The 72,089-nt window shown below is 29.6% G+C and overlaps 7 protein-coding genes across 7 annotated transcripts; 2 read left to right on the top strand and 5 right to left on the bottom strand.

The window, feature by feature from the left end:
• Positions 1–26,214: 26,214 nt before the first annotated feature.
• Positions 26,215–27,630, bottom strand: LOC113550122 (tetra-peptide repeat homeobox protein 1-like). The gene has a single exon (XM_026951782.1). It carries the CDS (start codon positions 27,504–27,506, stop codon positions 26,664–26,666), a length of 843 nt encoding a protein of 280 aa, XP_026807583.1. The 5' UTR covers positions 27,507–27,630; the 3' UTR covers positions 26,215–26,663.
• Positions 27,631–35,170: 7,540 nt separating this feature from the next.
• Positions 35,171–36,323, bottom strand: LOC113550120 (repetitive proline-rich cell wall protein 2-like). Its single transcript, XM_026951779.1, has one exon. The coding sequence runs from the start codon at positions 36,297–36,299 to the stop codon at positions 35,340–35,342; it is 960 nt and encodes a 319-aa protein (XP_026807580.1). The 5' UTR covers positions 36,300–36,323; the 3' UTR covers positions 35,171–35,339.
• A 1,898-nt stretch (positions 36,324–38,221) lies between these two features.
• LOC113550121 (zinc finger protein 512B-like) lies at positions 38,222–39,317 on the top strand. The gene has a single exon (XM_026951781.1). The coding sequence runs from the start codon at positions 38,267–38,269 to the stop codon at positions 39,137–39,139; it is 873 nt and encodes a 290-aa protein (XP_026807582.1). The 5' UTR covers positions 38,222–38,266; the 3' UTR covers positions 39,140–39,317.
• Positions 39,318–41,805: 2,488 nt separating this feature from the next.
• LOC113555133 (repetitive proline-rich cell wall protein 2-like) lies at positions 41,806–46,852 on the top strand. The gene is made up of 2 exons (XM_026959510.2): positions 41,806–42,710; positions 45,767–46,852. Exons 1-2 carry the CDS (start codon positions 41,852–41,854, stop codon positions 46,714–46,716), a joined length of 1,809 nt encoding a protein of 602 aa, XP_026815311.1. The 5' UTR covers positions 41,806–41,851; the 3' UTR covers positions 46,717–46,852.
• Positions 46,853–49,696: 2,844 nt separating this feature from the next.
• LOC113555053 (titin-like) lies at positions 49,697–56,450 on the bottom strand. Its single transcript, XM_026959394.1, is given in 3 exon segments — positions 49,697–50,967; positions 50,969–51,202; positions 55,431–56,450. Coding segments are annotated over 3 exon segments (2,268 nt in total). The 5' UTR covers positions 56,381–56,450; the 3' UTR covers positions 49,697–49,883.
• Positions 56,451–64,239: 7,789 nt separating this feature from the next.
• LOC113550119 (tetra-peptide repeat homeobox protein 1-like) lies at positions 64,240–65,589 on the bottom strand. The gene has a single exon (XM_026951778.1). It carries the CDS (start codon positions 65,529–65,531, stop codon positions 64,551–64,553), a length of 981 nt encoding a protein of 326 aa, XP_026807579.1. The 5' UTR covers positions 65,532–65,589; the 3' UTR covers positions 64,240–64,550.
• Positions 65,590–68,334: 2,745 nt separating this feature from the next.
• On the bottom strand, positions 68,335–69,800 carry LOC113550118 (tetra-peptide repeat homeobox protein 1-like). The gene has a single exon (XM_026951777.1). It carries the CDS (start codon positions 69,752–69,754, stop codon positions 68,762–68,764), a length of 993 nt encoding a protein of 330 aa, XP_026807578.1. The 5' UTR covers positions 69,755–69,800; the 3' UTR covers positions 68,335–68,761.
• Positions 69,801–72,089: the final 2,289 nt, after the last annotated feature.

Raw genomic sequence — 72,089 nt, 5'->3', positions numbered from 1 at the left:
TGTGTTGTACACTAAAAAAAAATACTAATGTATCTTTATAACGTTATTGTTTACATTTTAACACGTTAAAAAAAAATCACATTGTCATTAAAAACCGATTTTCAATGCTTTCAAAAAAGAAATTGCTAAGCATACAGGTTTTTATCTGATTAAAAAAAAAATATTTTCTTTTTATATTCCCCCTAATCATTGTATGTTATCCTCTTCAAATTATACCATCAAAATCGTGTATGTATTGATTCTTCAGTGTAAATATTTTAAATAAATTAATATAACTGTATATAAAATTGTAATATGCAAACGCAGTATAAATGATTTCAGAAATATTCAAATTATTTAACTGCATACAAATATAAGCAGTAAAATATGTTAATAATTTTCAATAGTTATAAAAAAACATTGAAATAAAATAAACTTTTTATTTAGTTTTAGTTTTAATTTAGGTTAAATCAATAAATTTAACAAATTATGACGACATTTTTTTATTCAAAATGTATTACATTACATTTTTACGCAATCTTTAAACTGTTAATATTTTGTAATCATTAAAACGGATTAATTTAATTTATGTTTAAAAAAAACCCAAACCGAAATTTTTAAATTATTTTGTATTTATATTACTTATTTATGTACTATATGATTAGATAGTTATCAACGAACGCTCCCCGGGTTAGGAATATTTATCCTGTGCGAATGGAGCAGGTGTCTTCGTGTCGGCAGCACTCCCTAACAATGTTTTCTGCAGTTCTGTTCTTCTGGATAGACGACAAAATCTTAAAGTCTAACTCCTGAGATACTGTTGTGGCTATTTCGACGGACCAATTTCACTTCTCCCGTTGAATATCAAACTCCTTCGCCTATACCGCTGCAACTACAAATTTGTTAATACGGTATTCTAATTACAATTATACTTGTAATTATTAAATGATTTTTCGTTTATCTTCTTTATATTTTACCTTTTATTCGTCCTGTAGGATACGAGTATTATCAATATTGCTCCGTTAAAATTAAACATACTATTTTCTATTAAAACCTTCTTTAATTGTATTTCAATTGAAAATGACAGTTAAAAAATTTTCCACATGATAAATTTCCCAATAAATCTCCGAGATATTAATTTAGTACAACATAGAAAATACTATTAACAGCTAATAGGTACCTATAATAATTCATCGACCATAATATGGTTCTTTTTTATTACCTTTAATAATATTATAAAATACAAATAATATAATTATGATATGGAGTCTAGTATAACATTTTATATTATTTTAATATGTTTATTTAAATTACTTTTTATTTTAGTTTATTAAAGGTCTTATGTAGTATTTAAAAAAAAAAATTCTTCACTTGATCTTATATTAATATTGTTTAGGTAATACTTTAATAGTATATTAATATATTAATGTATTCAAATGTATTAACCAAATATCAATGTAATTATTACGTTTAACATATTTATACATAATTATAGGAGTAGGGATGTCATCAGGACTCCCATATATCATATATCTTTACAATAATAACCAATGGAAACTTTTTAAAATATGAACTATAAATGTCTATAATAACTGTAGAACTCATTCTGTTTATTATAAACCTATCATAGACGCTGTTACTCTGTATATATATATATATCATCTGAATTGGAAAATCATGAATTCAATTTCGTTTAGTTCGCACCGGAATAGGATTACAACGAGTATTACGGTCGATTGGTCGATAGATGGTGGGAAAAACCTATGAAAGGAAGAACGAATTGAAAGAGGGAATGAGAGCTTTCAATTTTTCGGGGATTTCTTCGCCCTCTATTATTATTTTTATTATTATTATTATTATTATACTCCACTCGTATAAAATGGATACATAGTATTATTATATATATGTACTTCTCGACGGGAGACTCATAAGGAGCTTATAAGGCTACTAGTCTGGTCCGGATAAGTATATCGATAGCGCACTAACCAGATAGTAGTGCGAAAAGATATTATACTTTCCGGTTCAATTGTTTTATCCAATTGTTTTACGGATGGCTCAACAAGTGGGCAAGATAGGTTTTAAAAATGTCCTAGTGATATTTAAATTTAAAACTGACTTAAATCATATACACACATTCTCAAGCATTATTTTGTTATATTTCTATATTCAATTACCATTCGTTTAATTAATTTAATTAATTAACTAAAAAAAATATAGGTATACAGATAATTATATATACTTTTCTATGTAATGATTTAGTAAGTAAATGGGATTAGGACAAATCACTCATTAATGAATGGCTTTATGTTTGAAACCAATAATAAATTATCCAGTTTGAAAAACGTTTAAAAACTGAGGTCTTTTTATAAAAAAAATGTTTAAAGATATGTTTTAATATTAAATTTTGTGTATAACTTATATTTCTTTAAACATTTTAAGTTTTTTTTACATTTGTACAAAAATATTGGTAAATCCTGGAACTGATTTTTTTCTTTTAAACGAATCATTTATGCTCTCATTCTAAACTGAATAATATTTGTACGTGCATTTATCATTAATATGCATTATTATGGACATAATTAAACAACGAGTGTCTAATTTTATAGTATAAAATATGTTAAAAATCAACTCTGATCTAAAGCCTAAAATACATCAATCATAACTGTGTACTTCTAATATCATAATAATTTCAAACCTTTTCTATTTAATTATTAAAGCTTAATAAATGTACATAATATATTATTTAGTTTAAATTAAATTAATTAAAATACTAAGGTTAAAACAAATAAAATAATAATCGTAATATACAGCAATAAAAAAAATAATTTAGGGGTATCATCCATTTAATAAAACTTAATTCTTAAATAATGGGGAAAATTAATGTAGGAAAATTATCATAATAATTATTTATTTATAGCAATCTGAAAATAATTGTATAACATTCATTGCATTTCAGTATAATTTTATTGAAATATTTGCTTCAAAATTGTATTATAAATGCTTTGTAATTTATAGTTTATATATTATTATTATACACGTAAATTAATTAAAGAATATTATATTTGAGTTGTATACTAATAAAGTAATAAACTTTAATAATAAGTAAACATATATATTAAGTTAAAAATATATAAATTCTTTAACAATTCTATAATATAATTAGTCATATTCCTTATAATAATTTAAAAATATGTGTTATGCAGGTACCTAATAATATTATTAATAACAATAATTATTTCAGTTATAGATATTTTTTTTTATCCACGAGAACAATTATTATAAATTTATATATTTCAAAATCAATCTATATGAACGTAACTTTCCATGATTTTCTAATAAATTAGAATAGACATTGGATGAATGAATATATTTTTATAGAACAACCTACATTTACGTTTACTACTATGAAAATTACACGTTTTAAAATGTTTCTAAAAACTTGATCTATTGTCTTATTAAGAAACGTTTTACTATAGATTCTTAAAAATCTTTTCTTTCAGTAAAGTTTTTCAATGGTCGGATACGATATATTTATGTATGACCCTAATATTAAAAACAATATTGCTTTTTTAAAATTCAATATTTATATTAATATTTTAAATATAATATGTGATTCAATCAATAATTTTGTGATTTGGTAATAACTAATATGTTATTATTTTTTAAACTAAACTTACAAAAAGGAAATTAAAGTTTACATTTATAAAAGTCTAGATGTTAAAAACCATTTTCCGGCATAATAATATATAAAAAAAAATAATTTTTATGCTTATACTTTTTAACATTGGGGTACAGGTTTTTTCCTATTGATTCTAAGTTGAAACTAATAGAAAAACTTTTGAAAATAGTTAAACTTATTCCATTCGATTAAACTTTGGTAACGTTTCGCACTATTCGAACACCTATGTACGTGACAAGTCGGTATGGAAAAATAAAAGAATGAAAACATTGCTATTGAAACGTCTGAATCCAAATAAGAACCCTTCAAAATATTGTAACAAATGCAATAATAGCAAAACACTTTATTGAATATTTTAGTTGTTGCTTTTAAACTTAATGTTATTAATGCTCACCCTGGGTCAATACTAAGTTTGTATGACAATTGTATTAAGTAAACATTAAATAATATAACGTTTAGTGATAACTAATAAATACATTATTAATCTAGATTTAAACACTTTGTATTCATATAGTTTGTTTTTTAATTTATGTACTTTGAACTACTATTATAATATTAATAAGTGATGAATAAATCATACTAATGAGACATTGAAATGAAAACATTTTATTTAAAAAAAATTGTTGGCAATAGGTATGTGATTCTAAATAAACATTGATATTACATATCTCAGGTTTACCACTAAATACATTTATAATTATTTTTAAAATACCTCAAATCTTATATGAATTATTCTAATCTATTTTTTTTTTAATGATTCTATACTTAAATAATTGTAATTAATTTAAATATTTATTATTTTATTATAAATTATTGTTTAATCATGTTAGGTGAGATAAATAATAATTTACATAATATAGTATCTGTTAACTTTATTTAATACTCAGCAAAATAATACAATAGAATAGTATATGTAATAAATACCGATAATTAACTAATAATTAATAAGTAATAACTAATAACTAATAAATTAATAATTTAATAAAAAAGTATATTATTTAAAACTAGAACCAGATAAAATAAAAATGTATATTATTAAATTGAAAATTAAAGTACGTACTATTTAGTTCTTTTATCAATATTTACTTAATATTAATTGTTTGATTTGTCAGTTGTTTTAATAATAATACGATTCTTATAATGTGTAACAGAATAGTTTATATTATTTTCTTTTGAATAGATTTTTTCAATATTTTATAATTGTGTATAGGAACATTCAAAATAAAGCACGTTATTCAAATATTTTATAGTTTTATACGTTAGATTATATCACAGATCATAATTTAGAGTTTTTTTTTTTAATAGAGGTTAGACAACTAAATACTAAATATCCATTAGATATTAATATGTAATAAAAATGAATATATGTCTCTTCTAGTGCGCGTTAATCCAAATTTAGTAAGTACGAAATATTTAAATAATAAAGGTATAATGTAGTATGTATGGTTTATGTTTGATTTAAAAAATATGGTAATTTAGTTTGAAAGGGCTATTTGAAACCTTTGCATTGTTAATATAATAATAATCGTTGTTGGTAGGTACAGTGTAAAATATAGGTATATTATATTCAATAGAATAAGGTGAGATATGACAATGAACAGTGTGTGGTGCGTTTACATTCCTTGTAAATGTTATATAAGTACGTTTTCGTATAAATAAATACAAAATATAGTTTGGATGGTATCCAGCGCATTGTAATTATATTGGTTCTTAATAATATGACATATTAATATAATACTTACTTTTTTTGTAATCGTCATTCGTTATATACTGTCATATTGATAAAAAATAAGAATAAAGAAAATATTAAGTATTAACATTAATAAGATAATTAAAAAAAAAACAACTATTAAATAATAAATATTATAAAATATATAGGTATATAGATGAAGAAAGGCTTGCTTCAAAATAAAGCATAAATTGATTGACTTCTATTTAAAATACGTTTAAAAAAACACATTCATTTAAATGTAAACAATCATTTTTTCAAAAAATGTTGAAGTTTTTGGACATTTTTTTACAATTATTATTTTTATTATTATTTTAAGATTCAATTTTTTAATAACAAGATACTGTTTAATCTTTAAATCTTTGAGCAAAATTATTTTTGAGTAAAAAATAGTTCATTAAATAATTTACAAATAAAATAAACAAACTTCAATAATTTTAAGGATAAAAATAATAAAAATTATAATTTATTTTCTAAAATATTGTTTTGTAATATCTTCGAAATAAAAAAATATTTTGAAAAATATAATACTTTTCAAGAAGGTGAGTGATAATTTTTTAAATAATTTCCTTGTTCTTATATTTGTATTTTAATATAATAATTAACTGTCACCATCTTTATTTAATGTATACGTTGAACAAGCGATAAGATAAATAAAACAAAAGCTAGAAGAACAAATTATAAGAGTAGTAATAGGTGATGGTATATTAATATCAATGATACGCTTTGCAGACGATATAGTTTTGCTCACCACATCTAAAAACGATCAACAAACAGCACTTATTGAAATAGATAACATATTTCTAAAATTAAAATTAAATATAAATACGGAAAGAACAAAAGTAATGGTATCTAGTAAACAAAATGAGCCAAATATCCCTAAAAGAAACAGAATAGAACAAAAAAATCAATTTAAATACTTGGGAAGCATAATAGATAATGAGGGAAGGTCAAAAAAGGAAATAAAAAGTAGAATAGGGCAAGCAAAAAAGGCATTTCTACTTAAGATGGTTCTAGCTGGTTAAAAAATATCGCTTTTAGACCGTTGGTTATGACAAAACAGTGAGATTTTGGTTGGTCCGATTTTTATTCAGTAAAAATCTCAAAATTTCCCGACATCTTTTCTAGATCTTGATCGAGGCGTTTTTCGAAATATAAATTTTTACCTTAGATCTAAGAACGAGAAAACGTTTAATCAAAACATACGTATGGAGTACAGCATTATATGGTTGTGAAACATGGACGTTGAACAAAAAAATAGTCGATTCGTACAAACAACTCAAAGACAAAGCACAAGACAGAGAATCATGGAAAGAACATTTATTGTAGACCAATCTACGGATTGAATACTAAAAAAAACAATAATAATAATTACTAATAAATATACAATTATCCATATACTATATTGCATTTAGAAAAATAACATCTGTATTTGAATCGTTTATTATTCAGAAACACAACTGATAGTCATTTGAAATTAATTTTCTAAAAAAATACTTTTGCTGTAAAAATATACTAAAAAATGTAAACCGTTTACTATTGATTATTTTAAAGTAAATTGTAATTAAATTTCTCAAGTTATTCAAACGATTAGACGTTTGTACAAATGTAAGTGTAATAAATTTTGATTTATTATTATCAAGACAATACTTTTAATATGGTACTAAGTATTAAATATAGAATAATTGAATTATAAGATCATATTATTTAGATCAATTTTTAAACTATAGGTACAATAATACATATACCTATAGTACGTAAATAATATAATAACGCTCTATTTTCATACACAGAAACTATATGATACTTTACAATGAAAAAAAAAATGCATTTGTCACTTTTTATTTACATTGTATTTCTACGTTTCACGGCACATTAAAATACATCCGGAAATGAATAACATAGTATGTGTATATGCCAAAAGTACATAAATAGTGAATACACCCGAAATGTTCTGAGACATTATGCCGTTTATAACACATAAAAGTTTCAAGTTCATTGCATCAAATAGTACCAAAATCGTAGTGAGCTGAAAATTACGCATAATCAAACACTTCCTGACTTCAATTGTTTGTAACCGTACTGCTAAGGCGTTACCACCCAACGTTGTTTTCGTCGTACAAATATTTAGATTTAAAGTATAGAAAAGTATTACAGATAAACGTTTCTACTTATTTATTTTATAATATTAACTAGGTTTGTTTAATTACATATGAAATAATCTACAATAAATATTAATGTTCTCAGCTATATCACTACGTTTTGTTATCGCGTCAATGAAAAATGTTGTTTTACTTTAAAATATGTATAATTTTTGGAACAAATTGATTTAATACTAAAAGTAAGTTTTTATTTGTTGCATTACAGTTAATTTAAATTTATATTTACTCTTGTGTGGATATTTCCATATTATTTCGGATAATTTAAATCTAAATCGTTAAATTTAATTATTATTATTTTTTATTTTTTTAAAAAATATAAAATTATTTATTAGATATGCATTTTTACTATTTATATTATTCACAATTCCAATAGATTTTTAATGGGAGTAATCATAAACTACACCGTGACATTGAATATTAAATTCTTCAATTATGTTTAATTAAATTAGAACAAGTCCGTTGAGTAAGTTAAAACGGTTGAACGGTTCATAATCGAAATGCTTGAAATGTTATTTAAACTATTTAGTATTTACAAGCAATTATATAGTTCTAATAAAATAAATATTTTTTATTATACACTATCATGCTTGAAGAAGATTCAGGATTAACTATATTTGACTAAGACACGTTTACATACAGAATTACATTTTTTTACTTTAAATTTTTATTTTTCGTGGTTCGCGGAATCTTCAAAATAAAGCTTCGCCTAGGTTATCTGATTCAGATGCGTGGTGGGAAAATCTTACAAAATAAAATGTGTTTCGCTAATCTGTAGGATTTTCTATTGTCCCCAATGAAATACTCAACCCCGAGTTATACCCAACCCTCAACGTCACAAGGAGATTTTTGGTCGGTCTTCACTTCTTATCTTTCGGTCAACTGAACACCAGAATGGCATATTGAAGGGGTGCCGAATAAAGTTTGACATCCGTTTGAAAGTACTTATAGGGTGGAGTAAAATGTTTTCAAAAAATATCCAAAATGTAATGTTAGGATTCAGATCACTGTCTTAGATAACTGTAGTATAAGTACTACGTATACTTTTAGAATTATAGAGCAATATTCATAGATGTTTTTATGATAATATTATTAAAGACTATTTTTATTCTTTAATATTTATAAATATCTTTAATTTCTGTGAATTAATATACAAATGTTTAATTTAATAGTACGGTATGAATAAGTTATTAAAATTTAGTCATAATAAGTTTATTTATTTATTTGACATGTGTATTAATTAATGAATAAAATGCAATTTAATAGATTTCGCATAGGTACCTGTGTAAACAATAGATATAAAGATTTATTTTTGATAATTAATTATTGAACTCATTACTATTAAGTACTATTAAGTATAATTTAAAATGAAATCGTTTATTTTTAAATACAAGACAAATAGTAAACTTAATTAACAATTTTTTTAATTCTTTATAGGTTATAAGACGAACTAAAATAGGATTTATAACCAGCAAGACTTTCAAAGCTTAACCATTGATTGTAAAATTTTAAATTAGAAATTGTTCACAAGCACCTTTCATTATTTACACAGCAAATGAAATACTCGATCACAAAATATACCCATTGATTACAATTTGACTTCAGTGGGGCTATCGTAGCGCCGGGTTATCGTTAATAGTAATTACCGTGGACACGTCTGTAAGTAGAAATGCCTAGCTTCCAAGGCACTGAACATCTGTTTTGTTTTCTCATACGTGCATTGTTGTCAACCATTGAACTATAAAAATCGTATTGTGTATACGCATATTATACACTTGTGCTGTACCTATCATCGTTTCAGTTTAATATGTTTTGGTGGATGGGGGCGTGGGGCGCGGTGGATCAAACATTTGACGAACCTTGAAACCACTTATTTGAATGCATAAAAAAAGGGTTGATACGGCGGGGAACGGGTAATATTTTAATTGAAACTAACCGTTAACATGCATTTACGAAAAAGGGTCCTAAACATGAATAATTAGAGACGACAGTTATTTTTTTTTTACAAGCTTATTTTTTATGCGGTCTATGATGTCGGTATTAAACGCAGTAATGTTACATTTCATTATATGTTTTTTACTTAACCATAGTAAATTTATTTTTTTTTATATTTTTATTTGTGTTAACATTTTATAATATAACGGTTGTAATAATATTATTTTTCAATACTAAATACATATTTTATAAACAATGCTATTATATATATTTATTCAAAACGTGGTTAGATTTTATTAATGTTAAAATTAATTTTCATCGAAATAAATAGGATTTTAAATTTAATGTAGATAGATGGATTATTACTAATTAACACTATTATATATTGGGTAAGATTTATGTATTTTTAATGTTTAAACTCGAGTATCGTAAAACCAAATGCCAATTGAGTAACGAATAAATGGACAACAGTAAATAAAATATATTATGCGTTTCACACGATTTATAAACATTCTAACGATACTATAATATAATAAAAACTTAAGTAGGTAGAAATAAGAAAAATATGTTTATGTCTTTCCATAACTAGCTTATGATCAACATATTTTTTAAATTTTGTTTATTTAATTTTCGAATTTCACAGTGCAATATAACTCGATTAGTGATGATGTACAAAACTTTTTATTCGACGATGATCTAAAAGACTTACAATTATCTATGTATTTTATGTTTTCATAAAATTAAAAAGATTTATTTCATTTTCTTGAATAATATTTCAAAAATAATTTATTAAAATAATTTTCGGAGTTAGACAATTGAGTTCCTTAAGTATAGTTTAATATTGTAGTCAATATAAATATATTTATATTTATTCAGTATATCTGATGAAATTGTATCGCCATTATTTTTAAACTAGGAATGTATGTTTGAATAAATGAGTTTAATTTCTCTTAAACATTTTTAAGTAATATATATCTGTTAAAATTGGTTTTTATGTGTATATACAGTTAAATTATTACTTTCAGTAGTCAGTACTCAGTACGCATTGCGATGAGTCAAAAGAACACGTGGACAAATCACAAATATTATGAAAGACACGCGGACAAATGCTACTAACACAGACGCTGGCCCTTCAGTTTACTAATGTAATGCTGTTGGTCCAAAGTTTAAATAATATTCTGAGGGAATATTTAATACAATAAACAATTCTTAATTCAATAATAATACAATTTGTCCTTGCACTAGTCATTTGCCAAAAATTAAGAATTTAATTATTAACACTATTATTTCGCATTCAATGACATCTTATCGAAGTATTTCAGAATTAAAATAATTGAAATAACAATAGACATTTTAGATTACATTATTTCTCAATAACAATAATATTAGAGAGAACGCAACTAAATTATCTAAATAATATAATTTATATTTAAATAGATATAAATATATTTATATTTTATGGCCTCGATTGGTTGCATAAGTCTCAGATGGTATTTCTTAAGGCTATTGAATTGTTTAAAGACAATATTATTATTATCATTACTATCTCAACTCCGGGCGATCATCGCCGCGATACACGGCGAAGTGTCGTGACGATAATCGATAAAACGTATTTCCACACTCATTGTTTGTAAAAACCAAAATTACGAGAATTTGAAAACGCGAATGCGCCTAAGTCTCGTATAACCATTCGCGTTCAAATGTGTACACAAACAATGGACCGTTTCTACTCGATGAGACCGTAAAATGCACTATAATTATCTTTATGGAAGGTATGATATACTATATATACACACTTTGCAGAGTCCTCGGAATGAGCGCAAGGACGCATACCATCATAAACACACGAATATCTGTGTGTTTACTTCGTGTCACGTCTTTACAAACACGGACTATTTGAACTGAGAGACCCACGGCTCTTGTGGGTATTATTTTATATACCCAGCACCTAGATACGTATAATAGTGTTTGATGTTTAAACGATCGAATTAAACTAAAAATCATTTATACGTCGCGCCGTTGCTAAAAACGACCGCTAAGCTGAAATGATCAAGTCCGGAACTCGTTATTGATTAGATGTGGTGGTATGGGTAGGGTAAAGAGTGGGAGAGGAAATGGATCGACTTAGATCCGTAAGTGTTATTCGGATCGCATTGTTAAAATGAAACTCGTATAATATACTTATTATTTTGTTTATTACTATTATTAATAGAGTTATGGATTTCAGAACTCCCTACCGTCCTGTCACAGATAGACTTCCGGCTTTTGACGCCACTGTTTACCTAAATACTATACGCTTGCATAATATGACGTTATTTCGTATATTATAATATAATATATATATATATATTGATGGTTAAAGGGCCAAACATAATATGTCCATTTTTTAAAAAATTGGTTTTATATGTCCGATCAAGAAAACTAGATGCTCTCTATAATTCTGATAAATATCAAGTATCCAAAATTATTAAAAGTGCATTATTTTTACATAATAATATTTGACATTTTAGGAGCTGATCATATTTTCAATGTACAAAAATTATAAGTCCAAAAAAAATGTGACATACAATTATTTTAAATAGATAGTTGGTGCTTATTTTAACCGGACATACACTATTTGGCAAAACTGATAAATTCAATTTTAGACTGTAGAAAAATACAATTACAATTGCCATTTGTAATAAGTCCATTTTAATTCTATTAAAAATAACTTAAAAAAAAAAGTTTTAGTCGAATTAAGCTAGAAAATTAATATTATACAGTTAATTAAACACATAATTATCAAGTTAACACATAAGTTAAAACTTACATTTGAAAAACTATAAGTATTTGAAAAATAGTAAAACTTTAAATGGCTCTCCTGAACATTTTGATATTTGTGACATATCATACTTGGCCTTTTAAGTTTTAGCCATCGATATACACATTATACGGCTCGTTTTATTATATTAAGTCTAAATATGCATGTTATACCACGTCATCGCCATGTTTATGTAATGATCGCGAATCTTAAAGTTAAATATCGTTATCATTAACAGCTATACATGTGCTTATAAGGTGCTTGAAATATGTTTAATTAAATGATTATTTAAAGTTTAGCAAATAAAACACCCGAATGAAAAACTAAAATTCGCAATTATTATTAATCAGATGATAGATAATAAACAAAAAACAGCAGGTCTTTTCAAATTTTGAACAGAAACTATAGGTCACTGCCTAAATTTGTTTTTACACTCTGGAAATAACAAAGTATTAGAATTTAAAAGAAACAGAGTCAAGGATCGGCCTCTACTTCACACAGTTATTTAGGCGCAAATCATTTATGTCTACCTAATACCTACACTACAGTGTATCTATTTGACTTTCGCCTTACGTTCGGATAATTAAACAATATATTAATAAATGTGTAGGTACTTATATATCTAACGTATGATATAACATTATTGAGAAAAAAATATAAAGCTATATTGTGTAATACATATAATAAGTGTACTATTCTATGTACCTTTGTTTATTTTATATTTGATTATATAATGTTGAGTTAATTTCCTGTTAAAATTTTAAATACTTAGTGTATTATTATCATATGCCATATTATATTCACGTACAATTAAATAATAACGTTTATTCTATTTTATAGTATGAAATATGTATAATTTTATAATTTAAAATAAAGTGTGAATTATCATATTTTTTAAAACAACTTTTTATAAATTATTTTTCAGCTATTGCCCACTCTAACGCGCTATTGGAAACATTTAAAAATTAGGAATTAGAATAAGTAACTATTGTTTTATTTATTTTTTATTTATTAGTGGAAGACTAGAAATGAACAAATAAACAATATATATGTTCTATTTTTGCCATGGTATTTAATTATTATGTCAACAAACAGCACGATATTAAAAAAGTGCCAAGTAAAAATAAATCACGACTTTTCAGGTAACATAAAAAAAACATTATGTCATGTTGCTCAAAACTGTAAAACAAAGTGTTGTTTTTACTTCATAATATTAAATGTACCCACAAGATTTAATGAAATTGAAAAATAATTTTATACTTTATATGTTTTGAAAATCAATTAGTAAAACTATTTATTAATTATTATTTTTTTTATAATGATATTTTAATTATAGGTATATACCAAAATTACATTTTATGTAATATTAAGAGCTACATATGTACGAAATTCTATTAGTTTTTAATGTTCTTATCTAGTTATACAAATATTGTAATGTATAAAAATATTAATTTTACTAGTTAGTATTTTAAACTTCGGTATTAATAAAAATTATAAATTAAAAAATGTAATTTATAGGTACAACTTTAAAATATTATACTGTTATTTGAAATGTTTAAATATACATTTCTCTATAGATAAAACAATAAAAAAAAATATTTTGGTTCGTCTTTAGCTATTATAGTTTACTTTTGCCTTGTGGTAAACCTTTCTATTTTCTATTAAAATTAAAATAAATATGTGGAGGGGATTGGGAAATTAATAATTTAACACAAATCGTATACATATTATGCACCCTTGCAACTATTTTACAAAATAAGCGATTCAACACTGTTGAACTGAAAAATATATAAAAAAAAAAATGTGTTATTATTTTTCTTCGTGTAAAAATCATCATTTTCAGTATCCATATTAAAATAATTTTATTTCTTAAGATTCATTATTTATTAAATTCCTGTGCAATTGCAAGGCTCTCTATAATTATTTTATGGAGAGTAATTACCTTTATTGCTCTCAAGGTAACACTCCAGTCCCAAACATATAATATATAATATGTATTATGTATAATGTATATATAATAATACATAAAAATATTTTTTAAATTAAATTAAAAATTTTAATAGGTATAAGTATATTTCTATTTTGTTTAAATCATGATTTTATTATAAATAAAAAATGTAATGGTAAGATGTTTTTATAATTTGTTTGAATTCAAGTATTATTGAATTACAAAACTACATAATTATTTAGGTTGTATTTAATTTAAACTTGTTCATTTATATATTTTGCTATACAGAATACAGATGGTTGTCTCCCGTCAAAATGATATCCGTCATTCCGCTCAAAGAATTGTTTTATAAATCCACCCTTTTTTGTTTCTACTGTATTTCTAGAATTTCATATTTTGTAAAAAGCTTGTCAAATGTCAGTTTTTGGCATTAAAACTTTTTTGCAAAATGACATCCACAGAGCAATATTGTTTTGGCTGGACATTGAAATAAGTTACTCACTTTCAAGTTAAGGGTAGGTATTCTTTACAGGCGTCCATTTATCACAATGTTGAGTTTTCTTCGAAGTATATTTTTATTTGTTTAACTCTAAGTTTATGTTTAAATGTTTGATAAGTACTTAATGATTAATGATCTTGATGAGTATTAATATTTAATTTATAATCTTATCTCGAGTAAAACTTTTATTACTTGATTAAAATAATATACCTAAAATGACGTGATACATATAAAATATATATTATATAATTATTATACGATATCGATGTCATTAAAATAATAACTTCATATTTATAATTAATATTATAACTGAGGTATTTTGAGTTCATAGTTCAAATGACTTTTTTTTGTAATTCTTTCAGTATTTGATTAAAAAACACATTATGTTTTGTATAAAAATAAAAAAATAATGTCTGCAGTACAACGGTCAAGTGTATACTATTTAGTGATGAATTAATATCGTTAATAGTATACTCGTAAGTCATTAGTCATTGTATCGCTGTATTGATTATTACTCGTTTTATTACTCGTATTACATTTTTCCAGCGCATAGGAAAAAATCAAGAAAAATTTCCATAACCACATAATATTTTAACATTATCAGAATCGTTGTATCTTATATGTAGGTACATAATATAGATTTAGCGGGAATTAAGCATTAGGTGAGACTTCATAGCAGAGCTTATCAATAATAATTAATCTATTATGCTCTGCCGAAATTGAAATTGAAATTAATGCAAAACCGTCTTGGCACTTTCTGCCGATTGGCGGCGAATGTTCACAGTACACACATTACACACGCACGAATATATTATATAATTATTATTATTATAATAAGTATTTTAACGGAGCGAGAAAGCGTAGAAACCATGAACAGGGATGTGGTAGTTCTTGGCAAACAATAAAGAAACTATTCCGCCAACCCCGCAGACCAACTATACTATATATATATTATATTTACGTTATAATATATGTGTAATATATTAATATGTACGTACGCTTAACGGGGTAATGCGATAAGAACCCGAAATCTTGGAAATTTCCGGTTCCGCAAACAAAACTGTACGAAGAAGATGACGATAGAGAACACTTTACCCAATATTTGTCTGCTCCTCTGCTCGTTGTACCTGGTGTTGGCCCTTCGATAAATATGGATTTATGTTCATAATATTTACTTCCTAAGTATTGTATATTGTAAATAAACAATTATTTTTCTATACGTTGTATATATTGTTTTTCTTATTTAATTATGTAACATGTAATGTATACAATATATATTGCATAGTTATAATTAATTTCAATTCTCAAGAATTAAAAATTATATGAAGGGGTGAGTTAAAATAATCAGCAACTAAATGTAACATATTCTATATGCGTCTGAGGTAGTTATCACTTGGCCAGTTATTATAGACGCAGGGCATAGCCGCTAGGTCAGCGAATCTTATAGCATTTTCGTTTGTTGTAGTAGTATTTACTGTTTTTTCTTGTAATATAATATTGTAATAATTCATGAAATTAAATTATATTTATACCATAGGATTATAAACAAATATTTTCAACTGCAGGTGTGAAAGATCAATAACAATTAACAATAATGCTAGATTAGGATCTAGAATTTTTACAGCAGGGGTGGGGGGCACAAATTACGAGATATTTGAGTAGTATCTACTGTTTAGTATAATTATTAAATTATATAGAAGGTGAACCAATAGAATATTCATATTCTATAGGTTATGTTACTTATAAAAACTAGAAAGTAGATACGTGTGATATGTAGGTATTATACAATACTAATTTAAATTTTAAATTATTTTTTCTTAAATTCACTTTAACACTGACATTAAACATTAACATTTTAATAAACAGAGTAAAATAAAATAAAATATGACGTATTGATGTATAAACCAAAAATAAATAGTTAACCTTCTAAAATGTTAAAATATATTGGTACACTCTTTGAAAATAAAAATAGATAATGTATAATATAATATATTTATTATTTTTTTTATGAGTTTTTACACTTGCACATTATAATTTAACGATTATAAATATACAATAATATAAATAACATATATATATATATCATATTATAAAATAAAGCTAGTTCTTAGTATTCTTTCCCTATTCTAGTTTTTAATTTATAGAATATATAATTTACTTTTTTTTATGATTGGGAAATGCATTAATAATAATATAATATAATAATCATAAATAGGTTTATTAATATTTAATAATATTATACAACCTACTTTCTATATAATACGGTCATATTATTATAATATTATTAATTCGAAGTAATAATAAAATAATCCTTATTATATAATAAATTAATAACAATTAAAGGAATAATAATAATAATAAATTTAAAACATAAAAACTACCGTAAAAAATGTATCTAGTTACACCACTATGGTGAATTATTAAATACTTACCAAGTGCAGGGACCGTAATTTGAAAACATATCTGAATAATGCACTAATTTTTAATTTTTCGCTGATAAAATGATTAATGCCTAACTACAAGCTAAGTTCTATATTATAGCTACTACCATTGATCATAAATAGTATTTATAATCAATGTTAGTACTTACACTACTCATAGTATATTGGACTGATAGAAATTGTAGTTTTTTTTTTTACAACAAATAATATAATACTGCTGATATAACTATTTTTAAACATATACTTCATCAAGGTTGGAATAATAATACTTTTTTATGCATTACAAGGTGAGTAAGGTAACCACAAAGAACTGAAAGGACTTTTGAATAACGTAGGTGATAATATGATATTTTATCGTTTTACTTTGAAGCGTAGCCCTTGGCTAGATCTTTGGGAAACGTACATCGCTATTTTTCGGTCCAGAAATGATGAGGTTTGCAAAAATATAAGTAGGTACAAGACTTGTTTAGATGAAATTTTATTGCAATGCACATCACTATTAATCGGTGGCCAGTATATTTTCTTAAAACTGATTGACCGACAAATGAAAATTTAATGTATGTACATAATATGTGGACCACGGTCGTTGTATTTATACTACAGTCGCAGTGCAGACTTAATACTATTGTTTAGGTGAATCCATTAATAATACGTCTTACTTTAAGCAGCAGATTGTAGAATTCACAACAGTTTCGTCGTCTGTAGTGCGTGTTCAAAAGTTGAATCTGCCCAACTAAGGATATTTCCCGATAATTGATGGTCTAATTATACTTTAATGATTAAAAACTCGCAAATAAGTAATCACGATATTTTCGTTGATCACAAAACGGTTGCTGTCGATCGTTTCTTCTTCGTATGTTCTTGATAAAATCGTTTTTATTGGTACGAATGAATTAAGTGTTGAATAGTGTGAAAAAATTGTAAAAAATAATTGTTGAATACATTTTTTGTGACCCTTGTCAATTTTAGTTCATATTGCCTTAAATCACGAGAATATGCCTATAGGGTGGCGTATCAATAATAATAAGAATAAATAAATGAGATGTACATACAATTTGTATATTATTCTGCAAGTTCCTTGTACTAGGTTAAGCCACACGTCTGTTCTCTATTACCATACTTTAGAATTTATTTTAATTGGATATAATATTATAATGTATCAAGTTTGTGTTTAATACGATTAAAATAAAACTATGATAAAATAGTCACTTGATAGCTAAGTCCTTAAATGTGACGAATAAAATATTTGAACAAATTGGGCCTATTCTTTAATTACCTACATTTAAAAATTACAAAAATCATCCCCTTGTATATACGCATTACTATTATACATGGGAATATAGGATCCAGACACATATTTATATGGAATGAAATTATATAATTAACATAATAATTAATAAATATTAAAAATTATGTAACGTAATTAAAAAAATATTTTTCTTTTTATTAATATCGTTATTATACACCAACATCAATCACGTGTCAACGAACCTAAAATAGATTGTACTTACAATAGCCGAAAATAAAATGCGTTTATTATCGTCTGTTGAATATGTTTTTCTTATATTTCTGTTTGGCATTAATTCATTTTTGCTGTGCATTTCAAAATTCTAAAAATTAGATTTTGTATAATATTGCATTATTGCAGAAAACAGGGGTGTCTATGATTGGTGAATCACGCTGTATAACACATAATAGAATATGTGGTCATAATAATATGTATTATGCAGTATAATATATACGTATTATACACTCGTCATATTATATTTACGAAATATGTTCATATCGTATTCCGTTGCACTTGTACATCGAGTAGCCGTCGGCGAACGAGACTGTGTGGCGGCAGTGTATGAAGGGACGTGCGTATAACGTACGAACTACGAGCGGCGAGAGAAGATGAATGCGTAACGGGAAAAAAAGACCAGCCGGATTATAATAATATATATGGGTGTTTGCCGACGACGACGTTAATCCGTCAGGCAAACACTACACTTGGGCTAAATTAGACGCGATTCATTGTTAATGGGGCTTGGATTTTAACGTTTGAACCTTCATCGTGTTTCGTTAAATTAATCGGAATACGACATATGTATATAACATTTTGTAGAATTGTAATAAACGTACACATATTATAGAAAATATAACTGCACCTGTATAGTAATATGTGTCTGACGTATATTCATTTATAAAGTTATGTACTCGTACATGCAGCTGCAACTATGAGATTAAAATTTTCATAGACATTTGTACCAAATATAATAATTTTAGTCACCTCTGGATGATGTTCGAGGAATTTTTTTCGGTTATACTATGCATGTGGAAAAAGGTACGGACTATAATATTATATGTTAAAAAAAAAAAGATAATATTACATATAGAAACGACCAAGTCGAATCACGAGGTTATTCAACTTTCGGTGTACGCATATATACGCCTTTTGCGAGTTTTATCATCATTGATTTATAGTCGTGTTTATATTGTCGTTTTATTGCGTTCGTTTGCACGAAATTAACTTCATGAAAAATTTAAATTATATTCAATCTTAATATCTCAACGCGTATACCTTTTGTATTGTTGCAGACGGTCAGAAATGGCAAACCATCAATAAGCGTTCGATTTAATTTCGATCAACGATGTTGACAAACTCCATAAAAGTATATAAAACAGGTATATAATAATTAGTATACAATCACGATAATTCCAATGATAAAATTCATTAACTTCTATCATCAGATACTCTTAAATTTTCTTATACACACTAATGGAATTTATATAGTTTAAATTAAAAATGTCTTATAATATTAGGTGTATTGTATTATTTTTTTTCTTTTGCACGATGTTAGTCTGGACCAATGGTATACTATGAAAACAATTCGGCCGGGGAAAACAATTTGAACGTTTCTCAAGTTTGTTTCGTCCAGGATATTTGATGACAATTTTAGGGTATAAAATAAATGTTTATTTCAGAGTTGTACTAAAATTAGTAATTACAATACAGATGAGTGTCTCATATTTGTTTTATAAGAACAGAATATTATGATATTACAAATTTCACTTTTATTTTTAACCATATTAACAGTATATTATATTCTACATTCAGATCTAAATCAATATTATTCAATATATTTTACTCTTTGGCCATAAGCAGTAATAATTATAATTAATATTTGTATGTAACAGTTTGATGCCTACCTACAACCAGTTGTAGTCCAACGGGAAAAGTTCCAATGATGTTTCGCCGGTATAGTACACCACTAGTCTGAACACACTCGCATGCTTCCCTTATGTAGCCAAACGACAATTAAGGCTTTACCGGGGAAAACCTAGGATTCATGTTGCGAAAATGTTAAGACTTCTTGTAAATTCCCAGCGATGAGATTTCCCGTAAATTCTTTTTCGAAAACCGACGGAGTTGCAGAGTTAAACTACAGATCATTATTATATAAATATTATCATTGACAATATGCCTACACATTATACATAGATATAAAGCGCCGAATATCTACATAGACATTTATTCATGTGGTGCGCGTCCAGAAAAATCACGAACAGCATTCCATCGCTTGAGTCGTATATCACGCGTTCGTCGCGTCACACCGCCGCGCCGCCCATGACGATCCCTCGGGAACTGATAGTGAGCTTCGGCTCGCTCCTCCCTGGCCTTTGCGCCCAGTACGTGTTACCACACGACTTTTGACATATCCAAGTACATATTATATACATATAGGTGACGTCACTCGATGAGCAGATCGGATTACACCACCCTTCCGACCCTCCCCCGGGAACGCGCACCTCGTCCTTCTGTACGGTTTTCGGGTCGAATGCGTGTATATATATATATATATGGCTGTTAATGTGAATTTTCCGGCTGGCAATGGTCGTCGACACTCGGTTCAGTGGGTTTTCCAAATGGATATCATCGTGCGTATGGGGAAATAGCGTTGGTATAAACTGCGGTGTACGTGTGCGAGTGCGTATTTATATCATTGTATATTAATTTATTACATAACACTGTACGAAATAATACATACACGCGAACGCGAGGACATTTTGCCTGCAGAGTCGTATAATACGATATCGTTTGCAAAAAAGTCATATTCATATTATACACACATAAATATTAATTCATATGCAATAAGACTGAGTCGTACGACCACCCCCGCGTGACGTCGTCACAAGTCATCGACACAAACAACGAAATTGTATTGTATTAAGCTTTTTTTTATTGTTATTATTGCACTTACCTAAACTGGCGCCATATTACCATAACGATTTTTGGAGGATATTGAGCTTCTACACAATTGTAATAATTTTTCATTACAAAATCGAAGTTGAATCGGTTTATTGCAGTCTATCATTGTTATTTCGTATTTAGCAAAGGGATAACGTAATTCTCAAAAAATATATTCACAAATGATTTTAAAGAAATATCACCTCGAGTAATTATTCGTTTTACATATATTTCCATTTGTATATACTATATATTTATATAAACGATTTTGTTTTTTGTAATTATAGTTCATATTTTTGTTAATTAATTTTTTAACCTTTTGAATCGTTTATATATTGTTATATTACTTATATTATTATTATATATACTTTATACTTATCCTTGTTAAATCATTATTTTATTGTAACAATATGGTTTTTGTTTCACAGATACTACTTTATAATAATATTGTTGATATTATAATAAAAACAATATTTTTGACAGAAAAGTTGGTTATTTATTTAGAACTACCATTAGTAATATATTATTTTATTTTATATCATTTAACTAACGACGAAGATTAAAATACTTACGTTCTCGCTGGAAATTCAATTTATAATGTACCTATGTTTAATAATTGCTAAATATTTGATTTTTATGTAATTCTCGTGTACATAAAATAATGTTATTAATATTAACTTATGTGGTTTGTAATTCGTATATTTTATGAGTCATATAATTACATATTCAGTGCATAATTTTATTTAGTGTTCAAGTATTTAATGTCTTTGTTTATACATTTATTATGTTATACCTTAAACAACTTGTACAGTAAAAAATTGAGTGCCTATAAAAATTAAATTACACAATCATTATAATTTTAAATGAAAAAATAACACATTAAAAGTTATTTATATGGTGAAATTATTGTCGAAAAATAAATAATCAGATTTCGAAGTGGTTTGAAATAACTGTAAACACTAATGAATAATACCCTCATATATTCTAGTAACTTGAATGACAAAATGTAATCTACATTTTGAAAATGTTTTAAATGTTTCAATAATTTTTAATACCTGTTGGAAAATATATTTAAATCTTATTCAGTTGACCGTTTCATAATAATATTATGGTGAATGGTAAATGATTAAATTTGTTGTGTATACAAATCATCTGAAGTATAAAATACATTTAAAAATAAATATGCATTGTATTTTTATTACATAACAATTGTTATTTGAAATTATTCATTATCATAAAAGTGTAATACAGTACAGTAATAATAAACCAATTTAAAACATTGTAAACATTGTTTTTAGACGACGGTATTATTATAATTATTATAATATGATTTTTATATCCAAAAATATGTAAGACTTTGTTTCTATGTAATATAATTTCGTTATTTTTATTGAGTTTCTAAACTATTTAAATCTTTATTTCAAGTTTTTATTTGATTTTTTTCAAGAATAATTTATTTTGATAAATTTGAACAAAAAAATAAAGTGTATAATTTAATTTTAAGCTCTAATATTCGTTAGCATATTTTAATGAGAGTAAATTTTTGGTTGAATATAAATAGTGGTAATTTATTACATTTCGTAAAAAAAACCCAACAACAACAATGAAATACCGTATATTATTTCGGTACTTTATGTAAGTATCAAGCGAGGCTTATAATAATATTATAGAGCGTTTTATTATAGAATATTTCCCGTAAATATAATTATTGTAAATCATAAAATAAAAACTTTTCATTGTGTAAATATTTTAATTTCGGGACGCGAGATATTAAAATCTATTATACGATTATATAACAATTAATAATAATATTTTAAATTTATAACATTAATACTTGGAAATTCCAACGCAACAACATAACATTGTAATTATTATGATAAATTCGGGTGGTATGCGAGATAGGTTGTTTAGTCGGAACACACACTATACTATGAGGCCCGCACCTGTAGAACGGATAGTGGTTAGCAAAAAGTGGAATCCGACGACGTGTTAATTATGAGGAATAACAAAATAAATAAAGTAAGAGGAATTCGCATTTCGAGAATGTATTGGTTATTATTTCCTACTAGTTTTATTTTTATTGGAATTATGGAATTCGCGCACGAGTACTCGTTCTTGCGTATAGACGAAATAAACAGAAATCGTCGTATTGGTTCGATGTCAGTGTAGTTTCCTGTAGTTGAATATTAATACTTTTTCGTCCAAGTCTTCCGTCATTATACATATATCATGCTCCGCACATATAGTATGTTAATTGTTTTGGATGAGTTGCGTAAGTATAACCTAATTATTAGAAAAACATGAATAAATATTTTTCGTTTCCATCATCTGTCAGAGCAAATCACGTGCTATCTTTATTATATTGTGGTGGCATAATAATTATTGTCGGTACGTCTTCGGTGACCGGTTTAAAAAAAAAAATCCGGATGGACCATTGCGCAATTTCGTGTGCGTTGCACGCAAAAACTGACGTCTTGACCCTAATAAGTAATAAGTTATAATATTAATAATAATAATTATTATTATTATTATCGAGCCGTTTCGATTGCTCGCGGATATTATATTAATATATTATTATGTATACGTTTGCACACAACCACACGATCCGTTCACGCCACACGAACGGTCATTACGATGTTTTGGGCGTATTTTAACGTACACGAATTACTTTGAAATTGTGGCCCGATTATATTTATATAAATATTAACAGTATTCTAAGTCTTGGGAGGCCAGGGTATAACTACATACTAATATTTCAGGCCCCTTATAAAAACACAAATTGCTATTTATAAGTATTTTACGTACGATGCATTATATATATATATATTCTTTAGTGTTTGTTATTGTCAAAATTGAAGATGATTTAAAAAAAGAAAATATTTCATTTGTGTTTCATTTTCCATTAAATCGAGTTGGGGTAAGACTAAGTCCATACCAATTAAATTATAGACTAGAATAAACGGTTGAGATTTGCGGATAATATCTTATTTTATCTATATATTATATTTTCTTAATCATTATTAAATAATATTATTTATTTATTTTTTTATATAGTTAAAAAATCTGAGTTAAAATTTATCAACCTGAGGTTTTTAAATCCGATATTTTATTTTAAATTACTTATTTACACTACATTATTACATTACAAATTTCCGGAAAGAAGACTTTTGAAAGAAAAAAAGTGTCTAAATCAACATCATCGTTATGCGGTCTCGGACACCCGCACCGGCACAGTCGTTGTACATTGTAGTACGCATTACGCACACACGAAATACCGTAAAAACACGACGCGACCTGGTCCCGGTCCGGTGTGCGATATAATACCAGCTATAACATAATAATATTATTATAATATAGCCGACTGTGTTATGTAAATGACGTTAGCACGCGTGTGCGCGCTACGCAATCTCTTCGGCGAGAATAAAATAAAACCCGAACCCGCCCGAGGCCGCGGTCGCCGACACCGCATAACCGTACGCGTCGCGATGCTGTCCAATAAAAAAAATATTGTCTTCCTGTATCGATCGTTGCGGCGCCAATGATATAATAATATATAAAAAATTATAAATATTACCTACTTATCGCCCACGACCGATCATAATATTTACAGTGTTTTATTTAAGATTTTTGGTTACACGTTTACTCTGTAGAGCGGACGAGCGAAAAGCCCGCCACACGCGAAACTATTTATTTGCTTATACGATTATTTGTATGCACATACAAGTCTTGACAATATTTTTATAGTTTGACGTAGACACCGTCGATGAATAGTTTTTTTTTTATATGATTTATAACGCTGTTCGTGAAGTGTTAAGTATGTCGATCGTCGAAAACAAAAATAAGAAATCGATCACAATTAATAGGACTTTTTACGCGAACGGAAGGCGCGCATCGTCGGGGACGGACAAAATACGAAAAAATCACGCAGTTTTGGCGTCGAGAAAAAAAACGACCGGAGAACGGACGACAAATTATCTCGTTTTAAATCGAAACGCGTAGCGCATAACATAATGTCATAAATATCACGTTTGCAGGGGTGGCCGCACACGTGGGACGCGCGTGCTTCACACGATTTTCATTATACGTATACCTATTGCAAATGTGTGAATATCATCATAATAATATCGCAATAATCGGATTTTCCGCCGCGCGGGCGTAACGCAATGACGACGATTACGGTTTCGACACTGCCGCGCGGGCAAGGTTTAGGGCGTTTAAATTCGCACACTGTATAGGTAGTAATAGGGTTTTTTTTTGGGGGGGGGGAATCATCGTTTGCGACCGATACCTATTATGATTCGCGATAAATTATAGTGATATGTATAGATATATATTATATTTTATGTGTATAACATCGCGTAGTTATATCAGTTATTGTCCGTTCGAACGGATTTGTGCGTATTTCGTAACGACAGAAACAATAATAATATTATTATTATTATACCTAAATCGTCGATCGGAGGACATTAATAACGACAACTGCCACTGGTGACGTGCGGCGCGCGAGCACGTTCGCCAATAGTTTACCAGCGATTGCAAAACAATATTGTCGTGTCGTTTATATTATATCAGTACCGCACATGATATTATTATTATTATTATTATTATACATCATACATACGACTACAGTGTGCGCACGATAATTATTGTAATAATTTATTGACCGCCTGTAGTCGAGCACGCGGTACGGCACGCTTCTCGATCGAAATCGCTAAAACCCGAGCAAACCGTGTTGCTCGCAGTCAGCCCTCATTTCTTTATTTCGCTTTAAACCGTGTTTATAAATATTGTCTAGAAAAGAACAAAACACAACGTCAAAGAAAATAAACTTTATTCATACTGCATTATACATCATTTCATATAATATTGTCGTCCCTCGACAGTTTCCTTTGTAGAGCTTTTTTTTTCCGTCGCTATAAAAAGGAGAATATAGCTGATTATGGTATAGGTTGACAGGGGGTCGGGGGTAAAAGTATAATATATATAAAAATAAAAGTTAATTTAAGGTCGTAAAAAAAAAGATCTTAGTCGGTAACAGTCAAAGTTGAGAGAAAATGTTTTTAATTCCGTTATATAATTAAAATTAATTTCGTTTAAAGATAATGACATAGGAAGTATATTTATAATATAAAAATTATATTTACAAAGTAAAAAAAAAAATTAAAATTAAAAAAGTATTTAACAAATTAGTGGTAACCATTTTTCGGTTTCATAAAACCGTTTAGATGTGATAAATGCGTATCAATGCTGTGGGGCCGTTCGGTTAATAGCTGCTGTGGTGGTCGTCGTGATGTTCGTAGTGGTGTTCGTGGCTCTTGACCGGGTACGGTACTGGGACTTCGACTTTCACAGGAACTTTGACCGGGTACGGGACGTGCTTGACGACTGGGTACGGGACGGGCTTGTCGACTGGATACGGAATGTGCTTCTCGACTGTTACCGGGTACGGGCGGTCGACGGGCACCTTGACGGGGTAGGGCACTGGCTTCTCGACGGGGTATGGGACGTGCTTCTCGACGGGTACGTGAACCGGGTATGGGCGGTCGACTGGCACCTTGACGGGGTATGGGACGTGTTTTTCCACTGGATATGGCACGTGCTTCTCGACGTACACTGGGTATGGCTTGGGAACGTGCACAGGATACGGGCGATCTACTGGAACCTTAACCGGTACCGGGATCTCCTTGACAACTGGGTATGGCTGTGGCACGGCTACCTTGACGGGGTACGGCACTGGTTTCTCAACGTGCACTGGGTAAGGTTTTGGCACGTGGACAGGGTATGGGCGGTCGACGGGCACGGCCACCTTGACGGGGTACGGCACGTGCTTTTCTACTGGTACTGGGTAAGGGTGCGCCACCTCCTTGATGATGGTCTTGGACAGCACGTGTCCGTGACCGTGGTAATCGTCGCCACCGACGTGGGCGTCGTATCCGTAACTCGAACCGTATCCGTAACCGGTGTCGAACAGGCTCCTCTTGTCCTGGGTCTTGTCCGCGGACGACTTCTTGTCGTCTTCCACTGGAGCGTTCTTGACTTCATCGTCCTTGGCCAGAGCGTAGGCGCAAAGCCCGAATACGCACGCCGTGTACAGGATACCTCTCATCGTGATAGCGAATACGCTATAAATATAAATAAATATTAAATCTTATAAAATATATTTGTATTGCCGCGTATGTCGGGTGCTGCTCGTTCCAGCTCCGGCTCGGTCCAACACTGACTGCTGACGACTCGGACCCGTCCGTTTTGTACCGTCCGGCCGCGCCGCGAGGGTGGGGACCACGTTTGGGGCCCTCCCCTCCCCCGGCGGCAAACTGCGGGTGTGTGTGCTTTGTCCGGCAACTCCCGGTCAAGTCTACTTTCTCGGAACGCGATCCAGTTACGACTCATTTATTCGTAACGCGTGTTATTCATTACTGTATTATGTTCCCACATCGATCCGATGGACATCTGCAGTGTTCATAGCACACATCACGTATGCAAACGTAGATGCAATTGAAACAAACCACCTAAATTTCACATAATAATTTATATATAATAATAATAATAAACATTACGATATTACATTAAGCACATAATATTAAATGCGTGTAATATAATAATATACGTAATTCAAGTTATCCGTCAAATACAACTACTTAGGTATACATAACATCACGAGATGACGAGACACATACAATATAATATATTATTATATGACGTCGATGTCTGCAGTGGCGGGCGGCGTATTGATAGTCGCTCAAAACTCACTTATCTGGATTTTTTTTTATCGTTTACTAAAAATAAAAATACGATTTACGAAATTCGTGCATTGCATTTCAAATATTTTCTATACATGGTAACCGCAAACAGGTGTCTCATGTGATATACCGGAATTTCAATATTATTGTGTGGTTCTCATAAAGTGATTATTTTTCGAAATCATAATATTTCAAAAATATTAAGTGTCTGAGATGGAGAGACATTATGTTTATTATATTATACTTATCCTGCATAAAACACGAATAAACAATGCTGTTAGAGATATAGATAATGAAATTAAAAATTAAAAATAATTTCTAAAATCCAGTTAAATATACATTGATTAAATAAATTTCAAAGTGAGTTTTGTTACTTGCAATAATAAATATAATATGTATTTGCTAATACTTAAATATAATGTACTATGTTTTTACAGTATTGCGTATTATTCATATATTTATTATTTTTTATTGCAAAGATGAATGATGGACGTAATCGCAGTTCATTAGATCTTTTTTCATATTTTTTAATTCAATATCCGAATTATCAGTGTATAGACTTGTCTGCATTTTTAGACATGCAACTGGCACTAACGATTTTATCAGTAGATACTTACCTACTATTATAATAAGTTATAACTTCTATAATAATTCTTTTGCTATTCAGGGTCACTTATGCATTACATTTTTTTTATTCTATTTTTTTTTTTTTTTTGAAGTGGCTTACTATATTTTTATCTTATACTTAAACATAAAAAAAATCGTTTATATTACAAACTTTATAATCATCTCATTGTCCTTTACCGTTTGATATTAAAAAATATTAATACGATAAAAAAAAATTACAACATTAATATTTTTTTTTTATTTTTATATAATAATATATATATGAGTAAACGAGAACGATATTACGTTCAAAGAAAAGCGATATCACGTTTACTTTTTTATTATTCATTATTCAGTGATTTAGGAGCAAAGTCGGTCAGTGACCTAGAGAAGGACAGGTTTTCTTATGCATCTCTTGGCCAAGTCACGGTTATAATATTTCTTATGTACAATCATAATAATAATGATATATATTATTATTGTTATAAAATACGATATCTAACGCGATTATAAAATCATCAAGACACACACACACACAAATGTACATATACATTATACATAGTATGTAGGTATATAATAATTCAACGCACTGATGGTTATTGCATGGATTTATATTTTATTGTTGCTGTTTAAATCACCTGTAGACGGGCTTCATTGTTGTTGTTTTTCTGTGGTTAAATTACAACCTTAGAGGATATTATAATGACTTTATTTTAATAAGATAATGTTAATTATTTCTAAAATAATTGGATTCGATCTCTTCGTAAATATATACACTGCAGTTTACTTGACTATACATGTACAGTATTTTACTATAAAATATATCTAATCGATAATAATTATTACGTTTACTTAAATATATAAATATAAGGTATATCCTACTATACTATTGAGGCGAATATTACAAATTAAGCCATATAATAAACTTTCTATAGTATTAAGCAACGCTTTTATTCGGCGTTGTGGAGCACAGATGATAGTTTAAAGATGACCACAAATCAGGGTAGTAAATTTAAGTATACAGGGAACTATATCGGATATTTTCATCGAGTTAAAGTGTTTGCGATGTCGCCGTTATCGCTTATTACTACACGTGTAATATAATGAACAATAACAAATTATATAATTTATTTAATTTTTTTAATGCACAAAAAACGTTGTTTGTTTTATAGAGCTTTTAATATTTACCCTCAAGTTGTTTCCAACTCAGCCCAATAACACTGAATCCGTATTATTGGACAATATTATTTTAAGCTTTGATTTTAACTGAAGTGTTATTTATTGGTCATGTAGGAACTTGGCACCGAAAAATTCAAAGTTTCATAGATTTTTTTTTATACTTTTTCAACAAATTCCACCAGTTCTCAGCAAATGACCAAATATGAAGGTACTTTGTAGTGCCAACTTATCGTACCTTGGAATTCGTCGTGTTTCACGGCGCTTTTTTTTTATTGTTTTCATGAATATGCCCCGACCGGAACGATGACTCTACGAGATGAAACCTTTCATGTTGGGTTAACTCGTCGTAAAATTACGCAAATCGCACGTATAGCTATAGAATCATGCGAATTGTCCGAAACGAAATAAAACGCGCGTACAATACAATACACGGTAGGTACCTATTTTGTTACGATGACGACTGGTGTTGATAATGTAGTTATAATATTAATGATGCGCGGGACCTGAAATAATAAATTCTTGTTAAAAACGAAATAACAACAATTATCTCATCTAAAATCTCAGACGCGCCGACTATATACGGCGGCCGGCGGGACTCGGACGCGGTCGCTGCGCCCGCGAAACACACTTGACCATCCACTGTAAACGCGGGCGAAGAATTTTTAATTTTTATGTATTTTTTTTCTTACGCAATTTGGTGCGCGTGCGGGCGACACGATATAATAAGCGTATTATTATATTGTAGATTTTATTCACGACGTCCGGACGCGTCCCGTCCACCATCACACGCCGCGAACCGATTCGTCTCGGTCTGCAGTCTCGTGAACAGGATATTTTATCTTGTATCGTTCCATAGAGTTGATAATAATAATATCGATGACAGCATAATATTCGTTTCTGTAATATTTTTGAGTACAACTTAGCAGTGTACACAAAAAAATCGATGCGAATTCGGTTACATATTCGAATATGATCGGTGAATGACTATACAATTACCGCGGTCGCCGTCATAATTGCTTTAAACGACAAGTAGTTGATTGCGTATTTAATAGAGGTGCACTTCTAACGACTTAATTTTATAAATAAAAGCAACCTAACAACCTCACTCAATTCATATTTTAAACAGCCTTTTTTCACTAGCACTACAACAATAATTATTAGAAAAAAAATTTAGTTTGAACTTTCAACTCATTTTTTAAATGGTCATTTAAACCTATTTCAGTTAATTTGAAAAAAATCAGTTCTCGTCTTATGTAGATTTAAATTTTTTTTATATGTATATATTTAAAATAATACGAAATTGCTTAATTTTGTTATTGTATTTGTTGTAATAGTCATGAATATGATATTTAATAACGTATTCATATACTTTTTTCAAGTTAATTTCACTATACGCAATTATTATTTTTTTTAATAATTTCAGATGCGTCTTTCGTATTTTAGAGTTATATCCTATAGTATATTAGTAGTAGCCAGTAGGCATGGTATACATTTAAAAGTACACAGTTTTGTAATTCTCTCCACTATTCGATCACCACTCAACGGTCTTGACTAAATATGTGTTTTAAACGAAATTCTAAGTAACGGCGGCTGCGATATTGTTAGTGTAATTGTGTCTTAGCTTCATTTTATAGAATATAACTATTGTGCGTTTAAGAACGAACGTTGAACAAATCGAATTTAAAATGTTCTCGTGTCTAACTACGTATCATAATATTCCTAGTCGTATTTCCGTTGTCAGTAGCAGGTTGTGATCTAATTTCGTTTGTTCAGACAGAAGTACGAAACTATATTTTATATCTGCGTTTTAAATTTTGACTTTCAAACTATACACATGTATCGACCATAGAAGTCTTTATATGCATTGCACAATAGACCTCGTGGTCATCTGCAAGCGTAGGTACCTATGTAATATTATACCGTACGTTGCTATTTAATAATATTTCAAAGTCCACGTACCCTTTTCGAATATTTGGATTTATGTCTAAAGTCCATTACGGGGTTACTTTAGCCGGAAGAACTGACCGAATTCCGTGAACTTATAACCTGGACGTGGTCCGATCACATGGGTAATTGAGTAAAAATTGTCCATTGATTTAATATACCTATCGCTAGCATGAAATATATGGAGTTACGAAGTTTTAGGCATTTTCTTTTGACGGGAACTACCGAAAGTCCGAAAATGATGATAAAGTTCACGTATCATAATATAGGTAAATATAATATTTTTACGATGCGTGTAGATATAATAACTAATAAGAACTTTTGGGCACGCTACACTGAAATAAATTTGAAATCCAAAAATAAGAACAGAATTTTTATGTGTGTGGATGTTACTCTGAAGTCTCAGTGGCGGGAGCAAGTTTAAGCAATTGGAACGATGGCGAGATAATACCAATTAGTATTGTTTGCTCCGTATTGAGGTTCATACAGATTTATGTTCATATCATGGCCAACTGTGTGACCTATTGCACTACACTATCCCACATTTATAGAAATTTGAAATTTCTTCAATTTTTTCTGCTATAAATGTTTAAAATTTGTTTTATTAGAATAAAAAATTTGAAAATTTGTTATAAGGTTCCTCATAAGTTTTTATTATAGTTATTTAACATATTAGGAACATAGGTAAGATTTTTTTAGACAATTACATTTTAAAATTAGATAAAATTATATATTTAAACGATGTCAATTACTTTGTTATAATTCAAAAATATTATTCGCAGAAATTTAAAACTTTTGTGTATATTATGATTTTTTTATACTCGCAATGACAATTTAAAAATATCTTGTTTAGTTTTAAGATATTACTTATTTCAACTTTGAATATATTCATATTGTTTATTTGTTTTACAAGGTAGTATCGACTTAAAAATTCACAGTCATTACATAATATGGTATAAATATAAATTGTATATTATTATAATAATCAAATATTAATAATATTAATATATTATAAATGCAATGTTTTCAGAAAAAAGTTAAATCAACCTATACCGTTTTCTAATAGTAATATAAATTACAATAATAACAATATAAAAAACATAACATTTGCTTAGTGTTAAATGGTACACGTCTTCGCTCTGAATCGCTTTTTTTTTATACAAAGATATATCACTGAATTAATTTTAACATAATATCTATTACACTGATACACTCGACACTTACTGTCAAGTATAGAACGATACTCAGCTAACCCCAAATTTTTCGTAATAAATTAAAATCAGACCTATGTTTTTCACAAGTAGTTTTAAACGTATTGAATAAAGTTCCAATTCAAATCATTTACTGCAGTAGTTCTTTTATTAAAATTCAAAGAATCTATATTTAATTAATAACCCAAACAACTTATAGCATTTAACTTTATTGCATAATTATTATTGTTATTTGTATTTTCATATATTATATAATTATTAATTATATCTATTAAATTTATTTTTAAATACTAACGGTTTTTACTATATTTTGGAACAACATATCGAGAAATAAAATACAAAAATTTTATTATCAAACTACAAAATATGGTACTCAAACTTTACCGATAAGATGATAATATGCTCAGCGGTGGGCCATTATAATATTGTATTAATTAATGCGATCATCTGGATTGCCAATAAATTGCTATTACAATTATTAAATTTCCTGCAGTCGTTCACTCCGTTTGTTTTGCCGAGTCCCCAAATGCGGTAAAGTCTATCACGGCAACGCGCTAAGTAGAGTGGAACCGGTCAACGGCGGTCACTGCTCCACTGCACTGGTGCACATTGACGTACGTATATACAACGTGTGCACACGCGCGGTGTATGCATATTATAATGTAGGAGGTACCTACTGCAGAATCGTCAGCCGTATATCATTATATTCCGCGTTATTCTCACGTGCACACACGATCGTATATTATTATTTTCTTATTATTTCGTACACGGCCCGAGCTCGACATTATATAATGGCTGTACTCGCGAGATTATCATCGGACGCGGTGGCGTTATAAAATATATTACACCGTTGCAGTGGGCATATTATAATACTATTACATGAGTGTATATTATTATTATTATTATTATTATTGTGTACGTCGTCGAAGAATATGTCGAAACGGTCTGAATTAATTCGTTCGGTAATTACTAATTATATATTATGCATTGCGATATACATGTAAAACAATACTATCTATCTGTACACACTGAAACAGAATTAAACATAATAATAATAATAATTATGTGTAATAATATTATTATTATTATTATTATTACCGTAATACGACTAATACGTACAAAGTTACACGACTTGTTGGACTTCGTTTTGATTTCGGCGACGATCGAGCCGTTTATGGGACAAGCATACGACTAGTATCAACGAGTTTCCGCGAGTGCTGCAACCCGCAGGTGTTATGTCTCGTTATTACTTATTTTCGTGTTGTTAAAAATAACTTTTAATTTTTTTTTATCCTGGATGACACGTTTTGGGAGATGAATGGCTTTAATTTTGATACACGACGTTTGTCACGGTATATCCAATTATATATAAATAATATATATATTATATGGGTTGCCCATATTACTAATATGTATAATATAATTATATTATATATAAAATGAAAATGAATACTGACGGGTTTGTCGCATTATTAAAAATTCGCCGAGCGAGCACACAAAATATATATGTACATAAAATAACTTCCTCGAACGTTGACTGCTATTATAAATTGCATTAACGATGGAAAACGCGTTAATAGTAATAATAATTTCATAACTAATGTGCTGCAAATATATATTGTCATCATATGTAGGATTCAAGTTATGTTTTAAAAACCATGCGAATCAAAATGAAATGACGAGCTTATTCGTTGATGATCTATCTACACGAAAAATTTGTTTTCCCTACGTTTTTGAAAAATGATACGACCATCTATTATTGTGAAATAGGTATACGTTCGCATCGACAGTAAAAAATGGCAAAAAATCAATTTTGGAATCAACAGTGACGAGAATGTATACCACCACACATAATATACCTGCAGCAGAGACAACCGAGCTATTGTTAAAAATTATGATTTTTTATGACTATAGTTGAAATATTGGCATATTAGATATATTTAAGTTTTATCATATTATAACTATGAACATACTTACTGAACAACCTATTTTCATGCTAAAATAATTAATAATTATTATTGGACTTCCGTAACACACTGAAATGATTATTCTGTGAGAAAAAATTAAAACAAACAAACAAAAAAATGGAATAAGGTAAAAAAAATGGTTTTATTCTACGAAATATATACATAATTATGTTATATAAGACGTATGTATAAGCGCAGACGTGAACAGGTACAATGGTTAAATCAATTCATTTTCATGATATATTATTATATTACATTTTACAAAATTTGAACTCGGATCATTGAGACCTTATTAATAACTGTGGCTTCCGTGTTCGTCGTACGATGAGTGTTCTTCGTAATGGTGGTGGTGTGGCACTTCGTATGGTACAGGGACTTCGACCTTGACAGGAACTTTGACGTGGTACGGCACTGGTTTCTCGACCGTGTACGGCACCGGTTTGTCGACGGGATAAGGCACGTGCTTCTCGACGGTCACTGGGTACGGGCGATCGACCGGAACTTTGACCGGGTAGGGTACTGGCTTTTCGACGGTGTAAGGGACGTGCTTCTCGACGGGCACGTGCACGGTGTACGGCTTGTCGACGGGCACTTTGACTGTGTAAGGTACGTGCTTGGTTACTTCATAAGGAACGCGCTTCTCGACGTAAACGGTGTAGGGCTTGGGCACGTGGACGGTATACGGTTTGTCGACGGGTACCTTGACTTCATAAGGAACGTGTTTGTAGACGGTGTACGGTTGTGGAACTTTGACTTTGACCTCGTACGGGACGGGCTTGTCGACGTGCACTGGATACGGTTTGGGCACATGTACGGGATATGGGCGGTCGACGGGTACTTCGACCTTTACCGGGTACGGTACATGTTTCTCGACTTCGACTGGGTACGGTTGGGCGACTTCCTTGATGATAGTCTTGGACAGCACTTGTGGTTCGTGGTGGTAGTCGTGGCCGGCGAGCTGATGACCGAAACCGCCGGATCCGTATCCATAGCCGGTGTCGAAAATGCCTCTCTTGCCTTGGGTTTTGCTATCGTCGGCGGTTGCTGTGGTTTTATCTGCTTTATCTACCGATTTACCTGTAGTATTTTCCGACGCCAATGCGTAGGCGCACAGACCGAACACGCACACTATTTTGAATACTCCTCTCATATTGTCGTTGGACTTTGGATCGGATCGATCGACTGATGCTATTCCGTTGGATTCACCCGTTTTTGTAGTATCCCGAACACCCATGATGGAAGTAATTTTCATCTCCCCCTCCACGACGGGGGGAGGCGAGATCTACATACTTTCCAATGCTATTAGAATGGCTCCATGTAATCTTCTTATACGCCTATTTGAACCTTGAAAAGTAAACGTAACTTAAGTATTGCTCAGTATTATTACAACGTAGGTGACTGTTACAAATGCACGCATAGTAGATACCTATATAATATATTATAACTTGTGTTTTCAACGTAGCGTGCATATACTCAATGAAAATGTAGAACTCTTTGTTTTTATAACATTGTGATTTCGTATTGTATTACATACCTACTGTACATTGAAATCAGATTACATACGATATAAAACATGTTGTTTAAAAATGCTGTGATATAATATAAAAATATTTTCGTATTATTATTGACATATTATATTTTTGGGAAAAATATCGTTTAACGAAGAGTATGTCTTACTTTATTAGTATTCAAGGGTTGTTGAAATTAGTGAACTATCATCCTCCGTATCATAATTTATATATAATACTATGCACTTGTATTAAATGAGTATTATTTTCGAAATATATCGAAATATATACCCGTGCTTTATGTTACTTATATTCTATACAGATAATTAATAATTCTCGAAAATTTTTGAAATTTGGTGATTATTTGTAATTTTATTTAGTATTTAAGCTATACTGGTGCAGGACTTCTGGTATGTTGTATCATACTGTAGGAAAATTAAAAATTTGTTTTATGAAATCGTGAAATTGTATATATGTATGTATATATATATGTTTTTAAAATAATACAAAATGTTTCATTTAAAATTTTTTAGTTCAATAAGTCTCAAAGGTTAGCCCTAATATAGTAATATTATAACAGATTATTTAAAATGCAATTATTTTCTATTATTTTAATTTGATATTTTGAATAATAAATTATTTGATTTGATATGAACTATTAATTTATTTTTTAAAAACCATATTAAACAAATCTATATATTATACTATTCAATTTCAGTCACACTAATATATAAAATATACAATCACCTCTTTTTCTACGACGATATAATATTATCAATTAAAGATTATTAATTATATAGGTATTTGTCTTTTCATTAATTTGAATTCGAAATTAGAATAATTATTTTTTTATTATTTATACAGTTATACAACTACAGAGGATAAAACGTACAATTTATTAATTTATTTATATGTGAACTATAAAAACAAAACAAATTATTATTACTGAGTCATAAATTAAAGTATAGCAGTTGCATTCTTTATACAATGAATAAATTAAAAATACGGCTTTATTTTTATATCATAATCTTTTGTCATATAATTAAAACATCGTAATAAGCCACTGTCAAAATTAATTAATCAGATTATCAAGTTATTTGCATACTGATTTTCAATGAAAATATAAAAATTAAAATAAAAGTAGCAAAATTATTCTAACAAGAATCTATACTTATATATAATACAGTATGTACTATGTAGGTATATTTAATAAAGTATGTAAGCATAATATATCGTAATATTCACGGACATAATTAAGTGTGTCATTGTGAATTGAATTTATTAATCGGTTAAATAAAGTAATAAATTAAATTAAATAAATTGTTCTGTAAATAAATATTACATTACATTAAGTTTGCTAAGCTTAGAATAATATTATAAATTAAAATATATTATTTAAACTGTCTAGTGTCTATACTAAATCTGTACGGATACGTTGTAGAACAGGCAATAAAAAAAATCTCGTTTTATTTCATTTCCTCAAACAGTATTGCGCGAAGTAACTGAATAATAATAATAAAAATATTATAAAAAAACTGTCAACAAAATGGTGTTTTAAGATATAGAAAGTACGTTGGTGGAATATGAACAGTGGTGGGGATGCAGTGCAACGGTAAAAGAAGACTTCTTAGCTGGACTCAAATCACTACAAAAGCGGAGCGCGTGGACAAACGGACATCAGTCGACGGAATTTAATTCAAATCAAACGACAATGAAGACGTTTTTATTTACGGTGTGCGTTATTGGGTTGTGCGCATTCGCGATAGCTGCGAACGAGCCCCAAGAAAATATATCTAAAGAAACCAAAAACCACTTCAAAAGAGGCATTATCGATACCGGGTATGGATACGGTTCGGATTTCGATGTACACAAGTCAACCAATAACTACGACCATACACACCAAGTTCACCACGAACAACAAGTGCTGTCTAAGACTATCATAAAGGAGGTCGCCCAACCATACCCAGTCGAGGTCGAGAAACACGTACCGTACCCGGTAAAGGTCGAAGTACCCGTCGACCGCCCATATCCCGTACATGTGCCCAAACCGTATCCAGTGCACGTCGACAAGCCCGTCCCGTACGAGGTCAAAGTCAACGTGCCACAACCCTATACTGTGTACAAGCAAGTCCCGTACGAAGTCAAATATCCAGTCGACAAACCGTACACAGTTCACGTACCCAAACCATACACCGTTTTCGTCGAGAAACGCGTACCTTACGAAGTCGTCAAGCACGTCCCGTATCCCGTTAAGGTGTTTGTCGATAAGCCGTACACCGTGCAAGTGCCCGTCGACAAACACGTCCCGTACACTGTTGAAAAACCCGTACCCTATCCGGTTAATGTACCAGTAGACCGCCCGTACCCGGTGACCGTTGAGAAGCACGTGCCGTATCCCGTCGAAAAACCAGTACCGTACACAGTCGAGAAACCCGTGCCTTACCCCGTCAAAGTTCCCGTCAAAGTCGAGGTGCCAGTGGCGTACAAAGAAAATGAACATGAAGAAAAATACTATCCGGAGACAAAATATGAGGGAGAACAACCGCAGTATTCCAACGAACAAAACGAACACGACAGTTATTAATAAACGTATTATTTTATTCTAGTCATAACTAATGTTACATTTTTGATTGCATAAATTGTAACTCGAGTCATTTAATATATATGTCCATCATTAAAATATGTTAGTCTAATTTGAATATCATTTATTATTATGTACATAGATACAAATATAATATAAATAAAGACTTTTTTTTATAACATTCTTGTATTTTTATTTGGAATTAATGTTGTAAAAATGTAAAATATCTATTACCTAGGTTAGGTTAGCGTTTAAGTGAATATGGAATATTCATGAATATATGCAATATTTTTTTACAAGATTGTTGTCAATTCAAACTAACACAACTAAGAATAAAATTACCTTGATACAAGAAACAGTATATCACAGGTGGAAAAAAAATAGTGGTGTATTGATATTATTTATTACCTATTTGTAATTATTTAATAATAAATAATATAGTCTTAAAATATATATTATGTACAGCAAAATTATCGTAAATATAATTATTTCAATAGTGGTAAATGTTGTGTATATTAACTATATTTTATTTTTATTAGACGTAAATATAGTGAGTTTTTAACTTTTACTTTTTTCATAAAAAATATCCTTAATATCTATTTATAATACCATAGTCATCACTCCTTTATCTACAACACCGTTACACAACGTAACGAGCTTATCAGATTTTATTTCTATTGATTTTACTCATAATCGTTTATTTTTTTAAATTATTATGTTTTATGTATGTATGAATAGTTGTTATTATGCAATTTAAATAAAATACAACAAAATAATATTTAAATTAATAGAATTTTTTTGAATAAATGAAGATTTTTACTATATTTATATTATATTCGATAAACGAATCTATTTTCTATCGGATGTAGATAACTTTAAACATGAAAAAAAATCAAGTTGTTATAGTTAACATACATATAAATTATATAGACACATTAAATAAATTATCATTGAAAAAGTTTGGTATAAAAATGGCTAACAATTATTGTAGAAATGATACAACCCATTATGTTTCTAACCTGCAAAAAATTGTTTTTTTAAAGTCATAAACAAATTACTGTGATGATATAAATCGCAATGGTAAAAAAATTAGTAAAAAGTTGCTGTAAAATGTGCGAAAAACCAATACAATTTAACGTTAAATTAATAGTTATAATTTATAACACTATTCATAATATTAATCTTTCCTTTAAATGTCATAGTAGTATTAACTAAGTAAACATTTTAAATGGAAATATACTTTTTTAAATTGATGGAAAGGTAGTGAATAAAAAGTTATTATAAAAGATTTTAGACTGTGTAAAATTAAAAGGTTAAATAAATTAAATACAAATCTATGTTAGAATTTAGTTGTTTGGTCATTTTGATACCATAAAGAAAGATATCGATTTGCCCACTTATTTTACTTAATGAATAACATATTTATATATTTTTTGAAAGCATTTTATTTTAATATTATAATTCTATGTATTTTTTTGTAATTACTTTAATTATTCCTTAAAATATTTACATTGTATAGGTCAGCGTTGAACCTGTTTTAGGTCATATTCTAAAATTTTGTAACAGTTTTAAAAAGAATTCTGGTGCTGTAATTTATTTTTTTTTTCTCGGGGTGTTAAGGATTTTAATATAAGTTGTACATTTAGTTAGTCTTAAATGTTTAATAAAACACATTAAGCAAATTTAGCATCATCGAACAGTTTATTTTATTAGTCATCTGTTTTGATTTGAAATAATAAATTATTCAAAATAAACTTGTACGTACGTACGATTATAATGACATGTATATTGAAGCATTTAGAATGAGCTGCTTTATTCAGAATACAAAATATTGCATACATATTTGTAATATTTTTTCATTAAATAAAAGGTTAAACATCTAAATACAAATATTTTCGCGTATCGTTAATATTTGGTAAACGTACTACGATATTATAAGATAATTTAGACTTGATGTATTTTAACTAATAATTTTAAAACTTTACATAGTTTCATGAATTTATTTATTATAGGTTTAAAGTAACATGTATATGAATATATACTCATAAATTATTGGAGGGCATCATTTCATTTCTCACTATATTTTTTGAACATATTAAGTAAAAAAAAAATATCATATTTTTCCACCTAACTTTACATCACTTAACAAACTGAATATCATATTATTTACCACAGAATTTAAATTAACTATAATGTATAATAAAAAATAAGTTTTACTAAATTTAATTTAGACGCACAACCTAAGTAATTTGTATGTTAATTAAAACACACAAAATATAATCAGTGAATTTGGTAGGTTATAAATATTTTAATATGTAACAAATATAAAAACTAGGATGTACGTATACGTAATTTAATGGTCATTCAATAATATGCAAATAAAAACATAATTGTATTTACTGAGAATTAATTTAAAATTATATTATCTAATAGTAAATATAATAATAAAGTATAATAAGTTGTTCAGAATAATTAAATATTTACTTTATTTCCATAAAAAAAATATTATGAAATGTGATAAAAATAGTTAATGGTCTAATAAACACGAACGACTATAATATTGTATAGAAAGTATAATTTATCAGTGGAGTAGGGTAAAGTAGGAAGAAATATATGATATTTTTTCGTTGGACATCATATAATGCAATTCACTACAAAAGCTGAGCACGCAGAGTAGCAGACATCAGTCAAACGTTTCATTCAAATCGAATAACAATGACGAAGATTTCACTAACAGTGTGCCTCATCGGGCTGTGCTGCACTACTTTTGCATTAGGCGTAAAAATACTAGAAGAGAAGAAAACAACGTCTGACAATGTGAAAAACTACGACAAGAGAGGCATTTTCGACACCGGCTATGGATACGGATCCGGCGGTTTCGGTCATCAGCTCGCCGGCCAAGACTATCACCACGAACCACAAGTGCTGTCCAAGACTATCATCAAGGAAGTCGCCCAACCGTACCCAGTCGAAGTCGAGAAACACGTACCGTATCCGGTAAAGGTCGAAGTACCCGTCGACCGCCCATATCCCGTACATGTGCCCAAACCGTATCCAGTGCACGTCGACAAGCCCGTCCCGTACGAGGTCAAAGTCAAGGTTCCACAACCGTACACCGTCTACAAACACGTCCCTTATGAAGTCAAGGTACCCGTCGACAAACCGTACACCGTCCACGTGCCCAAGCCCTACACCGTTTACGTCGAGAAGCGCGTTCCTTATGAAGTAACCAAGCACGTACCTTACACAGTCAAAGTGCCCGTCGACAAGCCGTACACCGTGCACGTGCCCGTCGAAAAGCACGTCCCTTACACCGTCGAAAAGCTAGTACCCTACCCGGTCAAAGTTCCGGTCGATCGCCCGTATCCAGTGACCGTCGAGAAGCACGTGCCTTATCCCGTCGACAAACCGGTGCCGTACACGGTCGAGAAACCAGTGCCGTACCACGTCAAAGTTCCTGTCAAAGTCGAAGTGCCAGTGCCGTATAAAGAAAACGAACACGAAGAAAAATACTATCCAGAAATAAAGTACGAGGAAGGACAATCACATTACGATCAACACGAGCATAACAATTATTGATTTACATAATGCAGTTTTTTTCTAGTCATAATTTCATGTAATACTTAAAATAATATTTTGTATTATTATGTTGAATAATTTTGTTATAGTAATTTGTAAATTTGTTTTTAGATGAAATTACTATAATTAAATATAATATGTATAAATGTATTAAGATAATGCATATATTCATTTATTTCAAATAAAGACTTGTTTATGAATTTTTCTAATTGTATTAAAAAAAAACATCCCTCTAAAACTCACAAAAATTATTGTCTGTTATATATTCATGAATATTCTGCATCTGATAGTAAGTAGCAATTTGCTTTTATCGGTTGTAACTATTATAATATCAAATATTAAATTTTTAATTATGTTAGTATTTTGCACGTTTCTACTATATTGTAATCTAAAATTATATTAAAAGTAAATAACACAATAATACAATCTTCAAATTTTTAGTTAAAAATTGTAAATTTATTCTTCAGTAAGTTTCTTATGGTGTTTGATATGGGCTTCAGTCTTCATCTCCTTTAGTCATTTAAAAATAAACATAAAATATCTGAAAAACCTATTTTTATTTTAGACATTTTAGAATGTATTATTTATTTTTATGAAAAAATAGTTTAATAAGTACGTTATAATTAAAATATAATATTTTACATTATTTATCATAATCTGAGTTTCTTTGATTTTTAATCTGGTAATAGTGAATTTAGGTTTTTTTTTTTATTCTAATCAGATTTTCCCGTATCAAAGTTTATTTTATGTAAAAAGGGGTTGTCCATTTATATATCAGTGTATGTTCGTTAGGTATTTATTGCATTTTATTATTATTTAAACTAAAATGCTTTGTACCACCATTATCATAACAATAATAATTTATTTACAAATTCACATTAAAAAACTAGTAATTTATGTTAAGTGGTGAAGAATGAAGAGGTGTTAGACTTAATTACATTTATTATTTACAGTTTTTTTCATTTAAATTTTTATCTAGTTTGTGGGTCCTCACTTATCGATAACATATTAACAATGATAGATTCTCAGACTGGACATTTGTACTAATATTTACAAAATTAATCTAAGATAATATTATACCATTTGGAAACTTATTTTATATATATAACGTATTATATTATATATTTTCAACCATGATTATTTGTATACGAAGCTCTAATACAACCATATAGCTGTGTAATCACTTTTATTTTATCTCTATAATAATGTAGTATTATAAATTTAGAAAATGAGTACCTCTTATAGTGTACATCTCTGCATATACTCATCTACAATTCATCGAAAAATATAGCGCCATAATGTTAGCTATAATGTTGTTAATTAATTACAATATTAACATATTATTTTTAATAATGTGTTTTGTCAAAAATAACTTTTTATAAGAAATAAATTAAAGAATGGAAATTATTGATTTTATAAATAAATTAACCGAAAAATAAAATGTCTTTTTTATCCAAATATGGTATAAAGATATTAGGAAATGAAAAATTGTATTTAATAAGTTTTTTTTTGTTAGTATCTTTTTTTATTGAAAATATCTACATTATATTAAAAGATTTATTTTTATTTTTTAATTGAAATACGTTTAATACTGCAATAAATTACGTGGAAATAATTATAATCGTTGTCATTCTTGGCTATGATGACACTGTGAAACATTCATATACTTAAGAAATTGTAGGTAGACAAAATTAAATTTGACAAATAACTTCTATAAGTTATACTAAGTACAGTGTAATATTAAAACTAAATGGTATATAAGTGTATAATTTATTATTCGTTATTTCACGATCGCAAAGTAACTAGTGTTGAAACGAGACTACTTCAGCATACGTCACACTTGTTGTGATTCGAAAAATGCAGCAAATTTATCAGAAATAATTTGGTTTTGGTGGAACTCCGCAATAATTTATAAAAAATAAAATGTAAGAAGACACATGTATCTATTTTATATCTATAAACGTACTCGTATATACATAATAGATTACAGTAAAAGATAAATATCCATAATATGGTTGTATTCACCTAACCTGACTTACCTTCATTGGTTTATTAATATTTTTACAAAAAAATACATATTATAGCTTCTGAAGAAATCGGGAAAAAATAAATCAACCCAGTTCAACCAATAAAAACATAAATGATGTCATATAATTTTAATTTTATAAATTAATTAAATCATATAAATTATATTATTTAAAAAAATAAGTACTTTCATTGGCTTATTTTAAATTATCCACTAGTACAGTGATTAAATACGAAAACTATTTCTTTTGTTACAATATACATATTAGTTGTGTAATAGGGTGTTTTGTATCAGCTACCTACACGCTGTTCTTATCATTATCATTAGCTTTAACCAAACGTCAAATTACGTAAGTAACTATAAGTTATATAGATACAAGTATTCACGCTTTACGCTTCCACAGAGATTTTTCATCACGAGTTTTAAAATTAAACTTGTCGATCGCGACAAAATTATAAGTTACGTGACAGATAACTTTTAAATTTACATTTTTTAAATAAATTTCCTAAGAATTACAAAATTACAAAATTATTTTAATGGGGTTACGGATAACATATAATTTGAATTTCGTATAAAAACATTTATTGTAAGTTATTATGATACATTTTAATATATCGATATTCAAAATTAGACAGGTAGACAATTTACCTACCATAAGTCGATAAAAAAATTGCAAATCCTCAATAATCATTGTGGTTTACATTACGTTATTATGGTGAATTATGGATAAAATAAATCGTTATTTATACATAATGTGAGCAGTCATACGCGTAATTATGCATAGCAATAATATAACAATAATATACCTAACGTAATTTAAAAATAAAACAATATATTATCATATTTTAGATAACCGTTCAATACCAAATATGATTTAATTAAATCGTCTTACACAAAATCTTATGAAATAGCACAAAATTGATGGTATCATGAAAAAATAAACATTAGGTAGACGATAGACAACAATAGAAAGTAGACCAGTAGACGCATGTTATGTATCCCAACTGCGAGTGGGGGGCGACTAGGCACTGGACTTCATCGGTGCAAGACACAGCTGCCACTACAAAAGCCAAGCGCGCAGACGAACAGACATCAGTTGATTATTCCGTTCAAAACAAAAAACAATATGAATAGAGTATTGCTCGTGACGTTCGTGGTCGGGTGGTGCGCATTCGCGTTAGCAACGACAACGCAGGACGAAAAAAAACCTGCGTCCGATGACAGCAAAAACCAAGGCAAGAGAGGCATTTTCGACACCGGCTATGGGTACGGATCCAGCGGTTTCGGTCATCAGCTCGCCGGCCATGACTACCACCACGAACCACAAGTGCTGTCCAAGACTATCATCAAGGAAGTCGCCCAACCGTACCCAGTCGAAGTCGAGAAACACGTACCGTACCCGGTAAAGGTCGAAGTACCCGTCGACCGCCCATATCCCGTACATGTGCCCAAACCGTATCCAGTGCACGTCGACAAGCCCGTCCCGTACGAGGTCAAAGTCAAGGTTCCACAACCGTACACCGTCTACAAACACGTCCCTTATGAAGTCAAGGTACCCGTCGACAAACCGTACACCGTCCACGTGCCCAAGCCCTACACCGTTTACGTCGAGAAGCGCGTTCCTTATGAAGTAACCAAGCACGTACCTTACACAGTCAAAGTGCCCGTCGACAAGCCGTACACCGTGCACGTGCCCGTCGAAAAGCACGTCCCTTACACCGTCGAAAAGCCAGTACCCTACCCGGTCAAAGTTCCGGTCGATCGCCCGTACCCAGTGACCGTCGAGAAGCACGTGCCTTATCCCGTCGACAAACCGGTGCCGTACACGGTCGAGAAACCAGTGCCGTACCACGTCAAAGTTCCTGTCAAGGTCGAAGTCCCTGTACCATACGAAGTGCCACATCAACATCACCATCACGAAGAACACTCATACGGTGAAAACTCGTACGGCGAACACGGAAGCCACAGTTATTAACATGGTTCCGAGTTAATTTGTTTGTAAAAAATATATATAAATTTACCGTGATTTTATTGTATGATTGTATTATACCTTGTATATGAAACTTATATTTTTTGGATATAAAATAAATACTGTTTTGTAAAAACCCTTACTGTTGACATATGTTTTTTCTTTGAATTCTTTGTTTATCATTCGGTTAATATTTAACAGAACAGTTTTGGTACAGTCTTCATTAGAGCATTTAGAAACAATAATATTTAATCTCAGATCCAAATGATTTGGTCTTAGGTCAACAGGTGCAGTCAGGATATTTAATATTTACTGAGGGGCTGTCTTGGTTTTCAACTCTTATGTAGTATGTACCTGAGTAATGGGTTATGTTATACATATACTGAACCAGAAACCTTTAGTAATGTTGACCAAGACAACATTTTTTTGTTTCAATATTGTACTTTATTTTTATTTTTATTTTTGTCGTTAAGACGCTGGACGGAATGCAATACATTGCGGTGCCATGCTAAGAATTTTAAACCAAAAATATTTACGTAGATAATTTATTACTTAATGAGTATATTAAATTTATCAACTTATTGTGTTTAACTTATTTTTATTTGTATATTATATTGACTGTAGATATATTTAATTTTTACCATTACCATATTATCAACAATTATATTTTATATAACAATTTGTTTGGCATTAATTTTTGGGATCATAATGTGCATTTCATTAAATTTTCAACGGTATTCCATATTAGTTGCATTAGCTGATAATACTGTTTTGGAATTACTTAATATAGTATTACAGTTTCATTTGCTACGGTGGTTGCACATAACTGCATAGTACATACATCGAAATAAGTAAAGCGTAAACTGGCATGGATAATACACATGTTGTATAACTTGCATATGAAATAGTAAAAGATAAACTTTTTTAAAAATATGTTTATACGTATGAACTTTTCTTATACATTTTTAATGATCACGAAATTATTTTAAATATAATAATATTATTTATTATAAATTCATAAAAATAATTTTTAATGGTTAAAATACATTATTTATTTATTTATTATTAAATATTACGGACAATGTCCAATTCCAATAAAGTTACAATACTGATGAAAATAACAAGTACAAATCTTGCGATTACAATAATATAACATTGATACAAATATAAGATAAGTATATACAAAATATAAATGAACATAATGATTACATAATAAGAGATAAACATACAAATAGAATTAGTTACAATGGACAGGTTATTCCCATAGACATCAAAGTATTTAATGGCGAGATGGATAGGTACCTAGCTTATATTTTGAATTTTTATTTATTTTATTTTAAAATACCTGGACGAACCCTATTAATATAAAAGTAGAGCAATAAACAATAATAATATTGGCTCAGAGGAAACGTGCTCAATTTTAGGGGGACGATGAAGGGTCAGTATTGGCAATGCGCATAAGACGGATGATTGGTGAGTTGTGAAAGTAGTTAGAGGAAGAGAAGAGATTATGCGTGAGAAAAGAAATAAAAGATATAATAATACAGCATTTATTATATCACTGTAGATATCAGACAATAAATACATTTATTTTATCATCATCTAGCTTATATATATTATAAATATATAAGACTTTATTGTTATTATTATTAATATAGGCACAAGTTATTAAATTGAGAAATTGTATATTAATACATAATATATTTATAAGCAATAGTATTTGAATTTTATAAATGGTTTAGAGTATAAAATTAATATTATTGATATTTCATACGAGTTAATATTTTTAAATTGTTATTAACTGTTGTATTATTATACTGATTAATTTTATACTACCTACCAATAATATACCTTTTATTTACACAGGGAAGTTATAATGCGAATTTAAATTTTAAAACAGAACGATGTTCGTAAATAAATTATAATTAACTAATCAAATCATATTATTATGATTAATACGTTTCGGTTATCTCATTTTGTTTCGAATATATTGTTCAAAATTATGCATAGGCACTAATGCAAAACTATAGATAATCTGATAATTATGTTTGATACTTTCGGATGTTATCGGAATTCGTTATCAATTGATTGTAATGTGACCGTGTGGCATCGATAACGTGATAGCCGCTTGCTTGAGCAATATTATTACAACGCACCGGGCCGGTCATCCGTTTAGCATCGATGCGTCGTCGTTCCAGTGCCATTTATTATTATTAATATTGTACGCGGTGTACATTATTGTTTTTTTCGCTGTTCGTATTTTTCTTACACAGTACACAAGGCGTAGTGCTAATAATTAAAGTTATATAGACATTTAGTGTCATCGCGATTCGGCTGATATTTTTATTCGATTCGATTATTATATTCGATCGCACGCCGGCTGTAGTTCACCGCGTTTGAACATTATTATAATATAATATATTATGATGTGATATGGCTCAACAGCCAACGGTGATCCAATTTGAAGCGTTCCGGTTGTTCTTTGTTGTCGCTGATCGGGTCCGATTCATTTATATATTTTTTATGCGTACTCGTATTTTATTATGTTATTAAATCACACAAAAATGTATTAATATTTAAGATCGATACAATATTATATTATATTAGAGTGGGTCGACCCCGTAAGGGTTATAATGTAATGATGTTATATGTGTTTACGGAGTACAGTGCATTATTAAAATATTATATATTGGTTGTGTTGTCGTGCCGTACTTGTTCTGCACGTATTATCGTCCATTAGACGACGTATACACGTGCGATATACTTACATGCAAAGGATAAAAACTCGAATACTACTTAATTTGAACGTTGAATAAATTGTGAAGAATTGTTTAACACGAATGGGTTCAAAATACAGTTTACAGAAAAATGTTCTCTTCTGTTCAGATAAAATGAGAAACGCATTATGAGAGATCAACGTCAACAGGACAAGATGTTTCACATAAATAAATAATAATAATATCAAAGTAAGAAAAATATAACAACATTTAATATAAAATAAGTCTTTATTTGATTTCATCATTATAGCTATATACATAATATTCGTTATCAACCGATGTAAATACATGGGTGAATACATTCGGTTTTGTTAACCGTAACACAAAATCTAACCTAATCACATTATAATGTGACTATAACTTGTGACTCGTAAAAATAAAATAAAAACAAAATAGTTATCGATAATCGACGTTCTCTGGCTCACCGTCTTGTTGCTGTGTTTGTTCCGAACGTTCGTCAGGTTGTTGTGGTTGTTCATTGCGATCATCTTGTTTTTGTAACTGTTCTTCGTTTTTATATTGCAGTTGTCGTTGTTGTGATTTTATTTCATTTACATACTGCAGTTGTGGTTGCAATTGTTCTTCGTGTTCGTATTGTTGTGGTTGTGACTGTATTTCAGGCTCATATTGTTGTGGTTGAGATTGTGCTTCAGGTTCATATTGTTGTGGCTGTGTCTGTACTTCTGGTTGAGATTGTTCTTCGGGTCCGTATTGTTGCGGTTGAGATTGTTCTTCTGTTTCGTATTGCTGTTCTTGCTGTTTATCTTCAGATTCGTACTGCTGTTGCTGTTCTTCTGTTTCTTCTTTACGTTGAGTCTGATCATATAGTTTTTGTTCGTGGCTGTTCACTTCGTAAGGTACCGGGACGTGGACTTTTACCGGAACTTTGACGGGGTAAGGCACTGGTTTCTCGACCGGATAAGGCACCGGTTTGTCAACGGGATACGGCACGTGCTTCTCGACGGTCACCGGGTACGGGCGGTCTACTGGTACTTTAACCGGATAGGGTACGGGTTTTTCGACGGTGTACGGGACGTGTTTGTCGACGGGCACTTGCACGGTGTACGGCTTATCGACAAAAACCTTAACGGGATAAGGGACGTGCTTGACGACTTCGTAAGGTACGCGTTTCTCGACGTAAACAGTGTATGGTTGGGGTACGTGAACTGTGTACGGTTTGTCGACTGGATACTTGACTTCGTACGGGACTTGCTTGTAGACTATATAGGGTTGTGGCACGTTGACTTTGACTTCGTACGGGACGGGCTTGTCGACGTGCACCGGATATGGCTTGGGAACGTGCACCGGATAAGGGCGGTCGACGGGTACTTCGACCTTTACTGGGTACGGTATGCGTTTTTCGACTTCAACCGGATACGGTTGGGCCACCTCCTGGATGATCGTCTTGGCGATCACTCTCTGCTCGTGCCTGTGCTTGAAGTGTTGACCGTGTACTACATTGCTGAAACTAGTCGCGGCAGTAACCGTAACCGGTGTCGAATATGCCTCTTTTGTCATGTCCTTTGCCGTCGTCAGTTATCGTCACCGCTGGCGTTGTTGTAGTCGTCGTCGTCGCCGCGGCGGTCTCCTCAGTTTTGTTGGTCTGCGGCTCTGTTCCGCCAGCGACTAACGTGCACAACCCGATGACATACGTCATTTTCAACAACATTACTGTCATCGTTATACAGACTTTTACTGGGTGCTCATCAATGGGTCAGGTTAGAATGGGTCCAATGTGAACGAAACGATCGACTGATGACCGTCCGTCAGAGCGCTCGGCTTTTTGTAGTGTGTATCGTGTGATCTAACGATACACCGCCGTCCAACTAGAAATATTATGCTGTAAAGATGACCCCTCCTTAGAATTTTCCCGCACTAATCTACTTTCTAATCTCGACGAATTGTCACATAATAAGATAATTGTTATTGTCATAACACATTTTAGAATAAACGATTTTTTTATACCTACGAACTTTATTAGTGCGTGATATGATAATCGTACGTCTAATTATCACGCATTAATAATATAATTGCGTATGCACCTTATGTTTTTGTTTTGTGTTATATATTATATAGTACCATATAATCAAGTAGTAGAATTTCATATCATCACGTATATTGTTCATTTGTTATGAAAGTCTAGATTGGTATTTTATATTAATATTTAAATTGTTTTAACTTATAATAAATTATGTTAGAACAATATGTATATTGAACAGAGAAATATATTGAAATATCGTATTAGCAGTTAAGAATAGTATTTTAATATTATACATTAATTAAACGTTTTTTTAAATGTTTAATGTTTATCATTATAACTATTTTGAGTAAAAAAATATGAAATAATTAGATGTAATAGGTATACGTATAATATGCAATGTTTTGGTATATCATTACCCATTCACAATTGTAGATTAACTATAATTAAACGATGACTTTAATAATAATTCTCAACTTCTACTACACATTGTAGATGTATAGAGTAGTTAGAGTTTAATATTCATAGTATTTTTCCGGATTATTTTTTATGTCGGATTTTTTAATTTATTGTATTTGTTTAATAATTATAGTATACATACATTTAAAAACAAATTGGTAGAACCTACTGATTAAAGTAAGTTATTTTAATATTCTATAAGTTATAATTATTAATATTAAATAAATACCTACCTACTAACCTATATACATATTATTTAACCGTGATTAGTGACAATAGAGTGTTCAATTTTTATTTCATCTATGACATATGAAACCATCTTAAACAACGTAATAATATTTATAATTTTTAAATATTTATTTTCTCGTAGTTTTTCAAACACATAATAATTTTATGATTTATAAATGTAATTAGTGATTTGCTCGTAACGATAGAAAATTTATCATTTATATTATACCATATTGTTTTTTTTAGTACAAAATGCTTTAAAATAAATCGAATCGTTGAAAAATAAATATTTAATTTAATATCATTGAAATTGTTTTAATATTGGAAATTGATTTCAATGTTCATTAATATTCCCATGTATTTATTCAATGTAAGTAATGCAGCAACTATTGTACAATAATTTTGGTGTTTATCTATTGCTATTTATAATAATTATATTAATTTTATATACTTGGATAAGATGAAATAACAAAAAATATATTATGTTACCACTATGGTTTTAATAAAAATTTATATTTCAAGATACATAACTTTATCTTTTGGATTTAAATCTTGTTGCTTAACTTGAACAATGAATAATTTATAAATTAAATCAAATGGTAAAAGAATTATATGAATTATATAATAGTTATTAAATAATTGAATTAATTTTACATGGTTTATAAATATAGATGGAAAACGAGAAGCGCTTGAGTCGACTTAGTCTAGATCAAAAGTTTTAATGAGAGCCAAGAGGGAAAATACATTTAAAGTTAAGTTTTAAAAAACTTACTAAAATAAATTTATTTCCAAAAATCATCATCATTCATCAATTATCGCCAATTTGAAGTCATTGAATTGATTTCAATAACTAATTACTTAAAACATTTGAAAATTCAAGTAAAATAATGTATATAACTGTACATAAATTACAATAAATTGATGTTATATAATTAAATAAAAATAGGAAAACATTATTATATTATTTAAAAAAATTATAATTTGTTGTTAATAATTTCAGTTATGAATATAAAGTTAGTGAGATGTGGTGAATATTCTATTTATAACTAGTTTTTAGTTATTAGTTTTTATGTACATAATATTTACTTTATTTATTATAAAAATCTGTTTTAAATTGATTATTTATTATTTATTTATTTATTTATTAATAATAAATAATAATATAGTATTGATGTTTATTCAATTTTTTCAAAGTACACGCGTGTATACTATAATGTTTCAGTATCGAAGTACCTTTGTATAAATATTTTTGAATTTATATTAAAATGTATATTTAAATAAAAATTAAACTCTCAGATAAAATTAATTTTAACACAACGTGGTGCATTTATTTTAAAAACACTTTTTGTATTTAATAGTAGTCCAAATCTTAATTTTTATTTTGTTCATTTTAGTCCACGAGTAAAGATATTAATGATAAAATTTGAATATTAATTTAAGACTTTCAACTTTATATACACAATGATAAATAATAAAAGCGTTCTTCTTTTGTTTATGCCATTTTATACCATGGCAGACATACTATTTCGTACATTGGACGGTTTCATATTCTCCGACAAAACACACATTACAGATATCCTATATTATATTGTCCACGTGTTATGTATGAGCTGTATAATATAAGCCCTTTCAATGATGGACATTTCCTTATAAGGCTAATATAACCTTTTTTTTTCAATTAGTCAACAGCGGACAAATCCCTCTTTCTCATAGCGTTCAGCCAAATAGTACCTAATGAAAAATGATACGGAAGGGTTTCTGACGTATTCTAACTCAATATATTGTATATACAATTGTAATAATTGTATATGTACGATACGCATATACTTTAAAAATTAATTAATTGACGTCATCGTGCGAGAAGTCCATAACAAACATACGTATTTGAATATTACATTTATTCCTATGTCAATAGAATTTAAACATGTCTCATATAAAAACATATATTTTTATCCGAAAATTGCTCATGAATAAGTACATCTGTACATTTTACCTTTATCATACAATATAAGTACAACTTATTTTATCGCCAATGCTCAACATTATGTATTGTATTATCTCTTTGCTTTGTAATATGAATTTAATTAATACAGGCTAATAATTTATAATATATTATAAATATATATATGTAAACTGAATACTTATTTAGCTTACGAAACCAGTGAAAGAAAAACATAAAAAACGTAATTGAGTTAAAGTTAAAAAATGAGGATATAGATAAATCGTCGATATAAGATGGTTTTTAAATATTTTCATTCGACCTACTTGAGTTAGTAATGCTTTTTAAACTTAAGTATGTATTTTTTAAAATAAAAGGTATAAAACGTACGTTTTATTATATAAATATTATGTATATTATACGTATATGAGTTTTTTTATATTGTAAGTGCAGATATTTAGTTTATTATAGTATGTATTTTATATACACAAAACGTTCTGTCTTACTCTATGTGCAACAAATAGTAAGCTCAAATAGTTTACTTGTCTCTTCGAAGAACACAAGACTATATAACATTATTATTAATTATAAATTGATTTATTTTATTTTATTATCAAAGTATTTACCTACATTTTATTTTACTTTAAAGTACCAATATAATATAATTGTTATTGGCATTTTTTTATAATCGGACACGACAAGAATAATCTGTTTTCTAAGTTCTAATTCAGTGTTTCTCAACCTTTGTATTATGGCGACACACTATTAAAAATGTTCATACTTTGTGATAAACAATAACAAAAAAAAGTAAAAATAATACCTATTAATTTTTGTAAATATAGTATCAACAAGGTTCGTGCATTTAATATTAGTACTTCCCGCGACGCGTTTGGACTTACCCGGCGACACACCGGTTGAGAAAAACTGTTCTAATAGATTAATATGAATGATACGCCTGTTTCAATTTGGCCTGCACAAGAAATAAAACCACTATAGGAATCCAATTATTATTGGAGAATGGATCACTACGGATAAAATATTTTGTATGGTATACAGCGAAAGCACTTTGATTCCGACTTGTATAGAAAGACGAATGAATAACAAATTTTATATTAAAAACATAAAAAATTTTATAAATTTATACATAATATTATATTTACTATAATAGCTCTATATATTATAAATATCAAAAATAACAAATGACTAGGTAGGTTAAGTTAAGCTTTCACCTAATAGTAGTTAATTAAACTTATGTTCACCATGGTTTTCACTTTGGTAGAAATCGTATTCAGGTTTGTTGCCGGAGACTTGGTGAACAATTGGCCTTCACGAATCGTACTCAAAGGGCTTTTCAGTTTGAGAACCAGCCGGATATGGTACCGGAACTTCAATTCTCTGTGGAACTTTAACCTGGTACGGAACTGGCTTGTGCACGATATACGGAACGGGTTTGTTTACGGTGAACGGTACGCGCTTCTCGACGATTACCTGGTATGGCTTGTCAACGGGCACGCTGACTGGGTAGGGAACCGGCCTGTTCACCATATACGGTACGTGCTTCTCGTATGGCACGAGCACGGTGTACGGTCTGTCGACGAACATGCTGGTGGGGTAAGGGACGTGTTTGATGACTTCGTATGGAACCAATTTCTGGACGTGCACTGTGTACGGAACGGGTACATGGACGGTGTATGGTTTGTCGACGGGTACCTTTACTTCATAAGGGACGTGCTTGTAGACGGTGTATGGTTGTGGTACGTTGACTTTGACTTCGTATGGGACAGGTTTTTCTACTTGAACCAGGTACGGCTTGGGTACTTGCACTGGATAAGGGCGATCGACGGGTACTTCGACCTTTACCGGGTATGGTACGCGTTTCTCCACTTCGACCGGGTATGGTTGGATCACCTCCTTTTCGATCGTCTGGTATTGGACTTTTGCCGGCCCATTAGAAAGATTCTCACCGTGTACCTCTTGGACTTGATTACTTTGCAAACCGTACGCTTCTTGACTGTGTGTAATTTGGTCTTGTGCCACTTGGCTTAACTGGTTGTGTGTCCCTTGATCTACTGCTACTGTTTGTTCGTATGCTCCTTGATCTAGTGATACCCCTTTTCCGAAATCGTTTTGGTCGTATACTCCTTGGTCGGGTGTTCCTTGTTCGAGTTGTACTTTTTGACCATTATCGGTATCATACGTACTTCTTTTTTTAACATCGTTCTTATCGATTATATTTTGACCAGCAACGAAGACACACAGTCCGCACACCAAAAATATTACTCTGCTCATCTTAATTCGATTTGAAATCAACTGATCGACTGATGATCGTTCATCCGTTTCACCTGCTTTTGTAGTAACGTGTGAGACAGTACCTTCCAAAAAGAAATTATTTCCTACATATTGCCCCTACATAAGGTATGTCAAAAATACTTTCTACTGCAGTACTGGTTTGATGTTTTTTTTTTTATATATATAATTCAGTAATACACTAAATGCTTATTTTAATATTTATCCGTATTATTATCAAATACTCGTTTTTATAATGTCACTGCAAGAAAAAAAAAACACAAACAGAAAGATGCATTACGTACGGGTGCATTGAATGAAAGTAATTAGGAAAAAACTCATCGAAGGTTACTTCCGTTATCGGAGGTACTTAATTTAAATACCAATAATATATTTCTATGTGTCACGTGTATAGTTTTCATTATTTATTATGATCGTTAATAATATAATAGTATAATTTTTATTATCTTTTTATTTGACGTGGTCGATTTTAATGAATGGATGTGTTGTATATTCAAGAAATAATTGTCATTTATTTCTTACTATCTACAGCTGCGCAATTTGAGACTCTTTTAGTCTTGTACCCTGACAATATAGAATTAATACATTATACATAAATATTTCTTTTAAGCATTGTGTTAAATGTAAATTCTGCAAATGTTTGTTTAAATTTTACTCTTTGATCAGTGGTTAGTATAAATAGTGGTCGTACAGAATATATCTATTTATTTAATTGTTTGAAATTATATTTTTATACGTATATTACATGTTTTGAAAAAGAATGTAAGTTGGTCTATAATATTTAATTGGTTCAGATGAAATATCGTACTGGCCTATATGTCAGTTTTTAATTACATTTTTACGAATCTGATAGAGATTAATCATGTGGTGTTAAAAAAAAATTATAAATACTGTTTTGGTAAGTAAGTGTACATTATTCCTTTGTTATATTACATGATATTCAGTTAGTTTTTTTTTTTAATATAGCTTTAAGTACTACAACGGTAGTATGATAATAATATAGAAAGAAAATATGGATGAACGAATTCAAATGAGTTAAAATATGCTATTATTTCAACTGTACATAATATAAATTTAGTACTTTGGCACTGAAAAACAACCACTTGTGTATGTATAGATAATAATTTTCTATACATAAGCATTTGGTCCTTATAAACATATGATAATAACTAATAGCTAGGAATATACAACATACATTTTGAACGAATTTCAATTATTTTTTTTTATCTTTCTTTCTCCTTTTACGATTTATAACGCTGAAGGTTTATTTTAATACATATTTCGTTGTCTGATTAAAGGTTATTCATGAACTATAACAATGTTGTAATTACAATAATTTTAATAGTCGTAATATTATATTGAAAGTTTAGATACGACAATATTTTATCACTCGATTAAATGTAAGTAAACGTAAAAATAAAAATACTACCATAACTTTTAAGTAATATAATAATAATAATAAAGTAACTAGGCTATGATAAATATTATAATATTATGCATATACAAGTTGTCAAGTTCAATTATATATTTATATTAGTTCTCCAAGGTCGGTGGCTTAACAAACGGACTTGTCAACAAACGATAAAATGTTAATATGTTTGTTATAGTTTATACATTCAATCGCATTATACTTGAACGCAATATCGGATCTATTATTCTTACTCCTGTGACAAGAAATAGACTAGCAATTCTATGTGTAAATGTATACCAATTGACCATTCTACATTCTCTAAAACCTATCGGTTAAGTTGGGATTTTTTTTATTTACATACTATTTTTACAGGTATACATTTTTTAATAAAATAATACATTTATATTTGCCACCACCCACTATTTGATGTTCCGGGTATAATGATTTTGCGATTAAGGATATAACACGAATACATTTTACAAAATTATATAAACACTATTTTAAAATAATTTTTCATCTCTACAATACGATCGTTCATATTATATGTATACTGTAGTTTTTAATATTTGTTAACGCCCATATTATATGATATTATATGTGCACGACGTGCTTAAAAATGTATTAGACCTATAAAAGGGTCATTTGATGCACTCACATCTACAAAGATCATTTTCGTGATGGTACTTATACGGTCGGGGGGCTACTAAATGTTTATATGAAATATTAAAGTGTATGTATTAAAATATATAACATACATTTATACATTTCTATTATTATACTATATTTACATCGCGTTGTGATGCATATTTAAATCTTCACATGTGATTTATTCGAGTTAATTTATTTGTTCGTTTTTTTCTCATCTCGTGTAATATAACGTGTTACGTGTGATCGTTTAAAAAACGATAATATGATGTACTTATGTACTACAATACTGTTCCGCCACGCATAATAAATTAATTAGAATGATGCGAGACGCGGGCACATGATTGCACAGGCACGTGCATGGTCCGCGACGACAATTCCGCTGGGTGAAGGTCTTGCATGGCGTTGGCGTCCGGTTTTTGGTCGTCGCTACAATATTGTGTTATATCGTACCATGCAAAAGTCTATATTTTCATTTTTGCGTTATTTTTGATCCTAACTTAAAATGTTATACCGTTTCGAAAACATAATATGAAACTTGTCGGAAATGACAAACGAATAATGGACAAAAAAAAAAAAATGTTCACAATAATATATAGTATTATAGGTACTAACTAGTCCTCGTCAGTAGAAACTCGTATTTTCGATTTTAAAATATATTATACCTATCAATAGTTTTTAATCATTTATATTGATTATGGTGAATAATAATGTGAGTACCTAATATTATTATTCAAAGTTGAGTTTAAGATGAAATTGTATGCTCTCCCATACCTTAGACACAAGGTTTCAAGAAGCACTATCTATATTTTTATAGTGACGAGCGAGGAACATTGAAAATGTCACATTCGGTTAAAATTGTGAAACTACCTTACAAAGGTATTATAATAAATTGGTTCGCATACCTAACCTTGCACATTATGGACATTGCAGTAGATTGGAATACGTGGCACTAGTGCAAATGCTCAGTTTTGTTTTCGCATTGGTTGGTGTGGATGGAAATCCATTTATACTAGTTTATCTGATGAAAACACCCGATCAAGGGGAAACATACATTATTATACCTACACGGTACACAGGAAAATGTATAATGTGTATACAGGAGCACGGAACGCACGATTTAACGATATCGAAATTAATTTTATAATAATGTTATCTGATACAGTCGTAAACAAAACTTCATGTCTACCTATGGGCACCTCTATAAAAATAGAAAAAAAAACAGCGTGTACGAGTGCATAAATGCAAATGGGCTGACGGATATGTATGAGAAATAAACTAGTTTACTCGTGGGTAATAAATTAATAATATATTATCTAGTGTCATAATTTCATGTTATATTATTACATTATTACATTTTATTATTATATCTATAGCGTGAAAAAGTGGACATAACAATATTATGTTATTATGAATCTGAGATGAACAGGAAGTGCGAAAATTTATTATAATCGATCGTTTTGATATCAGTAATAATATGTGATTAGTCGATTGTGGGACGTAATAATATGTATCATCCATTTATCGTTGGTTACAGCTAATATCTGTATCGTATGGGTTGGTGAATAAAAAAGTACTTTCGTTTTTGGTGTGAAATGAAATATTATATTTACTATTTTATAATGTTGACATTTTATTTGTGGGATTTATTTGCATACAAGAACATGTTTCGTGTGCATTAAGTTTACATAATTTGTTTTCATTCCACAAATACTATAAATGCAATTGTCGTAAAAAACGATCTTCCTATATTCTGCTCAAAATAAGCGCCACATAACTCGATATATAAAACTGGTTGTTGGTGCTAAATTTAGAATCATTCGCCATATTAATATATACTGCCAGTATGGGCAGATAAAAAATTTAAATAATAACTTCTTGTTTTGCACAACGGTTACTAAAAATAAACTTAAAAAATGAAATTAATAAATAAATATATATCGTCAGTATGTAAAAGTTATTCGTATCAATTACTACATATATTACTAAAATATAATTTTGATGTATTATAATAAATACATAGGTGTAGTGTTAGGTATAGTAAATAATAATATAATGATACGTAATACTGCTTACTATATTTAGATGGAACTATATAATTACGATTATACAAGATACTTATGAGATTTGTTTACAACTTGAAACTGTAATTATTGTATGGTGATATCATGGAAATATCGATTGTATTGTATAAAATATATTTAGTTAAAATGGGAGTTGCTTATTTAATTATTATTAATTTATTTTTTTCATACAATGTTATTAGCTTTAGTACTCAAACTTGATTTTTTAACCTATCTTATGCTATGTTTATTTTGTTCTTTTTGACGATGTATATTTATTGACTCACATAAATTTTATAATAATAAATATGTAAATAAATAATGCGTATGTATGTCCACTGAAGAATTTTCATAAAATATTTTAACGCGTGCGTCTTTATTGTCATAATAATAACATATTATTCGTGTTACCAATATAGTATCTAACTATCTTAGTACTTTCTGTTGTACAATATAATATCTGACGTTTAATTAGACTGTTTGGAATTATAAAATTGAATTACATTTTTCGAAAGTAATACGATTTTATAATAATATAATATATTTTACATTCGAATAGTCACCAGCTCAAGTTACAACGGTTATGAACTTTAAATATTTTCAATTAAAGTTGGTGAGTTTTTAGATTAAAATATAATACCAATTATGTATTTTTCTGCATTTTATGATACACTTATTTTGAAACTGGTTACGATGATGGTTACGTCGCCGTTAATTAAATTTAATATAACTAGGTTACAGTTATATGATAACACGATTATTAGAGCTTTTCATATTTTTTGTTATTTTATAAAAAGTAATAATCGTGTTATGTAATTTACCGTAAAACGTAAATGTAATGATTTAAACTGTTCCCAGTTTTTTTTTTGTTTTCAAAACGTATTCGCACTCATTCGATTACGAAGTACGAGTGTGGACTAACTAACGAATATAAATGGAACTCTATACGAAACAAATATATACGTGCCTACAGATTGCGGGTTTCTATATGTATATAGATTCCGGTAAGAATGAATTTTCGTAAAGCAATAGCTATTGGATAATAATACGCTATATACGTATATAATACTGAAACACGCGTTGCATCGTGTTGTATGAAGAGTAATTTAACTGTAGCCATGGTTTTCGCGAAATGCAGACCTGGATACGCCGCACCTATACGTCCGGGCAAATGGTCCGAGGAAACGACTGCAATCCATTACACGGAACACCCCTCCGTGCCAGTGTTAGTTGGAAAATCGAAGAAAATTATTTACCGAGTATCTTGTGATTTAGGAGAAAAATTATTTTTAATGCGTGTTTGTTACCAATATATGGTTGACCGTCGTTTTTCCGTAAAACGGTTGTCGACTGTACATACTAATATGGTACCTGCGGTTAGTTTAAGGATACGAATTTTTTTAATTTAATTTTTTTCTATATTGATTTAAAACTATACATATACAGAGTCATTATCGTAACAGTAAGCACACTTAATCTAAAAAAATAAAAGTACCTCTAAACGTTAAAAAAATATCTTAAAACAATGGTTTATCAATAGTTTTGAAAGAAACCATATAGGTACTTTTATTTTCCGAAGTAGGGATTTTTCTGAAAGAATCGAATTTCTAACTAGTTATAAAAAAAGTTATTAGTATTTAAAGCTATGTGTGGAGTGAATTGGCAAAGTGGTACCTCGTAAAATGTTGGTTTGTTACTTCACTCGTCAAAACTTTAAATTTTTATTAGTTATCACTAATGAACGACTCGTTAATAAATAGATTTTTATGCATTTAAATTCTCAGAAAAATATTCTTCGTTAGAAAATTAAAGTGAAAATAAATACCTACTGTCAATAATTACGAAACAAGAAATTTAAGGAAAATATTAAAACGATTACAAATAAAAAAAAATTATTCAAACAGAAATAATAATTTTTATTCGTGATCAAAATGTATGTAAAAAAAAAAATTCAAAAACCATTAAAACCAAACTAGTTTTTATTGTTGAAATAATCACCCTGTATGGTATGTATAAATTATAATAAATGTTCACATTTCGATGAATCATTCGAAAAGTTGAACGTGAACAGACTTTTCTGTTACAAAACTTTCTATTTTTAATGGAAATCCTTATTTCACTTTTCGTTATTTTAATGCTTTTTGTTTTTTAGTAATAAATCGTTACTTCTAAAATTCCAGTTTTGTTACAATGATGTTGGTAGTAAAGCTAAAAGTGTTTAATTTCTACAAAAGCAACAAAAACGTAAAAAAGATATTCTATGCTTCACTTAGATACAAAATGATTATGGCTTTATTGGATTTCTTAATAAAATTGTAATTGCAAGTCAAAACTAATATTCTAAAAGCAATAATATTATTATAATTAATCGCGAATATGACCTTAAAGCAAAAATTAGATTTTTAATATGAATCATATTTATAAAATCTATAATTCAGTTTCTTAAAACCATTTGTGTTAGCTAAATATTACATCTCAAATTGATTAAAATATAAATAAAAACTAATGTACTGTATTTTTAGTAGCTTCAGATAAACAAAAAAACTATTTAATCAAGAATAAAATATTTAAGAACATACGAAATATTCGATAATATCCCTACATTCTACACTCTAAATAGTAATAAAAAAAAATTGTTTTAACTTTTAGCCTATTCCTTTTTTGAAATATTATTTCCTAACTTATTTTTCAGACTTGAATTATAATAATAATATTAAATTGTAAAATTTTAGAAACTTTGTGTCCGTTGTTATTTTTAATTTAATTGTGTTCTATATTATTTACATCATACTAGTATATAAATAAATAATGCACCGATTGATAAATATTCCTTTTATAATTATTTATGTAAATAAATAATCTTATTTTTTTTATTTGATGAGATTTTAACTATAAACTATTAAAACTCATCAATTATGTAAAAAATCAACTAAATATTATTATATTGTGAAAATAATGTACACTATTATACAGAATTTTAACTAATTTACAATCACGTAGGTATAAAATTAATGGATTATTAACGGTGTTTTAATCTGCAAATAATATCATGGTTGGTGGTTTGCAATTTTAACATTGTACGTAGGCAAGCACATAATATTCCTGTCTAATAAAAAATTTAACAACATCATATTATTTGAATTAAATATATATTTAAATGTTAATATATTTGTACCTGTATTAGACCTAATACTTTATGCTATTGTGTTATTTTAATTTGACACAATTCACTACATTAAAATATTATGGTCGTTTATAAATTTTATTGTCAGCATCATGGTCATCCATTTCTATGATTTTGATGATTATTTTCAGTAGATCGAAAATATTATACACTGCTATATAAGTAAGGTTTTTTTTTTTTTAACGGATAAACAGCTAGTGTAAACACAAATAACCAAAACCAAAACTTTTAATAGTGATAATACGATAACTGTTTGTTATGCTATTTCGATAGATGATTAAATAATATGTAAAAGTGAAATTGAATAAAAATATGTGACATAATATAAAAATTGTTTTTTATTAACAATCTATAATATAATATAGAATGGTGTACAAAAAATAGATTATAGCATAATATATATTTTACATAAACATAAAATATACATAAACAAAGATAATATTAAAATATTAACTTATAAAAAAAAAAATAGTATAAAGAAGATTTTATAGAAAAAATACAAAAACAATTAATATATAACTTTCATAATAACTTTTTTTTTTTTGTCACGCAAATATTGTATTATTAGTATATTATTCTATATAGTATATACTATTGGTTTAGTTTAATAATATTGTGACGACTCAACTATCGAGATCTTTCAAATTTCAAAGAATACAACATTTAACAAATAATTATTATACGATTTGATCATAAAATACTGTAGGATAAACATTATCTAAAGTACTCATACAATTACAACGTGCGAGTATGATATACCTACTTAATATATGCTATACCCGTACACGTTGTAAATGTATATATAGCTGACTTGGACTCGGGTTTGACTAGATTGAAGTGTTAATTGATTTAGTATCCGCTGCTACCGTGATGGTAATCGTGTTCTCCGTGATGTTCTTGGTGTTCGTAGTGTTCGGGCTGGTATGTCTTAACCGGGTACGGCACTGGAACGGCGACTTTGACGGGCACTTTAATCGGATACGGGATAGTCTTGTACACTGGATACGGCACTTCCTTCTCGACCGGATATGGGATGCTCTTCACCACGGGTACGGGGTACGGGCGTTCGACTGGGACCTTAACCGGATAGTGGACGGGCTTCTCGACCGGGTACGGTACGATCTTGTCGACGGGCACGTGCACGGGGTATGGGCGGTCGACCGGAACTTTGACTGGTACGTGGACTTGTTTCTCCACCGGGTACGGCACTTGCTTCTCGACGTACACGGGGTACGGTTTGTCGACGTGCACGGGGTATGGGCGATCGACAGGCACTTTGTAGGGTACGTGTACTTCCTTGACCACGGGGTAAGGATGCGGCACTGGAACTTTGACGGGGTACGGTTTCTCAACGTGCACAGCGTACGGTTTGGGTACTTCAACTGTGTACGGCTTGTCGACTGGAACGGCCACCTTGACTGGGTAAGGGTACGGCTTGGCTACTTCTACGGGGTACGGTTGTGGCACATTTTTGGTTATGGTCTTGACGGGCACGTGGTGTTCGTACGACGATTGTTGATAGCCACCGTATGCGTAATCTCCGCCGATGTTTGCGTGTCCTGAACTGTAGTCACCGTGTCCGGCACTAAAGTCTCCGTATCCAGCACTAAAGCCTCCATGCCCTGCACCGAAGTCTCCGTGTCCGGCACTAAAGTCTTCGTGTCCGTAGCCGCTGCTCGCGATTTCAGAACCACCTTGTCCGTATTCGAATTCGGACACGCTTCTCTTGGATTGGTTATCGTCTGATTTTGCCGTCTTAGCCGACTGTTCTGCGGCTAAGGTGTAGGCGCACAGCGCGAATGCGCACGCCGAAAACAATATTACTTTCATCGTACGTGTATTCGTGAGTTAGTCGTCGTCGAACCTGCCGCAGACCGAGCTGAATGTGAATGGTGCTCAATTGTCGGCGTCAGGTACTTTTGTAGTCAACCGTTGGTGCTCCTTCCGGGAGTGCCAAAACCGGGTTATCGCTCCCACCCGTCGAATGTGTGAGTTACGTATTTCAACTATTAAAATATCATCTTCATAACATATTTCCACGTTGAGGCTAAAAGTTGTTTTATTATCAATATAATATAATCCACGCATGGTTAACAGAACAGAAATCCCGCCTTGTGCACATTATGATATTCGTGTTATATTATTCAATCGGATTTACTGAAACGTTAAAATTATTTGTATTCAATACAAAAATATATGTTTAACGTTCACAAGTCATAACTACTATTAGAACTTCAATCAAAGTATTAAAAACGGTAATCATGTGGTGAACATTTTGTGGTAAAATGTAAGCAACTATTACTTAAAAATGAAGTGTACTCGTATACAGAACGTAAAAACACTGGTTATCGTCGTAATATATGTATTTATTTTATTCAATCAGAGTAATAATTATAAGTAGCACTCTACTTAATAATTTACGACGTTTAATAGATTTAGCACCTTAAGTTTTTATACGTAACCTGCTAATGTACTAATTTTTAATCCTTAAGTTATTATGTTTAAAAATAGTATTATAGTATTTTCTTTTACATATTATTAAATATTTAATCTATAATCCTCGTGATAATATGTATGACACAATATATTATAATATTATTCATGTAATTATATATGCATATATGCTTAATATTTCGTTATTTATTATACATTTTTTGATTTTCAATGAAGTTCAACCATATGTAATTTTTATATTGTTTTAATTTTCAATTTTCTTCCAATATTATTAACATTTTATTTAATTTCTATTAAATCACTTATACTTAATAACTATATAAAATAAAAGATTAAATTATTTATATAATCATTTTTTTTAACTATAGACATCAGACAAACGCTTTTTTTTATCATTTTTTAATTTTAAAGAAAGATTATTGTATTTTTTTAATGTTGTGCTTTCAATGAACTTCTATTTTTTATTGATGATTCCAATATAAACTGAATTATATTTTACTTTTGAAAGTTCTTTTAGAATATAAATTAGATACTGCCTTATATGTATATATTTTTATTTAAGATAAGATAATTTACAGTCTGTACAGTTAACAACGCACATAATAAGCAAATTTGATATTGGCAATGAATCAGGGGTCTGAGTGGGAAATTTACTTAATAGAGGAATTTTATTTCCTTATACTCAATACTATTAATACTTGAATTTAGTTTTTTAATGACCAGATAAATAACTACATTGAATAGATATTATATAGTTAACAATTTTTGTATCTATAGTCTTCAAAAATTAAAAATGAATTTTATTTATTAAAATTACTTATAAATTCATTAAAATTGAAATATTCTTCCTATTATTTTTTTTAAAATTGATCTTCAATGCTCACTATTCTTTTATCAAAACTATGTAAGCCTATATATAAGAAAAAATTGATTTTTGACGTTTTCTCTATGAATTTTAATTATTTTTTTCTATACTAAAATGTTTTTTTTTTTTTAAATTTTTTACTGCTTTAACCACATTCGTACTCTATTTATAATGCCATCGTAGTTAGTTTATCTGAAACACGTATAGGTTTCATTTTAAAGTCGACGGGCTATATAGTATGACCCTCATGATATAGGAACCATTAGGATTTAAGGAAGAACGACGTTCGGGATTTGTGTCAACAAATATAGTGTGAATAGTTTTACCGTACTCAGGATTATAGCTGTTCTCCATTTTTCTTTTCATGGACCTGTGTAGTCGATGTACGTTTGAAAACTTTTTTGGATTTAAGTTTCAATTTCGATTAAGCTCGTATGTATACAATATTATATGTTTGGAAGCCCAGTCGTTAGTGCATACGGAAGTTTTATATCCATATATATTTTTTTTTGTAGATAAACTTGATACAAACTTGATGTAACTATATGTATATGAATTACGTGAAAATTCAAACATAGTGGTGTCGATGGCAAAAAAATATTTCATCGTTTTATGTTAAGTTTAATTTGGGCCGTAGACGCAACGTCGCGTATTTATGGGTACGTGTCCAAAACAATAACGAGACGATATAAAAAATTTAATCGGGTCAAAGATTGCCGTCAGTGTGATGAATATTTTATATATTATCTAAACTATATAAATGTATAATATTATTTTGTCTATACGCTACAGTGGATATCTTCATAAAAATATTTAATATATTTGTGTTATTTCATGTGTATCAAGCATAAATATAAGGATTGTTACAGTGCGCAGTTATCGTCTCGATCTACTCGATTTACCCACCCCCGATGTAATGTTATTACTGATTTAATTTTTAAAGCATTGATTATACTATACAAAGGATTATAATCTTACAAATAATTATAAAATGACTATAAAATTAGTTAGTATAGGTTTTAATAACTACTAATGCCTAATCAGTTATATAACACAATTTTGTGAAATAATACATTTTCTAAATTTTTTTAAGAAAGTATATTTCCCAATCAAAAGTAAATTAAAAACTCCCAAACATTATTTTTATACAAAAAAATAGTATGCAACAATGACAAAATACTTCAATATATTAAATACAAACAGCTAAAAAGACAACTGCAGTATTCACCAAAGTCTAGAATTTGTTTCAATACCTATTGGACGAGTTTCAGATACAGACATTACAGATGTAAAATAGAATACATTACAATAATATAAGTGAAACATGTTTATTTATATGTTTAATAACAATAGAAAGTTATACAATATACATTGACGTACATTTATATATTTGTAATGTACATAGATAAAAGGATACGATTAATACATAGATATATAAAAATGGGCCAATATAAATAATACCCAAACAATTACACTATTGTATCATGTATAGAGTATTATTAATATCGTTGTGGTATATACACTATAAAGTATTTCACGGCTCAACCAGACATAATAATATTGCCGATAGAACTATCAAAATCTTTTCACTTTTTTCTAGAAAAAAAAAAACGATCGAATACGATAAAAGATTTTCTAAACGCTTCCATTACATTACAAAGAAAAAAACATTCAATTAAAATAAAAAATAGTTAATAATTGGACTTAAATGTAGTGTGACTAGATCAAGGAGTTTGTTAGTTTAATATCCGCTGCTACCGTGATGGTAATCGTGTTCTCCGTGATGTTCTTGGTGGTGTTCTTGGTGTTCGTAGTGTTCGGGCTGGTATGTCTTAACCGGGTACGGCACTGGAACGGCGACTTTGACGGGCACTTTAATCGGATACGGGATAGTCTTGTACACTGGATACGGCACTTCCTTCTCGACCGGATATGGGATGCTCTTCACCACGGGTACGGGGTACGGGCGTTCGACTGGGACCTTAACCGGATAGTGGACGGGCTTCTCGACCGGGTACGGTACGATCTTGTCGACGGGCACGTGCACGGGGTATGGGCGGTCGACCGGAACTTTGACTGGTACGTGGACTTGTTTCTCCACCGGGTACGGCACTTGCTTCTCGACGTACACGGGGTACGGTTTGTCGACGTGCACGGGGTATGGGCGATCGACAGGCACTTTGTAGGGTACGTGTACTTCCTTGACCACGGGGTAAGGATGGGGCACTGGAACTTTGACGGGGTACGGTTTCTCAACGTGCACAGCGTACGGTTTGGGTACTTCAACTGTGTACGGCTTGTCGACTGGAACGGCCACCTTGACTGGGTAAGGGTACGGCTTGGCTACTTCTACGGGGTACGGTTGTGGCACATTTTTGGTTATGGTCTTGACGGGCACGTGGTGTTCGTACGACGATTGTTGATAGCCACCGTATGCGTAATCTCCGCCGATGTTTGCGTGTCCTGAACTGTAGTCACCGTGTCCGGCACTAAAGTCTCCGTATCCAGCACTAAAGCCTCCATGCCCTGCACCGAAGTCTCCGTGTCCGGCACTAAAGTCTCCGTGTCCGTAGCCGCTGCTCGCGATTTCAGAACCACCTTGTCCGTATTCGAATTCGGACACGCTTCTCTTGGATTGGTTATCGTCTGATTTTGCCGTCTTAGCCGACTGTTCTGCGGCTAAGGTGTAGGCGCACAGCGCGAATGCGCACGCCGAAAACAATATTACTTTCATTGTGTGTATGTGTTGATCGCAGATCTAACTGAATGTGAATGTTGATCGATTGTGAGCACCCGGTGCTTTTGTAGTGGACCACGGTCGCCTCTCAGTATAGAACACCAACCCGCTTATTGCTCCCACCAGTTGAATATTCAAATGACGTATTTGATTTAATATGTATCATCTTCATTACGTATACCCGTCTAGAAGCAAAAGTAGTATTCATATACCATTGAATATACAGTTTCAAAAAACGTCGTTTCCGTCTTAAGAGACTACATTCACTTTTTTGAATTTATTTTTTATTATTTTATACATAAAAAAAAGTTTTTACCATCTGTGGCTGAGCCCTCGTCCATTATTAAATTTACTTTGGAAGCCAATTTAACTAAAACAATTGGTAATAACTTAAAATAAAAAATATATATTTAATGCAACTGACTACAACAACAATATTTTCAGTTAATTATAAATTACAATAGGCATTTTGTTTGTTTAATTTAAAAAATTCAACAATAGTGTTTTCAAACGTAAATTGTATTGTTCTGTAACATCATTGTTAATTGACAGCTATCATAAAGAGTCCAGTATTTCTTGTTTTAAGAAAGAGTGCACGCGAGTTTTATATTTTTTTTGTATAGAAAATGAACGCTTAATATCATTATATCGACACGTATTTAATTTCGTTTCTTCGTTTTTTTTTTTTTATTCTTTATACTGTTGAGTAGTAAGTTACTCTGTGCTTGTAAATCACATGCAAATTAATAAATCAGGGTACAGTATATACTTACAAATTTAACATTTACCAATTATATTTTATGCATTTATCTTAGAACCATCTTAAGAATAAATTTTGATTTGTTTTTTTTTATTAAGTCATCACAATTATATCAGTTATAGATAGTTTTTTTTCCACTGATATTTTCAACTACATTCGTATTTTTTTAAAAAATCGTTATGGATTTCTCCATGTACAGAGAAATTTTTTTGACAATTGATGTGTATTTATTTAATTTAAAATTGTATTCAAGTACACTGTACAGCAACAGCTTTAACAATTTTAAAATACAGTTTTTTGTTATCAATAAACAAATTTTATTTGCACATAAAATATTCAACTAATTTGAGTATTTTAAATTATTTAGATGCCATTTTCACATTTATAATTTAACATATTATGTACACGTTGTGTAAAAACACGAACGAAAATTCGATACTATTGAAGGCTAAAATAATCATTTTGGGTATATTATTATTTTATGTTACAAAATGAGTTGCGATTGTTTAATTAGTCTCAAGTATTGAACGTGTAAGGTGGTATTCATATTTAGGTCAAACGACGTAACTATTAAACAATGTACAGTAGTATGGTAGTATAATAATAGCTGTGCCGCTGTGGATTTGTGTGAAAGTAATATAGATGATGGGTTAATTATTTAATTGTGTGGAATTTATTATTAGCCATTAATTACACGAGAACATATACGGATATTCATACGTACACGATAAGTCATAGTGTAGCAGTATTATACCTGGGTCCCAATTAGGGGTAACTATGTAGTTATTAGTTAAAGGGTGGTAGTCAACGGCCGCCATGGGCACGATAATTTTCAGAGGCCCTTCATTCCTTAATACAATAAATCGTAGGTGATAAAATGTTAATCGAGTCTGCTTGCGTCACCAGTTGTTATTTTTAAAATACGTAATAATTATGAATTTATGTAAAAATTAATGTTATAATAAAATAGTTTAATAGCGTATAATATACCAGAAACAAAAAACAAACATAGTCGATTTCGATGAACTCGTTCAGAAATGTAGTACGACGAGTTTTCGGCGGCTGATGGTTTTTCAGAATATAAAATATACGCCTTAGGCGTCATAATAAATATTGAGAAAGTACAATTCAGATTAACACGCTACTACCTAGCTATTTTATATATTTATGTGATGCACCAATTTTTGTTGTGTTTTGCAATTTGCAAATATAGCTTATGCTAATATTTTAGTTTCCTCAATTTTTTTTTCAAAACCACAGTACAATTGAGTAATTGACCTACAACCGACAAACTACTTTTTGATACTTTACTATAATATCGTATAAAACCATTTATCAAGCCTTTTCATGTCACATTTTACTATCAATTTTTACATTATAATACACACGCAGGCATATCTATCAATCTATCAACGATATAATGGTATTAGTCCAGCTTCCGTCGAGTTTTTTTACTTCCCTTCGTTCGTTTTGGCGCAATGCGCGATTTCCATGTGCCGTTTCTAGACAAGTTCACCCAAGACTTGAATATATATATTTTTAATTATATCGTTATAAGTTAATAATAATATC

The sequence above is a fragment of the Rhopalosiphum maidis genome, chromosome 1 (genome assembly GCF_003676215.2).
Source record: "Rhopalosiphum maidis isolate BTI-1 chromosome 1, ASM367621v3, whole genome shotgun sequence".
Taxonomy (NCBI): domain Eukaryota; kingdom Metazoa; phylum Arthropoda; class Insecta; order Hemiptera; family Aphididae; genus Rhopalosiphum; species Rhopalosiphum maidis.
The sequence above is the reverse complement of the archived record's forward strand: the minus strand, read 5'-3'. Positions and strand labels throughout refer to the sequence as shown.

Coding starts and splice junctions, on each gene's coding strand:
- LOC113550119 (XM_026951778.1), bottom strand. CDS start 65,531: ATGAAAGTAATATTGTTTTCGGCGTGCGCATTCGCGCTGTGCGCCTAC.
- LOC113550118 (XM_026951777.1), bottom strand. CDS start 69,754: ATGAAAGTAATATTGTTTTCGGCGTGCGCATTCGCGCTGTGCGCCTAC.
- LOC113550120 (XM_026951779.1), bottom strand. CDS start 36,299: ATGAAAATTACTTCCATCATGGGTGTTCGGGATACTACAAAAACGGGT.
- LOC113550122 (XM_026951782.1), bottom strand. CDS start 27,506: ATGAGAGGTATCCTGTACACGGCGTGCGTATTCGGGCTTTGCGCCTAC.
- LOC113550121 (XM_026951781.1), top strand. CDS start 38,267: ATGAAGACGTTTTTATTTACGGTGTGCGTTATTGGGTTGTGCGCATTC.
- LOC113555133 (XM_026959510.2), top strand. CDS start 41,852: ATGACGAAGATTTCACTAACAGTGTGCCTCATCGGGCTGTGCTGCACT. Junction 42,711..45,766: donor TCAACACGAGCATAACAATT/ATTGATTTACAT, acceptor GGGGGCGACTAG/GCACTGGACTTCATCGGTGC.